The sequence below is a fragment of the Sparus aurata genome, chromosome 7 (genome assembly GCF_900880675.1).
Source record: "Sparus aurata chromosome 7, fSpaAur1.1, whole genome shotgun sequence".
Taxonomy (NCBI): Eukaryota; Metazoa; Chordata; class Actinopteri; order Spariformes; family Sparidae; genus Sparus; species Sparus aurata.
The window spans coordinates 16,845,065-16,910,789 of record NC_044193.1 but is presented as its reverse complement, the minus strand read 5'-3'; the positions used below and the strand labels follow the sequence as shown (position 1 = coordinate 16,910,789).

Genomic DNA, 65,725 nt, shown 5'->3' with positions numbered 1-65,725 from the left:
CTGCAGGAGCCCAAACATGGCAGGGCTTTTAATTTTTTTTTTCTAGGCCAGCAGTCTCCCTTCAATTAGGTTGGATAACAGAGGAGATCAGAGCAGAGGGGACGAGCTGAAGCGTCATTAATATGAAATAATATCACCACGTATCCGAACACTTCGTTTCTGTATTTGTGCAACCAAGAAATCCACCGGAGGAAACTTGAGTAACAATCATTTAGTTTGAATATTGCACTGTTATTTTCTTTTTTGAAAAGAATTCAATTGTGGCTCTTATTTCCATTTGATTCTATTGTTATTCATTTGTTTTAATATTTGTGCCACGGTGGCGATTTTAAATGGAGCAAAAACGAAATCTTCTACACACACAATACTTTCTCAATAAATGTAAAGAATGATCAGTGGGCAAATTATTGATCTAATATGTATTTATATAGCCTATATATATATATATATATATATATATATATATATATATATATATATATATATATATATATATATATATATATATATATATATATATATATATATATGTTTTTTTCTAGACTTTAAGCATCTTTCTCGAGAATCTAAATTATCCACTCTGGCTGCAGAACGCTTTTCTTTTCTTGATCTAATTTTCGTTTTTGTTTTCTTCCCCTTTTTTCTATTTTTCAGGCCAGTCCTCGGGTCAGGATGAGTGTGACCGTGGATTTATCAGTAAGTGTTATCCATCGCCCCCCCACGCCTACCCACCTGGCTTTAGTCAAGAGACGTGACACTTCATGGAGCTTGTTATTTGGCTGTTGGCAAACAGCTGGCTCCACTGACATCAAGGCCACTGACGCCTGCACTCTTAACGAAACGTGTACAGGACTGACGGTGATTAGAGAAGGAATCAGCTTATTTAATTCCAGATAAATACCCTCTTTTTTTCTTTTTGCAATTTCGTGAGCAAAGACTAAAACTTAAAGGTCGAATTGCTGTCTTTCTGCGGTGTCCGGCGAAGAGCCGGTGGAAGTTGCACACAGGTGATCTGGATCTGACTCTGCGGTGAGGGAGTCTAATGAACCGCAGCGATGCTTTAATGAACTGCAAACCAACCAATGGTTTCTTTGGGGGCATCTTTGTATCTAAAACCAGCTCTGCTCCCCTGGCTGCTGCTTTTTACAGGGTATTCATATCCAACTAGTCTCCAGTCTGTCTGCACTTCATTAAAAAGTTTTTTTTTAATTCTAACTGGACGATCCGGCGTAACGTTATTACACCTGGGGAAGAGTAAACGTGTGCAGGCTATTAGGTTAAGGGTTTGATTAAACGCGCATCGTAACCATTTTCATCAGGGAGCGGTGGGGATATTGCTCCACCGCTGTCTGCATCCAGGTCAGCTGATGCTGCGCCGAATAACAGACTGAGCAACAAATCCTCCGCATAGTTTTGCAGCAGATTTATTTTGTTTACATATGGAACATGTGTGAACACGCTCGTACGGCTGTTAGTTTGCGGGGCGAGAAAAGAGAAGGCGAAAAAAAAATGAAAATGAAAAAAGAAAAAGCTTAACAATTTCTCAAATGAACAAATGAAACATCAAATTAGTCCGCCTGAGGGCCTCATTTTTTGTACTTCTACATTATAACTAGTTATTGAACTAGGTGCACGATCTGAAAGCCATTTGTAGGGAGAAGGAATTCATTGCTGTCTCTCCATCAATAATCCTTGGCAGTGAACTATTGGAGCCAGTCAAACGCGAGGGGTGAAACGCGGGTCAGGCTGTCTAACTAATATTAAAATGCGTCCGCCAGAGCGCGCGGGGAGAGAGAAAGAGGGAGAGAAAGAGGGAGAGAGAGAGGGAGAGAGAGAGAGGGAGTGCGTGGTGTGCGTGCAGCTCCTTCACACTGCGTTTGCGCACAACAAACAGCGTGTTCAGAAACAGCCAAATGAACACGAGCTAGATTTTTGGGGGTGAGAGGACTGTTTCCTCGTGAGTTCACAGTTTCTTGGCTCAGGATGTTTTTTTCCTTCAATAAAACAAAAAAAAAAAAAAGAAAAAAAAAAATCTATTGAGAGTGCACGCGGTGAAATATGTAAATTAAGATGTTTTCTGACAGTCTTTGAAGAGTCCCCCCTCCTCCTCCTCGTGCACATAGCCACTGTAATCAATTCCATTGATTCACAATCTGAGCGTGTTTGCTGTTTTTAATAACCCTCCGAAACAGGTCACATGTCTGATATTGCATTTTTCATCCGAGCCTTTTCTCATTAGCTTCCAGAGTGGCAGGAAGAAAGGTTACCGAGCGGTCAGTATGGTAATGGCGAGCAGAAGAAACGGTTGGGAACAATGGAAACTTATTTTTCATCTGTGCTGTCACGCCGTCCCTTTGTATCCGCCGTGTTTGTGACTGAATATTCATATAGGAGCCACCTCAAAGGCAAGAGGGTGAATGTTAAGAGAGAACAGAGCCTCTTGTCCCGTGCACACGACGTGTTTGCGTGTGTGTGTGTGTGTGTGTGTGTGTGAACGGACTCTCAGTGAAGATGTGAAAGGTAGTTTCTGTCATTTATAGAGCGTCTTGTTTGTGTTTTCTTGGCTTCAGTAAACCTGATAAACAACCTCCGCTTCGGCGCACTATTTCCACTCTATTGCAGCTTTAATATTTCCGATGACACTGTGCTGTCCTTTGCCTGAGAGATGCACCTCTGCAGCTTCTAACCCCAAAACACATTAGTTGTCTATATGTACCCTGTAGAACCGAATTTGTGTGAAGTACAAACAGTCGCAAATACGTCTCTACAGGAATACATGGGCAACTGAAAGACCACGACAGCGGCCTCTGGACCCTCCTGCTCCTCTTCCTCACGCATCTCTGGCTTTTTTCCCCCCTCCTCTGCTAATACTGCATATACACAAGCATGAGTGATATACACATGCAGCTCTAGCAACGCAATAACATTGTCTCGAAGTGTATTCATAGTCCAGACAGCCGTAGATTGTGTAGGTAGGCCACAGAGAGCAGAGCCATGTGTGCGCAGTGCGCGGCTACTACTGTGTCAGACCCTGTAAAACACGTTAGGAACCAGGGGTCGTTTAAAAGTGACTGATTTACGGCTTTTATTGCTCTATAAAACGCCTCTAACATCCTCGCAAGGGGTAATAGAAATGTCGTGCGCATTCTGTACAAACATGGACAGCCTGAGATGAAGACATTTCACCTGCTTTTTAAACATGTTATGTAATTGTTGCTGTTAAAACGGCTCACTTTGATTTTGGAGCAATAGATTGGCTGGTGTGCTGTTTCTGAAACCATTTTATCTTTATTATCATCATTATTTGTATTATATATTTTTTTGTGCTTGTAGTTTTACTTACTGGTGACCTCAAATCTATGATATCAACAATAAGAGAAGAAGAAATATAATGTGGATGTGGTTGGGAGGCTGCTCAGCTTATTAAGCCCTGTGTGTGTCTTTGACCACAGCTGACTGTGGGGTAAGAATGGGAGGCAGCACAGCACATGACAAGTTTACACAGCCAGGAAGGATCAGTTTACAGTGTAACAGCAGACCTCCAGTGAAGTGGCTGGTGGTCAGTGCTGCAGCCGTGATTAGCATCTAGCATTTGGGGGCTGGAAAATTACTGCCACCCTCTTATTTCTTTTAATTTTAATACTTTTTTAAAAATGTGGAATAATTGTGACTATAGTTTGAATTTATGTCGGTGCTCATACAGCTGTTTCCTTCTTCCTTGCAGCATTTTGCTGTCATAAAGATTGTCTTGTGTGTGTCCACAGACAGATTCAATTGCTTTAAATGGAAGTCATATGTTTTTATTTAGGCTTTCAAGTACAAAGATAAGAACTTTTTTTTAATGCTGTTTAAGAGAACGCCATGAACAGATGGCGATAACACAGCTGAGAGCTTGATTTTTATCATAAAAGCTTTAATAGCATTAAATAATACAAACAGTATTTGGTCCCCCCCTGTTTTTTTTTTTGCAAGTCTACATGCAGGACTTGTGCCCTGCATGTGGGAGGGATCTTTAATCTGATGTGAGGGAGAACAGCTGCTCCTCAACTCTCTGGCTGTGTCTGGTGTGTCTGTGGCAACCCAATATTTGACTGAACTTCTCTGTGATCCGCTGCAGTGGTCCTGAGACTCTTCGGTCCCCTTTTCTGTTAGCTGTGTGACATCATGATGGTTGTGTCCCACTGCAGACTGGGTTGTGACATCAGGAAGATGCTGCTGTGAATGGTTGTTGGTTCTGTGACACCGCAGTGATGCTGTTTTGTGTTAGTTTGGCTCTGCTGTTGACATCGTAGTCGTAGTGTAGCAGTAATGTTACCTCTCTGCCTGTTCCCCACTGTTGTGTTGTGATATCACAAAGCCTATAAGGACATTTTGACATAAGTTCAGGTGACTTTTGTTGAATAACTGTTGTGTCTTTTAGAAGTGGAAGATGTTAAAAGGGCTCTACGTAGCTTTGGAGAGGAAATCCAAACTTGGAATATTGAGTTCACAATGTTTACTCTTCACTTGTGTTGTCACTACATTATCTCAGCTTAAAGGGGCACTTTGCAGGTTTATGTTAGAAATTCAAACTCAGAATTGTAATATTTACAATATCACTGAAGTAATAATACAAACTCAGTAATGTTTATCTCTCCATAACTGAATAAACAAGCTGTTCTCAAAGGAATATAAGTCCAGAAGACTGTTTGTAGCTAGAAAGGTGGCAGGGTCCGCCAAATATAAACAAAGTAAAACATTATGAAGCTGTGTTGTCTCTCTTTAAGGCCAGTTTGCAAACAGAGAATGTTTATTTATTGGTTTAGTGGTTTAGGCATAAAAAAAAATCAGTCAATGAAGATCTTTGTTTCTACACAGTGCACCTTTAATAAAACCTAAAGGCTTGTATCACATTTTTGCTTTTCTCTTGATACACTCTTACCGTTTTGGTCGGTTTACCAGCACCGCCGAGGCTTTTCTTTCTCCTTCTCATCTTCTTCTCTTACTGATTTTTTCACTGCGGTGACATTCAGAGCAGCTTCAAACACCATACTCCCGTCAGCCTAAGAACCCTTGCTTTCAATCAGCACATATTTTTTTAATCTTATCCTCACCTATTTTTAATTAAAAAGTAGAAGGCAGACCCTTTTTAATGAATGGCCTTGAAGGAAGAAAGGAATAACACTTCAAAATACCAGACAAATATCCCATCATTGAGTGAAGGCTTTTGTTTAGGCAGCCAGACTACCATCCTGTCCACCTTTTTCTCCAACGATATAAATGATCAGGCCTGATTTTCCAAACATCAACCACACCTCCAGAGCATCTCACCACCCCACGCCACTTCAGTCCAGTCCTCTCTGACATTTACATTCACCCACTAAATATCCGAGATGAGCTTTGAAGAAGTCTCACCAACACTGATGCAGCATGTGATTCTTAAAACGTGCTGTAATCTCACAGCTGAGGCTGCTGCTGCTAAAGCCTTCATTAATTAGCAGATAACCTTTATATAAGGCGCAACAACATGATTGGTTTGCTATTGTTGTGCCTTATCCTTGGCGAATCACCTATTGTCCCCTTTGAATAATTGAGACCAGTGGATTTTGCCTGTTTTATTTTTCCCTTGGTCAGCAACTAGCTACTAGTTTTGTCCCCAAGATCAATTGCCTCGCTAACACAACCAGAGGGAGAGAGAGGGGGAGAGAGAGTGGGAGAGAGAGGTAGAGAGAGAGGGAGATTTGTGCCCACAATGGCGACTGTAGGTATGCTAAATACCTCTGGTTCCTTATCCGGGAACTACCTCTTACTCTGCGATTGGGCCACTGGGTCACGTGGTAAAAGTAACTTTACAGGGCTGCTCGCAAGTAGGAGGGCTTTATGGAGCAGAAAAACGACAAAGCTAGAAAAATTATTTTCCACTCCAGAAATTAATGATCATGAGCTCGTATTTGATGGAGTCTAACTACATTGATCCGAAATTTCCTCCATGCGAGGAATATTCGCAAAATAACTACATCCCCGAGCATAGTCCAGAATATTACAGCCGCGCAAGGGACTCTGGCTACCAGCATCACCACCAGGAGTTATATCCTCCGCGGGCGAGCTACCAAGAGCGCCAGTATAACTGTGCAAGCATCCCTGAACCTGACACGCCACGGGGACATGGAGTACCCCAATCTGCGCACCTGCTGACAGGGAAAGGGCAACCTGCTTCATGTGAAACCCCACAGTTGTCCATGTCCCCCGCCACCCCACCGGCCGCAACCTCCGCCTGCAACCAAGCTACCCCGGAGCATCCAAACAGCACAGCCTCCTCCAAGCAGCCCGTGGTGTACCCGTGGATGAAGAAAATTCACGTCAGCACTGGTAGGCAACTTGTGTGTTTATGTTCCCCTGCACTCCTCATGCTCCTCTCTCCCCTTTTTCCCTCCCTTTTATCAGTCCCTCTGACTCCCATCTCGTTGCCAGCCCCTGCTCCGATAGCAGGGAAGCCTTTGAAATGGCACAATTGAGGCGGATTTACGACTCGGCATTGGTAATTACACCCACCATAAATTTTATAGCCGAGGTATACTCAGGGCAGCCGTATCACCATGTGGCTTCTGCTGTTATGTATTGCGCGATGGAGAGAGGGGGAGAAATGAATAAGAAGAAGAAGAAGAAGAAGGAGAAGAAAAAAAAATCGAGCTTTGTAATCTTGCATTAATAATTTAGCTCATAGTTGGATGTGAGTGTCCTCTCATTACGCTGAGAAGTTCTTAACTTCCCATTTGAATTTCTCAAACAGCTAAACATTCATATCCAATAAATCTTTCCAGCCATATCTCAGTTGAGGCCATTCTTGTTTACCCCTCCTTTCCTCCCTTTCTCTGTCTCCCTTTCTCTCCCCACTTCTGCTCTTTCCAGTGAACTCGGCTTACAATGGGACGGAGCCCAAGCGGTCTAGGACAGCATACACCCGGCAGCAAGTCTTAGAATTGGAGAAGGAATTCCACTATAACCGATATTTAACTCGGCGGAGGCGCATCGAAATCGCCCACACCCTGGTTCTCTCCGAGCGACAGATTAAAATCTGGTTTCAAAACCGCAGGATGAAATGGAAAAAGGATCACAGGCTGCCGAACACCAAAGTGAGATCCTCCTCCTCCTCCTCCGGGTCCAACACAAGCTCAGCAGCCGGCGCTGTTGCGGCTGCCTCGGCCACTAACACTGGGGCCCCAGACGAACTCACCGGAGCACAGCATGGCGAGGATATTACCAGGTTATAAAAACCACGAAGCAACACTGGGGGTAGAAAAAGAACTGGTTATTTATAGAACAATTATATATTTTGTTTTCGTAGCTATCTTGTGCGGTTTCCTTTAAGTCCAAAGTTATATAAAATGCATGTTATATAGCATGGATTACTGCGAATACCGATGAATTATTTTTACGTGACACAGGGTTTAATTTATTTGAAGCTCAATTAAAAAAAAAAAAAAAATGTTTTTTATGAAAAAAAAAAATGTTTTGAATGAAGGAAAAAAAAAGTAGAAAAAATATTACATTTTATCGAAATGTTATTGTGGGGCCATTCTTTTTGCCCTGCTGCCCAATAAGGTGAAATGCACAATCTATTTATTTCAAACAAACACTGGAAGGAAATCAATATAATAATAGTTATTTTTGGTATTAAAAAAAAGGCTGGAACACACCATTGATCTTGAACTTGTATGTTTTGGATAATAACAATGTGTGGAAATTACCTCGTGTATTTCAGAAACAGGATTTTTTTTTTTTTTTGGATTTTACTATTTAGTTCTTTGTGGTGTTGATGTTGTGTTTAGACCGTTAAAAAGCAGATTATTGTGAAATGCAATAAACGGAGTGTAGTGTACTTGTGCTAATCATATTGGTCAATAAAACAGTGAGTGTCTACTAGTTTTACATACGTTTGGTCGAACTTCATTTTAGGCAAGATGAGGTCTGCTATTTGTTTATTATTGTTTTTTTTATTGTTTTTTTTTTCTTGGTTGTTTTTCTGGCTGTGTACAGATGTGTGAATACTTGAACATTTCATAAGGAGGGGGAACAAGAATCACTGTGTTTTTAAACTGTGTAGGTCCTGCAGCTCATTTTTGGCGTCTTTTAGTATTAGCAGTGTGTACAGACTGTGTGTGTGGGTGGGTGTGCGTATGCGTGTGTGTGTGTTTGTGTGCGTGTTAAAGCCTGACTCATAATGGACTGAAGTTATTTCTAAAAAAAATAATAAAAATCTGGGTACAAAAAAAAGAAGAAATAGTTTGCGCCATGCATTATGTGCAACCTCATCAGTCTGAAGGGCATTCAATTAACGCCAGTGAGGCCCTCCACTCCACACTACACTGCCTCTGCCACGACTGAAGCTCTCTCTGCTTCCCTCGTCCTGCCTTGAACACAACAACAACAAACACACCAACCAAAAAAAAGAAAGAAAAAAAAGCTGCATGCGATTCATTTAGAGGACGTTTGCAATGTGTTAGAGATTACAGATTGTTGTGAACATTTTGTAACCTCAAGTAGTTGCCCTGCTTTTTCTATATATATATAGGCTATATATATATTAGTCCACTGCGCCATGAGAGTTTTCACATGTAAAGAAGAGAAATAAAAATACAAAATAAATAAAATAAAGTCGTGAATTGAAGATAGAAGTCAACATACTGCGTCATGTGGTGTTCGTCAGTGGGGAGGATGGTGACCTTTTGTTATCAGGTTAAAGGAGCAATGCTGATATTTATTCTTGTGCGTTCTTCACTCTTCGTTTTTATTTTTTATTTTATGCTTCTTTCTCACGTTTACCTGCTGTCTCCTCTGTGGGCACATTTTGTGTGTGTGTGTGTGTTTGTGTGTGTGCCTCCAGTGTGCAGCAGCTGGCGAGAATACAAAAAAACCAAAACTACTTTTTTCAAAATCCGGCGCTCGCTGCAACGTCATCAGCACCCTGCAGGACTGTTTACGACTGTAGATCTGCTGGACTGGTGCGACACTCTGACCAAAAATATCGCTCAACGATTCGTTTTTCCTCACAAAGATTGCATTCATTTGCCTTCTTTTTTCTTTTTCTTTTTTTTTTTACTCTCTTGTTTTTGTCAGTATCTGTGCAGAAGGTTTCGGATCAACCCATGACTTAAAACCCAGAGACGCGCAAGAATTTGATAGATTATTGAAATTGTGACATGAATAGGCCTTATAAAAATCCCTGGCGTAGTGGGGGGCAGGAGAGCACAAAAGGAAGAGGTATTCTCCTCCATCAATCTTGCACTGCGCAGCTTTGTATTGCGTTCTGGAGGAAAAAAAACAAAAACAAAAAAACACACAGCTCCGCCAACAGCCAGTTTTGATCTTACCAAATATCATGTACCACCAGGCCGCCTTACCTCACCAGTAACCCCCTTATAAATGCGAGAGTTTAACGTTTTAAAGTAAGTCGCTTTATCTGAGCCGGAGCGGTTGACATCTGCCTCCTTGACGTGGCTTTGGAAAGGCACTAGAATAGTGTTGAGACGGCGCTGAAAAATGAATCCACGAGCCTTTATGTTGCTGGACAGATTAGAGAAATTAATGTCCTCGCCACAGTCGCAGCATCCCTCCAATCCCTTTCGAGGCCCTGTCGCCTCCATGTCGCGAGGCTGAAAAGGTACTTTATTGAAGTTTTTTGGGGGGGCGAAGTGGGAGAAGGCCGAGTTCACCTCGAGGACACATTTTCTGTCCCATTAGGCTCATTTCAGTCTGGATGGCCGACCTCTCCAACCCTGTGACCCGACTCGCTCTCTATACGTGTACCTTCTGTGTGCGCCCTCGCAGGTCCCCCTTGGCCTCAGCTTTCTTTGTGGATTTTTCCGCGTTCTGCCTATAGAGAGGCCTGCAGCGGGGCATCACTGAATGTCTCGCTCCCTTTTGTTACTCAGAGGGACCCAGGACAGTGTTGAACTCTCGGACTGTCTTCAGGACCTCCGAACATGAGGTCTTCTGTGGAGCGTCTAAAATAGTTCCCAAAGCGAGCTGCTGGCAACAATTTGTGACTTTAAAGGTGCTCTAAGTAGTTAATTCAGAAGTGAAAGATCTTCATTGGCTGATTTATTTTTAAACAGACTGAAAGGACAACACATTCATACTGTTTTACTTTGTTTATATGTGGCGGACCCTGCCACCTTTCCAGCCTCAAACAGTGTTCTGGACTTTATTCTCCTCCGAGAACAGCTTGTTTATTCAGTTATATTCAAAAATATTTAGAATTTGTAATACTGCCAAAGTTATATTGCAAATATTACAATTCCGAGTTTAAATTTCTCCTCTAAACCTACACAGTGCCCCCTTGAGCGAACCAAACTTGATTCTCTGAGTTTTAAGCTTCGCCAGGGAGAAATAAGAAACAGTTTGCAGGCACTTTTTTTTTTTAACTAACTGATAACATAAAAAAATCTGACTTAAATTAGCACCAACCTTTATAAACGTCACGGTTTTTTTCTTCTTCGAGGGATTCATTACATTCCCCCAAAAGTCTCACCCCCAAAGAACAGGGGGCAGTAAAAATAGTTGTCGCGGTCACATGACTTCTGTCTGTGAGACTTGAGAGAATAGCTGTGGCCTCGGGTCAGCACTTCCGCTCAGAAGCAAGCTGCCAATTATAGCCAGGTGTTTGTGACAGTACTGGGACAGTTGGTCAGTGTGATTAGTTGATGGACATGGACCTTCAGAGCGTGCGGACACGAGAACCTTGCAAACTTTCCCCACCCCCCTCGAAACTTTTATTTTGAAATCCAAGTGCAAAAATTCTAGATTTGCCCCCCAAAAAACCATGATGATTGTGACAACAGGCAGCACACAAAGTTGCGAACGTGACCCTTGATCCACGTCCGAACACAAGTGGTACACATGTTTATTTTTGTATTGAATCCATCTTCCTCTCGTTGCGAGCAGCATTGAATTGGTTAGAATAATCTCATTTGCTCGCTCCTTTATTCTTGTGTGGCCGGCACCAAATATCCAGCGCTGATGGAAACATATTCGACAGCATGCCTCCGAAGATAAACAGCTGCCACTGAAAGCCAAACATCCAATCTCAGTGCGTGTCATGTGTGTGATAATTCAGCCTCCTTCCTCCCCCTCCTCCCCTCCTCCTCCTGTGTCCCGGGCTACAGGTGTAGCTCAGGTTACACTCTGAACAATAACGGTGGATGTCTCGCGTTTGTTTGAGCTTTTTGTCACTGAAGATTTGTGCAATTTGGAAAACAGAGATTTGTCTCAGCTTCGAGTCGGGGGATTTAATTAACGCGTCCATACAAGGCCTTGTTGGATCTCTGACGTGGACAAACAAGAGAGTGTGATTTAAAATACGTGTTTAAACAGAAAAAAAAAAAAAGCTCGTGTCTCCTGTCAGTCATGAATCAGCCTCGTCCCGCCCGATGGAAGCTTCTCCTAATATTTACACCACGTTTAAGCAAATCGTGAAATGTGCACGTTTATAAGCAAACTGAAACGTCCACTAACTTTGGAGTTGTGTAGCCTTACCTGTCAGAAGATCAATATAAATAAAAAAAAAACCACACACACAGGCACATCCGAGGCTTTTATAAAGTTTTAAAAATAGACTCTTGTGATATTTAATATTCGTACTAACCAGCCCTCTCTCTCTCTCTCTCTCTCTCTCTCTCTCTCTCTCTCTCTCTCTCCTCCAGCTGTAGAATAACTCAGAGAGGCTTGTAGTTATTCTTCCCCTCAGCACCTTCGCAGGGAAAAACGCTGTATTTTACGTGTTTGAAGTCCAGTGTTTAAATTCCACAACACTTACTCAGCCTCCTAACTGGTTTCTTTTTTTTCCACTTTTTTTTTTTTGACTCCAGACTGTTGAATCACACGCATGATTTTCAGCTCACATTGCACCGCTGCAGGCTCCCCCGTGATTTATGAGCACCTCAGGGCGAGAGAGCTCTCCCTCCCCTCTTCCTCTTCCTCTTCCTCTCTCTCTCTCTCTTCCCCCCCTCTCTCTCTCTCTTGGAAGATATAAGAACTTTACACAAACAGAGGTCGAAATCTTTTTTATTTATAAGAGCAAACACGAGACAGGAGCCGGTCAGCTGGCGTTTTTTTCCTTTTTAATGACCTGCCTTTTTATTGCTTTTTCACGAGTACAAACATTTATTTTTTGTCCTTCCTCTGCGCTCTGGCTTTCAGGTGAGTGTCTTCCTCGGCAACTTTGTGTTGAAAAGGTCCGGGCTCGGTGTGTGTTTTTGTTATGGCGTGGTTGTGTTTTAAAAAGACGGCTGGCAGCCATGGGTAGTTGCATAAAGGCAAGAGAGTTGAAACAGGGGTCACGCTGCTATTTTCCAGGGACACAGAGGCTCCCTCGCGTTGACCAGCGGTGGGTGTGTCACAGATCCGTAAATCTCTCTCTCTCTCTCTCTCTCTCTCTCTCTCTCCCATCCGTTCACTCTAGGGAGCAGATGCACCGCGTCTCTCCTCTTGCCTTTTCTCTCCCTCTGGAGGGAGAGTTTTAAATGAATTTGCATAAAAGTAGATGTTAAAACTCCATCAGGCAACGTCGAAGTGATTTACTGTCAGGCGCTGGCAAACATTTTCAACAAAAGCAGCTTGGATCCCTCACTCCTCCTGACGTCCCACTGTAGACCTCCCCCATCACGTCACAGTGGAGATGATGGCCTGGGTAAACTCGCCATGTAATATTTTATGTCATCAGAACGCCTCGCTGGGAAATTTGTCATTAGCCTATTTGCTGCATCGTTGAGGACCTCAGAAATTACAGTCGTTTTCCCCCCACAGCTTTCAAGGTGTCACTGGAGGCCCAGACAGCCACTAGATTGAGTTATGATTATGTTATTCACTTTTCATTAGCACAAGTGATCTGAATATGGGATCCCGAGACTATAGATCCACAATTATGTATAGGTTAAGTGAAAACGCGCTTTTTTATTGCATTTGTTCCCTGAGAATGATCCTCTGGTGTCTTTGTGTGGACACCAGTTGCATGTCTGCTGCAGTCACCTCATAGTTTGAGTCCTCTGAGGTCAGCTGCTGCTGCTGCTGCAGGATGAGGACTTCAAAATAAAGGTACAAGTTACAGGCTTAACTAACTCATGGCTCCTGATAAATTAACGGTGAATCATGGATTCCTGTTGCCATTAACACATGATCAAGTTACTCTGACTTTTAAAGCCTGACTCATACTCAATTTCTGAGGCTGACACAGTAAAAGAATGATATTTGCACTGATCTCTAAAATGTTGTGACAAAGATATGTAATGGAGACAGGATATCTCACTGTTTGTCCAAAAGGATATCAGTGCATTGAAGCAGGAATCTTGTTCTATATCATAATCTCTTAATGAAAAAATATTTTCATTTAGTTGCACATTGGTCACCATAATCGAGATACCGATTATCAGCCGATAATATCAGCAGACTGATACATCGGTGAGGATCTGATGACTTGGAGTGGGTAACTCACACTTTGAAGAACATCAGTTAGTGAGTGTTAATTCACAGATATTGTTTTGTTGTGATCCTGCTGTTGTTGAGGATGAGTTTAATGTCTCTCTGTCACTGCTCTGTGAACAGTGACCTGAGAGCAACTTCAGGTGAAGAACATTCATTTATTTTGTTTTATCTGAATGTGAGATGCTGAGTTGGCTCTTTCAGGAGGAGAGCTATGTCCTCGCCGGATTTATAGGAAATTCATGGCTATTAAGACAGAGACCACTGTATCCAACAAAACAATACATTTTCTTTCATTGATCTGTTCGCCCTGAATTGTTCTCTTTTTGAACTGTTTTAATGAGATGTTTTGTGGCCATCTTTCTGTTGTTGTGTTGATCCCTGTGGGCTGGACACTAAATATTTAAAATCAATCAATCAGAAAAAAAAAAAAACTTCATACATTGAGTGATGCATCAAATTAGCTGCATTTCAGTTACATGAGAGTTTATTTATGCAGGTCTTTACTGTATTTATATATTCCAGAGGCTCTAAACAAAGAAAGTTCTATGTAACTTGATTCCTGCTAATTTGATCGCATGTCGTTTAATGTATGGACCGTGAATTAACATTCTTAATTGATTTATGTGATCTAAATACATAAAGCCATTAACTTGATTGTTTGTTAATGTTGAGCAACAGGAATCCTGCCTTAATATATTCATCAAATCATCACGAGTCCTGCTGTAGCAATGATTTGTACGCTTTCTATAACATGTTGTAAGTTCCATGTCTATGCAACCTATAATTGAATCTTAGGTCAGAGTACATAATCTAAACATAATTATATTTAAAAAAACACAGAATTTAAACCCTGCCATCACCCCCAGATTGTCTGACTGGGTTTTTTGATTAACTGATTGCTTTAAAATGTTATAGATTTACATTTTTTGATTGTCTTTATGGTTTGTTTGTAAGTGTAGTGTTTGTTACAAAAGAGGCCCATGTTTTCAATTCTCATCGCTTGAGAAACCAACAAAATTAGGCTTTTTATTGCAAATACGTGTGCAAGCTGTCAACCCTTACTGCGTTGGAGCTGCAACTACTGATCATGTTCACTGCCAAACATTATTTTGGTCATTTTCTAGATTACTCAATTAGTTGTTCAGGCTAAAGAATGCCGGAAAATTGGGGAAAATGTAAATCAGTGTTTCCCAAAACCACAGTTGACGTCCTCAAACATCTTGTCTTGTCCACAACTCAAAGATATTCTTACTTTACTCTAAAGAAGCCAGAAAATATTCACATTTAACAAGCTGGATTCAGAGGATTCTGACTAGTTTGGTTTTTTTTAAATTTAGAAATGACTAAAATTGATTAATTTACTAGTTATTTGGTTAAAAGAGTGCCAGAAAATGGTGAATTATGTTGATAAGTTGTTACCAAAGCACAATCCTGACTCTTTATTTAGATTTATTTATTAGTTATACCAAAAAAATTTCATAAAATGTTAATCAGTGTATACCAAAGCACATGATTTTTCCACGACCCAAAGATATTCTGACTTTACAGTCAAAGACAAGCAAAGAAGCCAGAAAATATTCACATTTAGATGCTTGATTCTATAATTGACATCTTATGGATTAATCAGTGCAGCTGAATTGAACATCAGATTTCACAGGAGAACAATATAAACCCATAATAGTTTTTATAATGCATCATCGTTTTATTCTAACACTGTATATATTCTGAAACACATCCTTCTCCGGAGTAAACAAACAGAAAGTTCTCTCTCAGATGGCCTCCACCGGCTCAGACCAGCAGGATTTATGACCAGCTCTCTGCACAGACGGGCCGTGCAGGGGTCTGCGGTGGGCTGTGCTGCTCCCAAATTAATTCTCTGTGTTAATGCACAGGCTGATATAAAAAGCCAGGACTTGTTTGGGAAATTGACAATGTGTGTCTTTTCCTCACTTATGAAGTGCAGTCTGCAAACTCTAGTCCTTTCATTTCACTCTGCATTGTTTACAGCAATATAGGGCACCGGGCCCATAAATCTTCCCCTTGCTCTGCCAAGACAGCGCCATTTGTATGCACCGTTTTAACCGACAGCATCCTCTGCCCATTAACGTCTTCTCCCCGGCTCTCTCTCTCAGTCTCCTCTTATCTGCCCGGCTCTGTCCCCCCTCTCCAAATACATTAACTGATCCGTGTATTCGTTGAGCTCTGAAAACCAATTATGTTTTTCCTAAAGTGTACAGAATATATAATTTATGGGAAAAGGGGGAAAATAGAAATACAAATATAAGGATTTTCGATGCGTTCTGCAGATTCTCGCGCGCAACGTACACATTTCCCTGCGCTCTCTCTCTCTCTCTCTCTCTGTCTATGCGCACCCGACGGGTTTTCTCTGTAAGTTATTGGTATGAAAAATAAAAGTTTATCGACGATTTCCGTGGTTGTTTGTGTCAGCGAGCGAGAGAGCGCAGAAGGTAAGGAGGAATTGTAAAAGGGTTGACACCCAGAGCGACCGGCGCGCTTTTGTGTGAGAGAGAAAAATGATTTATTGCCACTGAGGCGGTTCAAACAGAGTTCACGGAGAATTGTGGTGGAGGCGCGGAGGAGCTAAATTATGGTCTTGCTGAGCTAGTATATCATAGATCCTATCTCCAATTCAGAGAGTGTGTTCAAGGGTGTGAGGCAAGGAAAACAAAACGAATTTAATTACTTTCCACCATTCCACTCGGCGCTGATGGATATTGCCTAATTCTCCTGAGAATAATAATAATAATAATAATAATAATAATAATAATAATAATAATAATAATAATAATCATAATAATAATGTGATTTTAATTTTAAATTTTTTTTGGCTATAATTCATGTTTCTCTGTTGGACAATATTTGGCACATTTTAATGAACAGGATGATGATTGACTTTATGTCATCACTCCCAAATTAAAATCAGGTCTCCAAGCTAAACGTTTAGCATTTCTAGATAGTTTTAAACTGGATTGAGATCAGTTAAATCATTGGTTAAGAGTCATTTAAGTGTTGATTATCACACAAGTGTATGGGAGAAATGGTATTTGCATTACGTCCTTGACCGGAAACCCCACATTTGAATATTTAATTCATTTAAGAAAATAAGGACGTGACTCCACTCCGGAGGTTCAGGTGATGGTGGCAGCAGCAGCAGCAGCAGGGGTGGAACAGGAAAAAAAAAAAAAAAAAGGGGAGAAGGCTCCTCTCTCCTCTCTTCTTCCGAGCTATGCAATCCTGAGTGCATAATCCATCACCGCTGAGAGACATCTAAAGAGGGTTTTCTCGACAGCTTTGTTGTAGTGAAACACCAGAAGGAACTTAGCCTATATCTAAAGCCTGCTCCAGCTACAAGATGGATACTGGCACACTTGAGTAGATGCTAATATCACAGCCCGCAGGAGAAGGCACTCTCTCGTTCTTGGGGACGATGCTAATAAAAAAAAAAAGAAAAAAGAAAGAAAGAAAGAAAGAAAGAAAGAAAAATGGTGATAGCTTCATTATTCTAGTTATTTATCCACTTTGCATGCATTTGTGTATTGGTGGAATTAAGCAATTTTATGAGTTTCATGAGATATTCCCCCCCCCCCAAGTGTAACTCAGTTAGGGCCACACTTGATGGAGCTTTTTACCCCAAAAATATTTATTATGGGGCTTTTAAATGAAGTTGCGAAATTCATATTTTTATTTAAGTGTTTGCACCCTCATAGCTATATTTCTAACTTTCTCCTTGTCTCGTTTTCTCCTCATTGCATTTGCACATAACAGCTCTGCTGAACATCCCTTCCCCGCCCCCTCCATATATAGGCTACTCTTTGTCACCCATGTTCGCCATCTAAAGCGTCCACTGACACTTGATACTGTACAGTGATGCCCGATTCATGCAAATTCGCCGCTTCTTCCCATAGAAAAAAACAATCCTCTAATGATTGCCTCCTTTGTCTTTGTGTGGCAATGACTGTGAAGCCTTTGTTTGACCACTCCCAGTGAATCCTATTAAGCCAAAGCTACACTTCCACTCCGACAGTTAGGAGCATATGCTGTTATTTAAAGGAAAGCCCGCCGATTTATGATGGCCAGTTAAATAGGATGCAAACCAAGTTATCCGATATAATCTCTTAAAGAAAGAAGAAAAAAACAGCCTTATTGCACAATGTCGTTAAATAGAGCAGCTAATAGCATGGAAAACACGCGATATAAATATTATGTATCATTGTGTTTAATTGGGGGAAAGACGAAGAAGAGAAGAAGAAAAAAAAAACACCAGAGCGCAATTTATTTTTAAGCTGGTTTAACATTAAAAATAAATAAATAAAAGAAGCTGCTTCAGAAATAATGAGTTGTGGTCGCTGCCCCGTTATTTTTCCAGTGTTATTCCGGCTCATAGACAGAGCCCAGCAGCTCATCGCGTTGTTGTCTGATTAAAAAAAAAACAACAAAAAAAAAAACCTACCACCAAAAAGTTCAGGATGTGCAGCTGCGACTGGAGGCTCCGTCTAATAAATAAAAACAAGAATTCAACACTGAGTTTGTGATGAGACGCCCCTCGCATTCAAGTCTGTCTGTCTGTCTCCCCCATCTCTCATCTCCTCTGCGTACAAACACCTCTCCCTCTCACCCTCACGCTAATCACACAGTTGTTGGCGTCTACTCATAATCCGTTTTTTTTCATCCCTAGGTAAAGAAACGCAGGCTGATCATTGAAATGTTGTCTGAAGAAATATCGCAGAAGCTTCTTCGGGCGCCCCAAGTTGCCAGCAGATTACTTTGCAACTCCAGAGCTCTGTCATTGGAGGAGGACCGCACGTGACCACGGCACCCTTCTGGTAAATATTATTCAAATGCTCCACATGGTTACTCCAAGTGCTCTTCCCTGTATGCCTTTACACATTCAGGTTAATTGTGATCGGATATTAGACAGACAGAAGTCCTAGTCTTTACTGCTGCTGAGGGATTCCTGGTTTTATATTTGAGACAGTTTGATGAGCTGGGTCCATGGACCCCCAACAGTCTGCCCTCCCACTGCAGCTGCATGGCAACAGTTTTGCTATGAGCTCTGGACAAGTGCCAAAACTGAACGCGGGATGCAATGAAGAAGGAGGAGGAGGAGGAGGAGGAGGAGGAGGTGGTGGAGGCCAAGAAGCAGAACTTAATCAGCAAAACATGACCTCCTCTGCTCATGTCAGTTCCAGGTTGAACCCAGGTGAACAGTTTCAGCGCCCACTGGAGCCTCTGGTTCACTGCCATGCCAAGGGCAAGCTGGACATCAAGAGCAGAAGCTGCAGTCTACTCACCATCTGCCGCTCAGGAGTAATGTTTCCCTGGATGAATCCACGGACCACTGACTCTGAAAAATCTGGTAACTCTGGTTTTGTTTATTATCTTTTATTTGAGAGCTATAACTGAGCACAAAGTGCTGTTGACACAGTCTTCATTAAGTGCTCTGTTGGGTTGAATCCATCTATCCAAATGTGTGCATTGAATGTTTATCTCAAACACTGACAAACTGATAATCTGACCTTAGCAGTTAAACTTTTTGTTGCATGAAGACGCTGAACACATCGCTGCACCTAAAGAAACATTCAGCCCAGAAATGTACAAACAGAGCGAGTCAAAGTCATGTCTGACGTGTCACCTCCATCATTTATGATGCACATGAAGTTCATCAGATCTGTGGGCTCTCTTCTCTATTAGTTTACTTTATCTATGAATGAGTGTTAAAGTTGCAGAACTATCACACAATTGTCCCAAAGTGTCTTATTTTTCCAAGCCTGTAGGCAAAGTTCAAAACAGAAAGCTGCAGTGAGCAGGCTGCACAAAAGCTGCTTTTAAGACACTCATTTGCAAATGAGGATCTAAATAACATCAGTTTATGATCTGTTCAGTCGATTATTACCTCTGTCCTTATAATTGAGTATTCACAGGGCTGCAACAAGCAATGATTTTCATTATTATAATTTTTATTTAACTGCTAATTATTTTCATTTTTTATTGATAAATTGCTCAGTCCATAAGTGTCAAAATTTTTTGTAAAAGAGTCCCAAGTGACGTCTTCAAATTGCATCTTTTGAACGAACAGTGGAAAACCCATAGACCCTTCATTTCCTATCAAAAATGTCAAAGAAAAGCATGAAATCTTCACTTTTAAGAGGCTGGAACTGACATCTTTGCTTAAGAAATGTATCTTAATGTTTAATCAGTTATCAAAAATGATCAAAAAACACATTTTCTGTTGATCAACTAATCGATTGATCCTCTAGTCATTGCAGATCTGGTCTGGTACATTTTATGAAAAGAACAGAAAAAAACACAGAAAGAGAAAATAATAACAACACGGAATATATAAAACACATGAAATGTTTATTTTAGTCACTCCTAATGCTGATGCATCACTATCTCGCACTTAACAAGGAAGCTCTCGGGGTGGTTAAGTGCAGTTTTCCCCCTAAGGTCACTCTAGGCCTTATTAAGTACCCATTAACCCCTGCATGTCATATTGTTATCAACAGGCCCCTTGTATCGCTCATATACATGTCAAATGGAATCTCTAATGGCGGTTATTTTCAGTGGTGGTCCCAAGGTACCTTTTAGGTGACTGAGATGGGGATTTGACAGGTCTGCTTCCGTGTGTAGTCGTGATTAATGTGGCCTGTCAGGCAGCCGTAGTGGCGTCAGATGTTTCCCCCAGACTGCTTCGTCGGGAGCTAACTTTCCCCTGAACACATGACACCGTAGACAGCCAGTCTTGTATACTGTCTCAAGCATGACTGAATACACAGGAAGAGCTGAGGGCCCTACTTTGTCCCAGGTTGATTGGCTGAGGTTTAACGTGGGCCTAGCTGGCACTTGTGGTCCTTCTGCGGAATAGACTTTATGGCTTTTAACAGCTCTATCTTCTTTATGTGCCTCCTTCTACATCAGGAAGGCTCGGCGTCAGGAGAGAAAGGACGACCTTTACCAACAGCCAGCTGCTGGAGCTGGAGAAGGAGTTCCACTACAACCCTTACCTGTGTCGACCCCGGAGGCTGGAGATGGCCGCCGGGCTGCGGCTCACCGACCGCCAGGTAAAGATCTGGTTCCAGAACCGCCGGATGAGGTACAAGAAGGAGCACAGGAACGGAAAGGCGGCGGGTTCGTCCCAGTCGTCTCCCTGTGAGGACCTCCTGGGGTTTCCATGTGCTGTTAGAACTTCCTCCTCCTCCTCCTCAGAGCTGCACTTCATGGATTATGCTCCCATGTCCTCCTCTCTGTTTGATGGTCAGTGTGTTCACCCCGCAGACCTGCCCCATCTGAGCTGCGTACTTCCATCTGTTGCAAATGGCCCGCCGCCCTCCTGTACAGGCGCAGATAGTCATCACCATGCTGGCATTTCAAAGTGGCCCTAGGGCCCCGTAATGGCCATCCCTCCTGTGCTCATCAAAATCTCAATGATACATCCACTTTCACTGACTTATGAAAGACTGGAGGATGTCTGATTAGCATCCCTGCGCTGAAACCCCCTGAACACACCCGTTCACCATTCATGAAACATTTTAATTAAACTATGTGAACATGTCTTAATTAAAGGAGAGCTACAGTGATATCATTTATGTTTCTCAGGCTCGGTAACTGAAGGCTGCAGGTCTTCATATTGTACAGCATGCACAAGACATTCGGGCAATTAATAATTACACGATGTTTTGCAGTAATTTTCGTGGCTGTTTCGCATTCGTCTTGTCGTTGCATGTTTAATGCATGTGGGAGTTGTTCTTTGAGTGAGTTTTTCTATTTCCCTCTGTTGGCAGATAATAGCTAAGTGGTTGTATTTTCTAAGTGTCACACTAGGCCTCTTTTTTCATCATGCAGGTCATTTGTGTAAAATGGTTTGAACTGTGAAATGAGCAGAGTAATGTTCATATTGAATGATGTTATATTTTTGTTAAAGCCATTAAAGGACACGGCAAAAATCTTTGATATCGTTCCCTGATTAATTGAGATGTCACATACTGTACACGCTTAATGAATGCATTTGGGAAAACTGTAGCTCTTGTACAATGTTTACCCTATTCATCGCTGATTAGAATTACATTTTTTTTTCCAGCGGTGTTTCATGATTAAGGATTCTTGGATTAGATCCCAAACGGGAAAGGTGGGGGTGGGGTTGAGAGGGATTCTGTAATCAAATTAAGGCATGCTTTAGATTCATTGAAAACTCTACAGTATTGTGCATTCAAGTTGCACAATCTTGCCACATAAGCCTCTCTCCCTCGCTCCTGCCTCCGAGTTCCCCGCCATTAATCACCGAGACAAGGCAGTCTTTCCAGCACTCCAACCACAAGCTCTGAACCCACTGGGCACCATGACAAGAGCTCTTGCCTCCTCCTTCCCAACCCCTTGCCTTTTCAATAGCCAAATTGTAATGCTGCAAGTCGGGGCTGGCCTCCCTCTCAGGGGGCATGTTAGTTGTGTAGCTCAGAAACCCTTCCAGCAGCCCATAGGCCACAGCAGACCAATGAGGTTCAATCACTAATGACAACATATTATCTTAAAGAACAATGAGGGGACTTTGTTTTATAACAGCGTCCCTTGCGCCTTTGTGACACACGGATTCTCAAATGTAAATGATGTCATGGAAACATTATTTTCCTCTCGCTATTTTTGATTTCCAAAATATTTCGACTCTCGCTGAGCTAAATTATGCACACGGGGGGCATTATGTGTTTATTTGACAGAAGTGGGTCACAGGTTCTCCTGGGTCTCGGCAGTATTGCACTTCAAAGATAGACAGCAAGAAGTTGATAATGTGAGCCGGAGTATCAATATTCCAAATAGAACTGCAGCACAAATTCTTGGACATGCTGACAGTTTTATATCAGAAGCCTAACTGTAAATGAGCTGTCACAGAGGACCACTGACAGCTATGAAATGGGGGGAAGGTATAACGAGGAAGCTGATCCCCTAGTGGTCCTGGATAGAATGACTTCCTGCTCCTAATTTATCAGCTAATCAGTCCATGGATCAGCTGTCATTTGGTAAATATTTGACACCATTTTCAGCAGGTCTCAGTAGGTGTCCTGGGAGCTATACAGCAGCTATAACTCTGATTTTTGAATAAAATAAAATAAGGTCTCTGCACCACATCTGTATCAAAGAGGTGGTGACAGCTGGGTAATTTAAGAGAAAAAAGTAATAAAGGCGAGAGCGAGGAAAGAAAAAGGCTCTCCACTTCGAATACGTTCGCCTGCAAAGAGACAGAAAGTGGGGGGACTGTGAGGAAAAGGAAGAAGCAGACTGTGTTGGATTCCTGAGATTCTTGCATATGCCAAGTGATTTATGGTGTTAATGGTGCTGAGGCTCAATAGGACCTTTACCTCTGGTTTTCTCCCTCCAGACGCTAAAGCCAGGAGGATCTACACACTGGAGTGCAGTAATTCTGTGGCTGGGGTCAAGGGGGATCCCCAAGGGTCAACAAAAGCCCCCCTCCATGGGCCCCACTGCAAGGGGGAACATTACAACATTAAGTTAGCCGGTTGTTCTCACTCCTAGTTAGCAACTAAAGTCATTATTTCCTTTTTGCTCACTTGACCCCCCCTCGTTCGATGACATCTGTTTGTGGGGGGGGTGGGGGAAGATCTGCAAAAGCCTAAAATCCCTCCATGTTTTGTTTTAAAAATCTGGGCTTTGATCAGACTGGAGCGGCGCATTAAGTGGATCTTTGAAGTGATAAATGACGCCAGCCGTGGTGCCATGAAACCAGCTTTGGTTACGGTCCATCATTAATTTGAGAATTTTGTGCGTTATGTCCTTTACAGTGACTGATGTAGCTCTGTTCCATTTGCAGCTGTTGTGAAACTGATTTTGGGGTTAGGCTTGAAAAATGCTCTCTGCATCAAGACGTTTCTTAAGCTGCCATGAAAACAGAACTGCTGTGTCTTTAACAAAGACGTGCTGCTTTAAGTGTCTCACAAAGCGTTTGCCCCTGCAGTCAACAAATGTAAAGCCCGGAGCTCATCGTGTTACCATCACTGGAAGCTGCTGGTGTCTCCTGGAGTCTTATATTACGATGTAGTGATTCTGTTCATTATATGGGGATCATATCGGTGGAAATAAATGATCATCATCATAATAAATGAGAGAATGTGACAGCCCCTTCTCTTACCAGTGTTTAAACTCGGCCTGTTTAGTATCTAATCTGATGCTGAGACCCCAAAATCCTCTCAGCCCCTTCTTCTTCTTACTGATTACACACTGGTTGGCTTTGGGTCTTCATCAGCTATCTTTGATTTTACATTTAATGCACATATTTAATGTTATAATTACTCTTTCTAGAAGCTACTGTACTCAATTGTGGTGCAGTTTTAGTAAAGCAGACAATCAAGGGTGACAGTCTTGCTCAAGCCCCAGAGATGATATCTGTGACCAAAAATGTTTACACCTTTAATGCTGTGTTGAAGAATTTAATGTGCAAATGTTTGTGTCAACATAATGGCCATCACTGAGTTTACACAGAATGACACAGATTCTTACTGTGTCTGTTTTTATCCCTGCAGATATAATTGATTTACAGCTTTGTTATGTTGTCCTTGTATTTATTATTTCCATATGGACCTATGTCTCTGAAATATCTTATAATTGAATCTTGTCAATAATTAATCTCAATGTCTGACAAACTTCACAACACTTTGTAACTTGGGATGAACTTTAAATGTTTTGGCCTTAGTTTCCCATCTATCTATTTACCATTTTTGTTTATTTTTATGTTCATTAAAGAGGAGACTTTGGCACACAAGGCTTCATCGGAGCACAAGAAGAGTGAGATCCACCTCATTATATAGTGATTAAGGAATCATCCCAAATGTGTTGCGGTGAAGTACTATATACAACAGACTTTACATCAAACCTGAAACCATAAAACACCATCTCATGGGTCAATCCACAAACTTAATCTCCTATGAACCTCTGAAGATGAGGTAAAGTTCAGGAAGCCAAGAAAAGACAAAACCAAATGAAAAACCCAACTTTGCATTAATTTACTGGAGCTGACATTCTTCAAAACATCATCGTTCAGGTTGAATTTGAGTTCATTCTGCCATGTAGAATTATCGAAATAACAAACATGTCAAAATGATTTAACAGGCATCATTTGACAGAATAAAAATATTTGTGTACAATGCAGGTCGAGTGAAATCTTATTTATATAGCCGAGAATCACAAATCACAATATTGCCTCAGGGAGCTTTACAATCTGTACAGCAGACACTCTCTGTCCTTCAGTTCTCAATCTGGTAAAGAGCAACTCACCCCGAAAAATATTTTAACAGGGAAACACACAGAAACTTAGGAGGAGGCACGGTAAAATGTGTGAATTGTAAAAACACACGTAAAACAAAAATACAAAATGTTACAACCACACAAAAAAATATGACCATGAAAACACACTTGAGTCAAACAAGTCTTCACCAGTGCGCCACTGTTTCTACAAGTTTTGTTACCTAGTTACATTCCATCTCTGATTATAAGATTGTATTTTGTCGTTTTTCTTAATCAGCATTCATATTCTCTTGTAAATATGTTATATTAAGTTGTTGTATACAGTGACTTAATGGTTATTCATATGTCACACGACGGATCAGTGGACAGCAGGAAAAGTCTCTAATGAAGAAGAGTTTGGGGAATAAAGCATAATTCACTGGAGTGGAGATCTGCTATGTGCCTTTAGTTTTGATGGGCTTGGATTGATGCTCACTCTGTTCTGCACCTCACTGTGCTCCGAGAGTTCAAGATCATTGTGGGGTAAATTAAAACATGACAGACTGTAGGATAAAAACACTAAAAAGGTGCCATAATTCATTTTCCGCTGACCTGCCCGAGTTCATGACATCAACAGAGACTAATGTGAATGATGTGAATTTCTGGTACTGGCATTTTTTTCCTCACAGTGTGTACAGAAACTTGTGCATCAGACATCTGCTCCTAAGAAACAACTGGGATGAACACAGTGTGAGAGTTTAAGATCAATCATTTACAGTTTTTTTTTTCTTTTCAGGGATTTGTTTTATGAGAATTGAATGTTTTGTATGAATAAAATAAGAGAAGTAGAACATGCCCAGAGTGTGGCTGTCAAACATTATACTTTGGTCCATTGTTGAGAAAAACCCTGAACTTTTATGCCCGGCCTTTAGGAGCTTTTGTTCTTTTTATGACCTATTAACCTTCTCAGCCTTTTCCCTCCACAGTACTAACTGCTGCCCACCCGTCTCTCCAGGTGCTTGTTGCTCAAGATGATTGTTAAGTATCAATTTCCTGTGTCACCTTTATGGGTTTTATTTATTTGTCTGCTCCCTCATGTGGAACAGAGCCCGGGCATTACTCAGGTAGATGGATTATAACTCAACTGCTACGACTCATCTATCTTGGAAATTTGACTTCCTGAATCTCATACAACTGTTACTGTCATATTACGGCACGGCATTATCAAGATCAATGACATTTTAAATGCTTCCCAGTTAAGGATGATCGGTGACAATAAAAAGGTAAGTTGGTGATGAAACTGTCTCAGCTGTGGTGAGCGGAGCTGTGCACAGTGAGAGAGTCACCTGCTCTGCTCACTGTTGCCTCCAGTTAAATGAATGAACTTGTAATCACAACAGTCGCCCTGCTAAATGTCACATGTTGACCATTATCGATTGCTCGAGAAGTATTTAACACCCAATGGCTTCATCACAAAGAGTCCAATCAATGCACACTTTCTTTAGGTGGTTTCTTATATAAAGTGATGTGGAAGAATCTCACAGACACCTGAGGACATCAAGATAATAACTTCACCAGCATGAACATAGTTTGTGAATACAGAATACGGATATTTGTGTGATTTTTGTTTAGCCCTCTTCCACAGCTCAAACATCGTGATATGTCCTTGATACCTCATGTATCTTCAAATCTTAGAGTTGCTAATGAACATGATTTTGAAGTGACAGCATGTTTCACAAGTCTACATACATCAGTTCTGTTTGTCGTCTCAGAGATCCAGATGTAAATTATGAATTAACGTATGGAGTTTTATCTTTAACTGTGTATATGTAAACTGTAAATGTAGCTTTATATCTGTAATTCCAAATACATTTGCCTCATTTTCAGTGATGTGAAGACAAAAACTACAGACACAGAGTTTGAAATCATGATTTTAACCCTTTCATGCATGCTGTCCAATACACAAAACCATTTTTAACAGTTTAAGTCGGAGTTCCATGTGCCAATAACCAGACGGTCGACCTTCAAAGCTCTGTCCCCAAACTGATAATCATCCTTGAATCTCTTTGTCATTTTGAGGTATAGCAAATCAAAAATTGCAGAGGAAGGACAAGATACACCACATACCTCTTGAACAACTGTTAATTAAGAGAACAGTCACAGAAAAAGATGCAAGAAAAGTAATATTGTTATCCGGTCAAAAATATTTTTATCATGGCTCATTTTGAAAACTGGTCTGGTTTCATGAGAATTGAGGGACACCATAATTTCACTGTGTCCACTGCAGTAGATATTTACATACCTCCTTAAATATAACTTCTGTTGTTATGAGCATGACTTTACTTATTTAAGAGTAACAACAACAAATATAACTGTTACATTTAATAATTTGTACATGACATTGTTAAATTGACCTTTAGGTAGAATTATGTACTGTAAGATAAACTGTAATGGGTGTTGTAAAAGGTTTCAAGAGTGTGCAGCACAAAAACTAGCAAGCAAAATGGGTTTATATTTGTTCATGCATATGGACTATAGCATACAACACACAAAGTGAACCTTTTATTAAAATCCTGAAGAATCATTGAGAGCATGGTTTTAAATTGACCTATGGGTACAATGGTGTTACATTTTAATAAGTGTTGTAAAATGCTCCGAGTGTTTGCAGCAAAATTTAGAAAATTTGTATCACTGTGTAGGATAGAAAACCACATGTTTGTGTGAGGATGACTTTTTGACAACCAAAATGAATTTATATGTTATAATGGATAGCTAATATAACATTTATGAGACACATAAGCTATTTCTTTGTCCTTGTCTTGTTGCAACCCCAGTTTGTGGCCACTGGAACCACTTCAATACTCTCCTACATATTTTGCTGTAATAATTCAATAATAAATCCAAGGTATTTAAAGTCCCTTTCAATCAAAAACATGTCTTTCTTCTTGTTCTTACATTTGAATGTTTGAGCCTCACTGTGTAGAAGGTGGTATGTGCTGAGTTTGACACTAGATGGCTGTTCACAAATTTTCTCTTTGCTCACTGAAAATGAGATCTGAAGAGGTGGGGCTAAAGGCAGCATTTGTGACATCACAAAAGGTTTGGAAGTCAATCCTGGTCGAATATTCAGCATACACAAGTGCGATGTGAAAAACTGAAACCTCCAGTATACACACACACACACACACACACACACACACGCACGCTGAGAATGGACTTTACAGTGACATAGGAAACGTTTTGTGTCCAGCTGTCAAACTTGTTAACTGAAAAAATTAAATATATGCACATTCATATTCAGGAATTTTTAATGAGGGCAAAGGAGAATGTACAATTTTCAGGATTTTAATGTAGCAATTATACTTTTTTCTGCAAAAACAAGTCTGTCGCACATTGTATATTTTTAATTATGCCTTACAAATATGTTACGAGTAAAAACCATTGTTATATTTATACATGCAGCTGTTGGTGAACAATGAAAAAAGAAAAGCCAACAACAACAGAACACAAGGGTTACACAGGGACACACAAGACTGGCATTTTTATTTTACTGACTGCAAGAATCCTTGTTGAACCTCATTTGTTAAAACTAAACATTTCTGAAACAGCAATAACTCATGCCGTGCAGCCAAATGTTGTTCTGAGCCGATAACTTTATTTTGAATTCTACTGGAGAGACCAAAGTTTCCAAAGATACAAAATATGTCAGCCTGAATTTGGGGGGAATGCGTATAAAGTGATGCACAAGACATCGAGGATATATCCATTTGATGGAATATGCCGCCACAAAATTCATGCAGTCTTGGGTTTGAATATTTCACTCAGTGTAAACATCATACAGCTTCAAATGCAGAGCAGGAACAAGCCGACACGGACCGTCAGGCAGTGAGATATAAGATGATGTTAGCAACCTTAAAGCTTCTTTAATGGAATTAAAACATACTAGTGTTCATATCAAATATCTCCTTCATGAGGATTTTACACAGGTTTTTCTTTCCTGTTTGGACTGCAGCAATCATCCCTCCTGCACAGAACAGGAGATTAGTGCTTTATTAATACAGTGTCATTTTTCTATCAGCCTTCTGCTATTAACCATGATTAGCATGCACAGTCGACTCCTGATCTGCAGTGTGAACAAGCAGGGGATGTTTAAGCAACAAGAAAAAGATCTAAAAACCCACTCCTCCTCTTTCCCTGCAGTGAAAACAATGCTGTACGAGGGAGAATATTACAGAGTGTGCTGCAATGATGAACATTTCCTCCTGTTTCATGTTTAACCCTGCTCATTTCCCACAGTAAGAACTACGGAAACACACAAGTGTGCACAGCAGCTTGGGGGGAAGATGACTGATGGCTTGTTGTCATGATGTTTGGGATTCTGCCGACTCGAAGCCTCTTGGCTCACTGAAGCTGTGAAGTGCTGCAGTACATACTACAGGCTATTGTTGAAAAGTCCTGGTATTAGCAAGGTATTGCTTCATTGTCACACTGTTGAGCCCGTGCAGAATGCAGTTATCTGTAATGTCCCTGGCCATTTGCACAGTAGTTGCATTGGATTTATGATTACGGTTCATGTGCTGTGACAGATTTCATACAATTCAGCAACGAAGCAAAGGACAATCATTAGAATTTCACAGTTTGATTGGATGGATGGTTTTTTTTTCTGTTTTCAGGTGGTATTCCCTGGGTTGTGTGTGGGCTGAGCTTAACCTTACATCTGACATCACTATTTTTCAAAAATGTCAATATTTGAGAAACGCAGACATGCTCTATCAATCAAACAGATAGCCATCTCTCAACCGGTCAATGTGGCACACTTGAATATCTGTGTGTCTCTCTCTCCCTCTCTTGCTCTGTGTCTTTTTGTCCCTACAGCTCTATCACTGACGAGCCACGAGCTCTATAAACATGGCATGGATAGCTGTCATCTTCCCGTCCTGGAACTGCATTAACGCCAGTGACCTCTCTGGCTGGTGGTGACAGTCGCCTGTCAGCGCTGGCTAATTCCCAGTCTTGTGAGGGTCAAGAGCTGATGTATAATGAGGCCCGACAGTGTTGGAGGGGTCTGGTGTCAACATTGTCGGGACGAGGGGTTCAGTTCAAACCGCTGAGGTAATCCGAGCACGGACCGAGCTGATCCCAGAGCCCTCGAGTGCCTATTGACACACATCAGAGCATGGATGCAAAACAAATTAGCATCAGTCAATATACTCTCCTCTCCTGACACAGCCACCCAAGGGCTGCCAATGTTTACCTCACCCCCAGTCAAAACAACACAGACAATAGTGGTCATGATGGAAAATGCCTGCACTGGGTGTTAAGTGGATGCCTTTGCGTTAAATGCCGTGCAGAGTTTGGTTTGAGGGGAATCAAATTCAGGTTGGCAGGATCCATGATTATTTCTGAAACCATCTCAGGCAGAATTTGTGGTTTAGGGGAAACAAGCTGTCCAGAGGAAGGAGCTCCAGATCACTTGTGGGTTGCTGGGTTTTTGTGTGTGTGTGTGTGTTTGTTTTGCTTTGCTTTATGTGATCATATAACTTCTGTTGCATAAAGGTGCTGGGCAGTGATGTGGAACAACACTCCAAAATATGCTAATCAAACATATGGCACAAACACGGATCGCTCTCCTCGTCCTACAAGATAAAAAGGTTACTTGGTTTTGAGATGTAATTTGAATACATCCGAGGGCTGTAATAGGCTGAGGCTGCTGCATTTTTAAAAAATTCGTTTGCATACGAGGGGAGAGCAGAGATTGCTCACACCTGTTTTTTCCCCCTCTTCTTCTTCTTCTTCTTCTTGTACTTCTTCTTCCTCCTTTTTTTTCTCTCCCCTCCTCTCTGCAATCCCTCCCTTCCCCTCCTCTGCTGAAAGCCATTACAGAAATACAATTTCTAATACCTCCGCACAGGTCTTCGATCGACTGCAAACAAATTTATATTCAGGCGGTAAACAGAAAGCTGCAGAGATTTATTTATTGAGTGTGGAGGAGAGAAACAAGCTAGCGCGTGAACCCTGAGTAACCTCCGAGCTGACATGAAGATGGATCAGCGCGCGCTGCAAATGCATGGAGAGAAGGGATATATCGCACTCAGTCATTCAGCACATCGCTGCCTGTAGAATCCCATTAACTCCCACAGCTGGGACCATATTTCTGTGTTGTAAGAATGCGGTTAGAAGTTGTTCATTACGCTGAATTATTTTGTAATTACTGCAGACTTAAGAAGACACAGGAAGTATTGTTCAAACAAAAAAACGATAAGAACAGGAACTGATAGTTTTTGAAGTCTGCAAGTTTTCATTAGACATTTATGGATCTGTACAGTCAACTGTAATAATAATAATAATAATAATGATAATAATCACGATAATGATAATGATTATTACTGTTAATAATAATTACATAATTTATTAAATGAATTAATCATTATGTTATTGATTGATTATACAGGATGCTGTAAAAAAAATAATCAAAAAAAAAATGAATTCTTAATAATAACTAATTAAGTGGAGCTACATAATTTCAACATATTTGCTCGTCTTTGGTGATATTTTGCAATGACATGAAGATTGATTAAAGATTTTATAAAAATTAAACGTGATTTATCAAAGTGTCTTTGCAACTGGTGGATGTGTTGAACAATTAACACAACATCTCCTAAGTTAGTTGGTCAGCTAATAAAGAAAAGAAAAGAAAAGAAATAAAGAAAAATGTCCTGATGTGTGTGTTTACTCTTAGTTGCTGTGTGTCTTCTTCTGAACTGTTGTTTTATTTTTTATATATCTGATTTTATGACCCTCTTGAAAATGAGATGGTTTTTCCCAAAGGGGATTAATCCTGATGAACAAACTTGTGCAATGGAAAGGTAAAGACATCAAACTGTTTGGAGATCAGACAGTAAAATAGCTACTCTGGGGACAATGTCCCCTTCACTTTGCATAGGCATGATCAATTAAAATGTGCTAAAGAAAATATAGCTAACAGACTAAATTAAATAGATTGTAATGCTCCCTACTCTGACCTCATACAATTCCCTCATTACATTCCCTAACATCACGTGCGTTGAAGACTAGTTTCACCCTCATGTCACCACCAATTTTCAACACAAAGTTGGAGACTAACATTAGCATATCAGAATATTATCAGCTTTATCAATTCTGGTTATTTCACATGTGTGGGAGCAGGCTGAGCGATGTGTGTTTTTGAAAGTAGGTCACCAAACTTGGAGAAAAGAAAAAAAATAGAAAAAGAAGAAAACTTGCTGCACTGTGGAGCTCCCTGACATTTTCACTTCTGCACTGAGGAGGTGAAACACTGGGCTGAGCTCCTGTATTTCCACTGTTGCACAAGAACACAGACAAGCTTCTTTATTTGCATGGGTTTTTTTTAAGGAGCAGTGGAGACTCAACAGCCCTGGAGTAATAACTCTGAATCTTAGTTTAAAAAGCAGCATGGAAAGTATCAAATGTGTTGAGGAGGGAAAGAATTCACAGAGCTGAAAACAGATTTTTGTGCACTGATGTACAAACAAACAAAAACAGGCTCTATTTTCTGGCGGAGGGATCAGCTAATCCAGCCAACCTGGGATCAACACGTCCTCTCTGTCGGCTACAACTTCTTGATCTCCACTCGGAGCCATTTCTCTCGTTTTCTTTCTTTTTCTTTTTGTATTTGTTCGAGGCTAATTACAAATCTGCTGCCACTGAACTTCTAAATACCAGCTGTCACGACCTCTGAACCCATTAAGTGTGCCTTTCACATGACCTAAGCCCTCTGCTAAAGAGGGCCTCGGGTTTTCGAGAAGCCTTTTGCATAATCCATTAGCCACATCAATGTAGCTCTATATTATGCTAATTTAGCTTTGAGGAGGGAGAGAGAAAGTTTTCATTGTTGTGGTGAAAAATAATTCAAAATAGCAGAATTTGACCTAAAAGACATTTCTCTTTGGAGCCTGAAAAAAACCGTGTAGGGTCCCTGCTAACGCGTCACACGTTACCTGTGTGCAGGTGAGAGGCCCGTGAAGGCCTCAGGCGTCCGGTGCTGGCTGCTCTTAAGGACCTTTGTGTTTTGTTTTTTTTTGTAGTTTTTTTCTGTGACCTGCCATTAAAAGTGAGTTTCTCAACTTGCTCGCTCGGCTTCATCAGTGTTGTCCTCTCGGATGACAGAGATGTCCAGCTATTGGCCGAGACCAGGAGGGCACGTCATCTCCATCAATCAGGGACCGCTGTTTCCCCTCTGAGGAATGTCCCCACGGTCGTCCAGCCGCCTGACCATGCGTTACTGGATGCACGAGAGGCCGGGCATGAAGTGAAAGCCCGTCCAATGATTATGCAGGGGAGAGGTGATAATGACTTCCTATCAAGAGTTAACGGCCGAAGGGGAGAGTAGCCCTCTGTTCACGGGCTGCTGCCGAGCAAAAGAGGTCATAAACCGGGACCTGGGCGGCAGGACTCATCCTGAACTCTGCAGACGTGTCGAGGAGGGGGAACTGGAGGCTGAAGTAGCCTCCGGATTTAACACACCGCATCCACGGTACTTAACTCTCCCCAACAGTTTGACTCTGTGCACTTCTTTGGACAACCCTCCTCCTCCTCCTCCACCACCGTGTGAGACTCTCGAGGGCTTCTCGACACCGGCCTGCCCCCACTCGTCCCGTGTCCCCTGGCGGCGCAGGGCGCAGGGGCAGCAGCAGGGCTCTCCAGGACGCGGACGCCGCGCGTCAAATATCAACGACAACACGCCACAGTCCGCCTTTGGGTCACTTCCAGAACATTTCCAGATCTACTGTCGTAATGGCCCCGAGATCCACGTCGCCGTGGGGAGTTCGGCTGGCTCGGACCGCGCCGGAGCCGATGTGGATGTAAACAGTAAAACTTTTGAGTGGATGAGAGTGAAGAGGAGTCAGCACCGGGCGGGTGAGTTTTTTTTGTCACGGGAGGCTGAGCACGAGAGGAGGGAGAGGGCAACCGGGAGACGTAAAAAAATTTAATCAGGATGAATGAGTTCGTGTTTAATGTCAAGCTTCGAGGAACTTTCGTTCGTAGTTTCGAAAGTTTGGTCGAAGTTTTCGCTTCAAGCTGGGAAAAAAGGGAGAAAAATAGCTGACGTGTTTTGTGCGTCATCGGGCACAATTTCTCCTTCGTCACCAACGAAACTGAAGTTGAATTTGAAATCATGTAATTTCTCACTTTTTAGATATTTTTTTAAAAGCGTGTCGAGAGGTTTGAGAGGCTGCAGTAACTGTTTACTCGACGTCCACATTTGAATATGCACATGAGGACTCGGTTACTATTTCCTTAACGGTGCCCATGCTCATGTCTGTTAGGCTGTTTAACATTTTCGCCCCACCTACTGCAGCAGACAGGATTCAGACTGTACACTGGAGGAGGGTGGGGTACAGTAAAAGGCCTGCTTAGCCAAAGAAAATGATCAATTATTTACCCTTGCCCTTCCTAACCAGTAGCCTTTGAATAATGCAACAGAGCAGTGGCTGTCCAGATTCACAGGAAGTTGAGTAAAACTTACTCTTGTGAGCCGGAGTGCTCCCTGAGTATTGATTAGTTGTCTGTTTGTAATGAAAGCCCTTGTGTATTGATTTCAGTTTGCAGCACCTTTACATGTGTCCACCTTTTTAACATAATTGCTGTCACAGATCATCATTTCCCTGACTGATGAGTCCTGGGCAGAGAGCCCACAGAAGAATACATCCCAGGCTTTAAAAAAAAAGAAAATACGATAGCCTACTAATGTGAAAAATGCCTATCAATCCTCAATTTTATGTGATTTATAGTATCTCATATAGATCCTTCATCTGATCAATAATGTCAGTTGATTGACTGACCACTGTAGTTGGGTTGGGTTTCATAAATTTTACATGGATGAAGATTTACTACAATGGTGGTCCAGTCTCTCTCTTTCTTTTTTTTTTTTTCTCCACAGCATAATCTGCTGTGAGCTGCTGCTGACCCAAATGCTCACTGACCAGAGCTGCAGCTGTTTGTGGCAAAAAAAAAAAGAAAAAAAAAGAAGGCCTCAGCTCCTCTGAATGGATGCAACAAACACAAAACCGCTGCACAAATTCACATTAGCACGTAAAGTGATGCACAGCATATCTGATGCTGCTGCGTAATCGAGTCAGTGTGCACAAAATGTGACGTCAACCGCTTTTGATTCGATGGCAGTGTTACATGATGCAACCAAACCACAATAGCCAAGTTTTGATTTCCTCTCTTTCCACCCTTAAAATTCATGTGAGTGTGTAGGATGATGTAGCTCATGAAACATTATTCATGATTAAAGACAGTGGTACAGAGGCAGGAGGTGACCACTGCTTTGATTTACAAGCAGAAATTAAGTAAAATAAAACATTACGTGGTAGTGATATGCATTCACACTGAGGATCGACAGATTATCAACCTGGCCGATTTTATTATTTTTGTATCCGATTGCCGATAGAATAAAATGTGATGCTTTGGCTCCTGATGCAGCATCCTTTCTCTGTCTGTAGTCAGCTCTCTGCTTTCAACTCAGTGTCCTGAACACAACACTATCTGACTGGTTACATGTCACTAGTTGTATCCTATCAACACTGAACAATCTGAGTCTGCAAAGTAATTAGTAGCTAAAGTTATCAAATAAATGTGGTGGAGAGGAAGCATGAAGTAGCAGAAAATGGAAACACTCAAGTACAGTTACCTCAAAGCTGCACTGAAGTACAGTAGTTGAGTACATTTTAGTTAGCTACTTTTCATCACTGATTATTCTTAATATTGAAACTCTGAAAATATGGGCTATCAGTTTCCATGGTTACTAATAATTGATATCGGCCCTGAAAAAAACAAATCAGTCAATCTCTAATTCACAGGGCTTGATAAACTTTTTCCCATAAAGCTGCTGTAAGAGAGGCTAAAGGTTACAGTTGATTTGTCATAAATACTGCAGTGTTGGAAGATTAACAAACTCAAAACTACCAATTCTAGCTCTTGATTTCAGTCTTACTCAAAATTCTAATTAGTATTATATTATAAAATGACACGGAGCTGACACATTATATCTGACGCTGCTGCACATCCACACCTCTGACGTGACCACATGATGCAAAACACCTAGAATCTCTTGCTTTTAATTTCCCTCTCAAAGTCATGCTCAACATTCAGATCAGTGGCTGCATCCATACAGCTTAGGAAACATAATTTACAATAAAGACGGGGTTAAAGAGGCAAAAGGTGACGACTAGTGATGCAACAATTTGAGATTTTATTAGCATCAAAACCATCTCAGAAAATATCAGTTTTACTGTATCATGGTCTAAAATGTTAGACACTTATTATCATCACTTACCAAAAGACCCTTAAAGGAATAAGGAGAGATGTTTTTTTTTTTTTTGTTTTTTTTTACTTTTTTTTATTTCATCAAACATTATGACCTGACAGACATGAGACTTGATATAAACTTGAAATATATATATTAAGATTAACACTAATGTATTAGAATTCATTACAATAGCAGTGAAACCGGTGTATTGCTGCAACCCGAGTGACAACACGTTGGATCTGCAAGCACAAAAAAAGCTTCAAAATTCAGATTAATGAGAGGCCATGTGCATTTACACAGCTTGATGAACATTTATCTCAGAACTGTGCCATGAGAGAAGCAATAGGTGACGTCTGGTTTGTCATAAACATTGCAACGATGACTCAAACACAAAACTACAGAGTTTTAGCTTTTGATTTCTGATTGCGCAAAAAGTGACATCAACACGTCAGTGATGCTAATCAACTAGAATTTCTAGCGTTTGATTTCCCTCTCAAGTGTATAAAATGATGTGGGCCTGATACATTTTTCTGCTGCTGCATAATTTCACTCTATAAAAATGTAGCAGAAAGGGACTTAAATCCAGTTTCCTTTTGCTGCCCTGCTGTGATGAAGTGACAAATACATGAACCTTCAACCTTTCTAACCTTTAATGGAGTCCGATTGCACGAAATGTGACATCACACCCATGATTCGATCACAGTTACGGCAACCCAACTAGAATTTCCAGCTTTTGATTTCCTTCTTGCATACTTGCCATACAAAATTCTGATTAGTAGGTGAAATGACGTGCACCCATACTGCTTGTGAAACATAAATTCTCGTGAAGACGGGGGTAAAGAGGCGAAAGGTGACAGCACGTTTGATTTGCAAGCACAAACTGTCAAAAAACACGCTCCAGAATGCAGATTAATGACTACTGATATGCATTCACACAGCTTGATAAACATTTTCTCGCGAAGCTGCTGCAACAGAAGCAATAGGTGACATTTGATTTGTCAAAAATACCAAAAACAAGATCACAATTACACCTATGCTTCCAGAACCTCGGATTAGCGGGTAAACATTTCTCTGATGATGCCACTCCGAGGGAGACAGAAAGGTCATAACAGCACCTTTGGCTGCTCTAGGAGTCGTTTTATTCATAAAACACATTAGCCACTCATCTGATCCAAATCCGTGCACTTGAGAAAGCCATTTGCTCGCACCCGCCCACGCACACAAAGACGACTCCTCTCAGTACTGTTAGTATCTTTGTAACCTCTTTCTGTATCTCTCTGAAGGGGATCATCTGTAGGAGTAACTCATTAGCGCTACTGTGTAACTTGTAAAAGAGTCATTAGTGAAACTATGCTTTCCTCTGGAGGTTGTATTGGTTTTGGCACAAAACAAAGTCTCGCGTATTCTTCCATGTTGAAAGGCCTCCACAGACCTGCAGTAACCTGATCTCCTGGCTCAGTGTATATACTCCCAGTGCGTCATTCTTCAATTATGCTTTGACAGCACCTGAATTACTGTGGGCTGGATGCCCAGATGACTGAGGCAATGTGTATCGATCTATCCCTTTTCTTCTTCCCTCTCCTTGGCTTGGAAGGCCCCCTTCCATTCCCTCTGCTGGCTGGCTATTTTTAAGCGTGCAAGTCATTCCTCAAATATTTAGTTTGATTCTTTTATGCCTTCTGGCCGGCATCAATTCTATTATCTTTGGAGCCATTAATCAGAATGTGCATGTGATTTGCACTCCTCAAAGCTGAGGTTCATAATCATGTACAGTTCCTCTATATTGGTTCTTCATATTCGCTGCCCTCTAATTCTCAGCCTCGCCTAACTTGACATTCATTTTCTTAAAACACAGATGTCGACATTTATCCTATAACTGACCTTTCCATCTGCTATGCTTTTCCAAGTGGCTAGAGGCCTGTTAACCTTCCTCCCAATGAATTGTGGTGGGAGACATTGCACTACACCTGGCACACTGACTCCATTATGCAGCAGCAGCACATTTTCTCACAGGCAAAAGCTCACAGACGACTTAGCCACAATGTCAGCAATGAAAAATCAAGATATAGCTGCGGTTCCTGTCATTCATTGCACATAAGTAGCACAGATGATACTTTAATGTGTGACCCAGAAACCTCAGAGGAAAAAATGGAGACATTTGTCATTAATGCAGGGTTTGAACGGATCTGTAAACTGTTAAACTGTCATTGACACAGAAGGGCCTAAAGGCAAATTATAAATGATTCTGAAGAATACAGTTAATGGACTGTAAACTCCACCAAGTTGTTTTGAATCGCCAAACATTTTGTTTCTACATATCCGCGATACGCAGTGGCACATTTAGTTCTAACTTGGTCTCGGACACACTTTACAGTGCAGATGTAAACTCTCAAATCTTTCAGAGTGTCGATTCCAGTTTGTTTCTCTGCACTTTGGGATGTTGCTGCACAGGTGTTTCTCTTATTCTGTCCACACACAAACAATTCCCCCATCACCCCTCGTTTTAAAGCACCTGAAGAATTTGCAATGTGCCCCTCGACTGTTGCTAAAGCTGATAGCCCGGTGAAATACATCCTTGATATGCAGACAGAAAAATGGCTCCCGGGTGAAGACTTTAAATCAACACGCTGGCTCTGGGCCAGCTCCCACAAATCAGTTTCTTAGAAATCATTTTATTGAATGCTTGAATATTTGTTTGACTCACTTCTCCAGAATCAAACAAACCTGTGATTATATATTCATTTATACCATCATCACCATACATATCATCACAAAAAAAATACCAGGCTGGGATCAGACAAATCTATATTTAATACATTGATTTAATTTCTGAGGATTTATACGCAGGTTTTAACTGAAAAATGTACATTAGCTAAAGTTAAATAAATACGATTTTTTTTTTCTTCCTGTGAGTATTTCCTGGATGTGGGCGTGGATAATTTTATTCAGAAGGGTTTTGTGCTGCTTTTGTGTTCGACCTCATTGATCTTCCTGACGACTGTTTTCTGCTCCTCTCTTCCCAGCCAGGATGCCCATGACCTGTGGGTTCAGTATTGTTGGCTCAGGCCTCGGTGCTGCTGTGGAGGCTGCAGGCAGCAGCAGCAGCAGCAGCAGCATCTGCACGGATGGCCATCCCACGTTGAACGGGGCCCCGAGGACCAGCTTCAGCACCAAGCAGCTGACCGAGCTGGAGAAGGAGTTCCACTTCAACAAGTACCTGACGCGGGCCAGGCGGGTGGAGGTGGCCAGCGCCCTGCAGCTGAGCGAGACGCAGGTGAAAGTTTGGTTTCAGAACAGACGCATGAAGCAGAAGAAATTGCAGAGAGACGGGCTGCTCTGCGACCCGCCGGCGGCGCACTCACACGCCGGGACTCTGGACACCTGCCCCTCTCCGCCCGGACCCGCCTCGCCGGCAAAACACCTGGCCCTGACCTCCTGAGCGCACGCTGCCTGCAGATGTTTTGATGCCCGTTTGCATTCGTTTCAATCAGGCTTCACCTTTATTTGCTTACCGCGATGGATGTTTATTGCAAGAAGCGCAATGCCAAGTTTCTTCATGCAAGAACGGGTCAAAACAATTTGTCATCCTCCCCCGGCTTCAGACTGGCGCTCTGATTTGAATATTAAAATTCGAGTCATTGCATTGCGCTCCCATCTTCACCATGTAAACGAAGAAACAAAATGATATTAATTGTCCATAGAAAACAATGGCAGTTTGTTTTTTGAGGTTGGGCAATTTAATCAGGAAGCGACTTGGACGTGAATATATTTATTGTGCCTCCTAGTTTTGTTTAGAGTATTTATTTATTTATTTGACGATGTTTATTTTTATTGACACGGTACAGAAAATGCATTTTTAAGGGAAGTTGAACTCATTATTCCAACAGATCATAACATTGCTTTTTTTTTTTTTTTTTTTACTTTTAAACAATTAAACTCCTGACATTATGGAGAACTTTTATTATTACATTAAAAGTGAGCTGCAACTGCTGCAGACAAACATCTTTAACATGATGTGTTGCAGCAGATAATTATGAGGCTAATTTAGCAGAGAGTTTTAATGTTCCGCACTTTGTCCGGTTTTTCAAGGTTTTAATTCTCCCCTCGCTCCTCCACGGAGAGATTAAAAAGCCATAATTGACTGATAGATTTATTGACCGGCCGTATTAAGGCTATTGATCCGCGGTGATCCATCCATTTGAGGCACAAATCTGGGAGCGTTTGCACGCATCTGTAACTGCGCGTTAATGGAATGTAGAAACACGACGATCGGGAGCTGTTGCGCCTTTTATTACCCCTATACATGCATCAGAAAATGATAATTTAGCTTGAACACTCATGCGGGAGGGAAGACAATAAAACGCTGTCTGTGCTGTTTTGCACATCAACCAATAAAAGCTGCGTGGGCCCAGCAGCTCGAGCAGCTAAATATTCCTTCCAGATTCACATCTCATCTCGTATAAAGTAAATGATTGTAAACTCGGCCCTTAAACACTGTTGTGCTCCCCGGTATCGCAATGCGTTTCTGTCACGTTAACGCCTGTTGTAATATCAGGGCGTGAGCCATCAGCCGCATTAATCCTCTGCCAGGGAATATTTTTGTTTAGCTTTCAATTAGCGGTGTTTGCACTGGATGTGGAGGGCACCGCACATTAATGACAACAGAAGAATTAAAGTAGCTGCTTAGAAATTAAAAAATTAATAATAATAATGATGATAATAATAATAACGATAAAGAAGAAGTAGAAGAAGCTTGAATCAAAATTAATTAGGTCTGCATTAAAGCTTTAACAGGTGTACTCTTTGGAATTTTAGATAAACACTGCTAATAATCTAATAAGCAGACAGTGGAGTGGAGGTGGAGGCTGCAAGGCCAAGCTAATGTATGCAGTCACACCAGAGTTCACCCCTCACCTCTTGACCTTTGTCTTGCCTGGGGACAACGATGACCCGGTCAGCAGCTCACACACAGAAAGATGCACCATTAATTCGAGTGACCTCGGGAGTCTGAGCTTTTTCTTTCTTTCTGACTTTTCTTTTCTTCCCCCCCCCACACACACTAACTCGGAACGCTTTTGTTCTGGTGGTGGGTCTTCCATGCGTGTCCTCACAATAATATTTCATCGAGCTGAATAGAGGGGCGACCAGGGCCATATGATAATTGTTCATATTATAATTCCATACCAGGCCACATAATGCATTTCCCCCCCTTACACCTAGAGCTAACCTAATTTTTTTGCCCTATCTCTTATTTTAATAAGCCAGAAAATATGCCAGTGGCTCACTTTATAAACTGGATGAAAGAGTCTTTTCACCCAATAGGTTTTTGGGATATAAACTGCGGTCCTATTTTTAATAGCAAAGTTGAAAAATTAAAGTTACTGGAGCATGCTTAACACTTAATATGATTCCATGTCAGAGGCAGTATAAACAAAATTTAGAACAACTATTCATTACATGCCCGCTGCTTATATATTTCATGCACATCTGCTTGAATAATTTTAAAGGAATTTGGACATTAATCCCCTCCAAACAATATCTTTTATGATGCTCCTCTCATGAATATTAACTGAAAGTAATACGAGTTCAAACTCAAAGGTCAGCGGAGGAGCTTCGGACGGTGCCATCATTTAAAAGTTTCATTTGTAATTGATACGCAAGATTTTACATGCGAGCCAGACGAAAAATGTGTTGAGCCCAATTTATTTTGCATTTGCATTTACGCAAAATACGCACCATTAAGGATCGCCTCTGTCTAAACAAAATAGCACAAAGTGGAATGTTTAACAAAACCTCCAAATGTGTCCGTCTTGTTTTAATGCAAATAAGCGTGCACTCTCTGAAGGTTGTGAGAAGGAGGATGAAGACAATGATGATGATGAAATTAATTCAAATAAAAAAAAAGGTCTCCCACTGTTCCTGCCGAGGAGTGTGTTATGTTGACCTTGTTAGAAACTCTTTCATCATCCTGTGCAAATATGTTCCCTTGCCACAGGGCTTCATGTTACAGGTTGCACTGTGCACAGAAGGTGCTGCAGCAGGTGTGCACTCACTTTTTAAAAAAAGAAAAGAAAAGAAATTCAAACTTACTTCATCACCGTTCCTTCTTTATAACCGATTCATTTAGAAATACACAACAATTTGAAAAAAGAAGAAAAAAACTTAATGTGAATTATAGGGATATGGTGAAGGTGAAAAGAAGACTTGATTTATTTTGGGTGAACTATCACTTTAATTTCATCCCGTGGCAGCTCCAGCATTTGCCTCTCAATTGATGAAAGGCAAACCGCATTGTTTGTTCAGACCTGACATTTAGTTCGAAAGCGTTTGAGTGTGACTCTGCCCTGATGAATTTGTGCTCTTCTGTAATTCCTTCCTGAAGATGTACGGCTGGCTCACAAGACTGACAGCTGTGCTACGCTCACACACGAGCGAACGCCCAGCCGAATGGAAGGGAAATAAAACCAAAATAACTCAGCTCGATGTGTGTTGCTGCCACAGGTAGTAGCAGTCCTGACATTGAGGAAGTTAAAGTTTCCCTCACCTTTATTTTTCTCTTTCCCGTCTCCCCCCCACCTGCCTGGAATTCATTCTAAAATCTACTTTATTTAACTCATTCATTTAAATCAATAAGAAACATATTAATAATGAAGTACAATAGCTCAGACTTAATTTGTAAAAGTGAAGTTACCTGCTACAGTTTTTTGATAAAACGGCCCAATTGAGATCTCAAACTTAAACCTGCGATGTATTCGTCCTGATGAATGAGGCTATTGACAGTCTCTATTTTCTCCTGTATTGTCTCTTTAGCTGATGTGGGCAGCTGCTGCAGTTCTCTGGAAGGAGCGCTGCGTGGCATGAGCAATGAGAGGAACATATGCGGCTTACAGAGTATCTTACATTACATTTTAAATTAACACATATAAGTGGGTTCCTTCTGAGCTCATTGTAATTAATGCCAAGTTGACCTAAAATTAACTTAATGCATAATATGCATGTAATATCCTCACCGGTGCTCAGGGGAATGAAATCAATTGATCAACTAAAGCTCTTCCTAACTCCATGTGAAGCGCTCATAGATAGCTCGGTTTGTTGTTGTAATTACACATCATTTGAATGCTCTCCTCCCTTTTGAGTTTTTCTGCCCTGCTCGTCTGATTTTACTGTTTTTTCTGCATTTGCAAAGACTTTCATGCACTATTAGTTTTTATGATCGGGTTCGTTCACGTATTTGACTACCAAACAATTTGTACATCAAGAAAGTGGAAGTGAAGTGCACCTGCATACGTGGAAGCCCTGTGTACAATTACACAAATATGTGTTTTGTTTCCTAGGTGCTACTAATAAAGGGCTCAAGGAGATACAAAGCACCTTATTTGAATAATTGTTCACTCACACGCGCGCACACGCAAACATATACAAATCCATACATAACACATTCTGACAGATCTACACGGAGCAACATGCACACCAATCCCAGTCCTTGCCTCTCCTCTCCTGCTCCACTCCAGGGAGCAGATGTTTGGGGACAGCTTACAGCCTCAGCGAATTTCTGTGTACAAAGCAAACAGCAGCACTCAGCACTTCTGGCTGCAAAGGGAAATTTGCTCTTGAAAGTGGGGGAGGGGAGGGGAGGCCTTTTGAGTCAATGTAAGGTATCATGAGGATGAGAAGGGGGTGGGGGGGGTAAAGAGTGAGAAGGGATGCACGCAGAGGTGAAAGTGTGTCAAGGTTGCGAGTCTGTTGCATACGTAAATTCCCTGTTTCCTGAGACATCTGCTGCAGCTGTGTGTGTGTGTGTGTGTGTGTGTGTCATGTACAGTACATGCGGAGGAATACATCTCCCTGTGGCATCATGCAGCATCAGTACAATCAGCCGAGATGGTCCTGCAGCAGATCTGATCGTGACCTCTTCCGTGCAGCTCTCTACTCACTAGTTTGCCCTTTCAAAAGTTGCACACAGGCATAAAGTGAAGGGAAAAAAAACAATGAAATGAGCCTTTACCCGATTTGCTGATACTGCACTAGGCATCAGCTATAACCTCGGACCAGCTACCCTAATGATGCCATTGATATAATCCACTGATTTTACAGCACTGTTCTGCGTGTGCTCTCCGGGAAACTGCAATATTTTTGAATTTTTTTAAAGTGAAAACATCCTTTTCTTGCCTTTTTTTTCAAATGTAATTTGCATTTCATGAAAGTGTGTGATGTGATGAAATTTAAATAAATACATGTGTTGTTATTCTTTTCTCCCTCCAAAATGTTTGCAGTGCAGCTTCACCACATATGCTCAGCAAGATGCCGCGCAGCCTTCATGAAGAGCCTCAAACATACATTCTTACGTCCGAGCATGTGTGCGAGTACACACGTTTTGACCTCTCATCAGTGTATTATCATCCCTAAACAAACCACCATAAACGAGCCCTGCGATGCTTATTTGTCTGAACGAAGGCAACCCCCTCCTCCTCTACCCCTGGGGTGAGGTTGCCATAGTGACAGATTCATAGACATATGGAGAGAGAGGAGAAGGGGAGTGGGGTCTAAGGGGTGGGGCTGACGGAGGAGAAGGGGATGGGTCCTGGTTTGAGGACGCTGGCGCTCTGTCTTTCAGATGTCTCTTTGTGTTTCATCTGTCAATCAGCCATCCGTGTCAGTCTGAGCTCAGTGAAGGAACAGTTCATGAACTTTTCTCAATCAGGCCGCTGTCAGGCGCCATCTTGGCTGAGCGAGAGGATTGATTCCCGTGATGGCTCAGAAAACACAGCCTGTGCAGGGGCGCTATAGGCAAATAATCCGGAGGAAATGTGTGTTATTAAATTGATCTGGAAGGCTGTGCTCACATTTCTCAGTCTCTGGCCGTTCTGTTGTTTACACTAATGACCAATCAGCATTAGGAAAGCAAACATACAGATGTTTTTGCTCCAAGCTAATTAGATTGAGATGATGTAATCAACCTTTCAGCCAACCTGAGGACAGCTTGACAATGGACAGGGAGAATGGGAGAGAGGAAAGGAAGAGGGAGTGAGAGGACGAGAGGGAGGGGGGTAGGGGTGAAGCGGCCATCAGGACTGGCCTTGCTGCTGTAAAAACACATTTTTTCATCAGCCATTTTATGCAAAAGGGGAAGACCAGGTGCTCAATCAAACCTCACGCCTACTGTTTTATTTTCCATCTTCACCTCTCCCAGTGCTTCTCCACACAAACCTTCTGTGTGCCTTCCCCGCTGTCCTCACGCCATTCTTCTCCTCTTCCTCGTCCCTCTCTCTCTCTTTCTCTCTCTCTCTCTCTCTCTCTGTCCCAGTCATTCGTCTTCCCTCCTGCCTCTGCACCGCCTGCTCTCCAACTGATATGAGAGGGCGACCCTTGGGCCCTCAGGGGTCAAGTGATACAAGGTCATTGGCGGGTCATCTCCGCTGACTGGCTGACCTCTAAAAGGACTTCTGGAAGGAGCCAATCAGGTCTTGCTCCTTCCCCCCTAAGGCTGATCCCCCCTCCCCAGCTCATCAGCAGCCTGTGTCACATGACTAGGGCGAGGCGTCAGAGGGAGGATGATTAATGATGCTTTTAGTACCTGTTTAGAATGAAGCTGTCCACACCGCACTGTAATTACCCACTCCCAGGCGGCAGCTGCCCAACATAATTGCTTTTTGTTTGTTGACCTGGTTTATTGAGGAGAGAGATGGTTGTGGCTGGGTGCGACGGTGCTACATACAGTATACAGAGGTGAGGATGTATGTAATTTCAAAATTTGGATGACACTGTGTGTTTGAGATCCATGTAGGCTACACACGTGTGATCGAGAAGATGTGTACCTGAGAGAGAGAGGGTGACTCAAGACACAAAGGTGCTTCAGGCTGTAAATTTTAAACTATATCCAGTTATGACATGTAGCCACATACTGTCAGTCAGGAAACACACAGATATGCAGTCCTCCCACTTCAGGTCAAAGACAGCCACAGACCTCTTGTACAAGGTTACCACATACCAGTGGAATACACAAGTATTCAACATGCACAGTTAAGGAGGGGTGTGCTCTGTCATGCATAATTTATGTCAACATCTCCAAAGCAGCAGCACCGTGTTGCTCTGAAAATTCAAAACAAAGTTCAGAAGGTCAATGGAACACCGCACCTACACATCCCCCCCTCCCCCCTCCCTCTCTGGCTGCATGCCTAAGGCAAATATGAAAATTTCAGTACCTGCGGCGCATGCCACGAGGACAGTGACAATGAAACCCAGATAAACAGCCCCTCGTTTGACCTATGGAGAGCATAAATTTACCGCCCATAAATCCTTGAGTGTTTCAGCTCCGTTTGGCGCATTTGCCCTGCCTCTCTACCCAGACTGAGAGAGGCAAGTGTCGGGTATCAGTGCTGCTGTATGAGCAGCTTTCATCCTCCTCCTGGTTCTCACATAACTCAGTCCTGCAGCCTTTATCACCACCTCATAAATAACTAGGCTATCGCCTGATAATGTCCGCTTAATGCTTAGTCAATAAAGCCCACAGTAAGAGGGGCCTTTTTTAGCCTCTCTCCTGTACATAAATATAAACAGTGCAGTAGATTGATGTGATGGGCAGGCTCTTTCCACACTGGGACAAAAAGAGGCAGCGTGTGGGCCCGGGAGCTGAAGGTGGGCTGTGGGGCTGCAGGTGTTTAGAGGAGATAGTGGGCTGTAATGAGGGGGCTGCAAGAGAAGGGCTGAGTGGATAGCCTTGACTGATCACCTGTGAAAGGCACATACACACTTATACACACAAATGATAGCGCACAGACACCAACGAACAAAGGTACACACACACACATAGGCACACTCATTCACACACACACCCCCCCCCCCCCCCCCCCCCCACACACACACACTAATGCCATCATTAGTTAACCCATTGGTGTCGATGCCTGGTGCACAAAAGCTCATCCTTCCCATTTGAAGGGCATTAGAGCATTATGATAAAGACGCTCCCAAATGAACTGCTTCTGTATCTTGTTAGCATCTTTTCTTAATCTATTGACACATTTGCAAAACCAACCATTGGCTGCCACCGCAGAATTATATCCAGGGATGTAAGTTTCATTGTCCGGTGCACATTGCAGGGACAGTTATCGACCATTTGCACTAGTCATCAGACCATCCAATTCCAGTGCGGCGCCAGGGGCAGCTGTAGTCAGTGTGATGGCTGGAATGGGATGAGACCGAGCCCTGGGGAGACAGAAGAGACTGACAGGGATGTTGCTGGGTTGAACGAGGGGGCTGATTGTGATCCATGAGTCAGTCAGTGCAGCAGCACCTGGGCTGGGAGCAGCAGCTGGAAGAGATGGGCATGGTGACACAGAATGGCTTCAAAATGAGAGAGATGATCCAATCAGCTCATATTGACATATGCGGTGGGGTGCAGTTGGTGGCTTGGTTGTTATGTGAGCGTTTACTCTACACACGTTTTGTCGGGTCAGATTCTAGTGATTCATAAAATACGGCAGAAATTCCGTCTAATTCATATCTGCTCCCCAAATCCTGTTGTGACATTCTGAAGACAGGGAGGTAATTTTCTCTATGACTTGACCTTTTGTTATCACCAGATTTACATAATGTAGTGATTGAAAGAAATCTTTGTTCCACTTGATTGTGACCAGACTTGCCAAAACCACATTGGCTGATTTCAAGATGTCATGCAAGACATGTGTCAACAACAAAGAAGTCTAGACTAAAAATAAACAGAGGGAAAATTGAAAGGGGCTTTCCTGAGGCACTTGACTGTCACTTGTTCTGCAGCTTTACAATTCTAATCTAATGATCAAAATACCCTACAGGAACACAGTTGTACTCACCAAATCATGACACTGGCAATAAATCATTTCTCCAAAAAGTTTACCTCAAAACAAGACACGTGACATAAACACCTCTGAGATCAAAAGCGCAACAAAGAAGAATCAGATAGTTTGTTATCATTTTGTAGCAAGGAGTAGGTAGATGACACAAGAAAATATATTTAATAATAATATAATATAATATGATATATATAATTTCTAAGTTTAGATAAAAAAAAACACCCAATCCACAACAGTAAACATGACTGTGTCCATGTGGACTGTCGTACATCAGCAAGCTGAGAAGCATTTTTCATAACTAAAACTTAAACTATGGTCAAAGGGGATCTCCTGATTCTCATTATTATAAATTAGTGCAATTTTCTTCCAAAAAGCTATAATAACAAGTCATGTATTTTGAATAATCTCAACTACAGGTTGGCCACACTTTACAGAGAAAAAAGAGTTAAAGCTAAAGGTAAATGAGAGATCATGGACACAAACCTTGGAAACACTACCAAGTTTGAAACAAATGTCTGACTCCACTTTTCCTTCCTCTTTTGAAATTTTGAACCAGATAATTGTGAACATTTACAACATAATTCCCTCACTAAAAGAACACAAGGACCAAATCTGATCCGTCTCTTTAATCCTGACATAATTCTTGAATGTTGGCTACTTTATTCTAAATAGTCTATTGACTGACACTTTAACAATGTAGTCTTCAGTACATATGTATTAGTCTTGAATGCATGTACACATACATTAATATACTTGTACAGCGAATGCTTTTATAATTGTATGAGTGTAAATATATTAGGGCTGTCCGATATCAGAATTTCACCTGAAGATTTTTGTGGCCAAAATAATTCAAAATAACAATGTAGTTGTAATATCAATAGAAATTTTGAAGAAAAAAAAAAACAGACAAAAAACTGCTATCAGTCAAAGTCAAATGTGTCTCTTATCTTTGTTCATACAGTGCTTTGTCCATTTTTTGGTCACATAGTTAACACTCCTACTCTGTGTGCAGGGAGGTTTCTTTACTCAGTACCATACACATGCCACACTCTCACTAGTCGGGGTGGGCAATACTGCAAATTTGGGTATCGATCCGATACCAAGTAATTACAGGGCCAGTATTGCCGATACCGATACTGATACTTGAAAACTCCTGATCATTGAATGACTTTGTACTTTTGCCTTTAATTCGCTGACCATGATTATGATAATAATAAAACACAGGACAGAGATTTTATCCAAATATGAAAATAATATTTAACATAATTAAATACTAATGTTCCTTCAACAGATACAAAAAAGGGTTATTATATTCTGCCATATTCATACTTCAGAGTGAACCTGAGTGAGCAGAGTGAGAGAGGTGGAGAGGAGCACTGCGCATAAGGACTGAGAGAGACACTGCGATCACACAAACTTTGTGAACAAGTAATTTGCTGAACACAAAGAAGAGAAACTACAACAAAAATATCGATCTCATCGTGCTAGTATCAATCCAATACGAATACTCACTTTAGTATCGATACTATCGATATTTGGATCGATCCGCCCACCCCTACTCACTAGCTCACAGTTACTGCAGCTTCTTCTTCTTCTTCTTCTTCTTCTTTCCCCCATTTTATAGCAGGTGGCAACTAACGTTACTACACATTACTGCCACTCACCATTACAAAGACGGAATGGAGGGAACCAGAATTGATTTAATAGGCACTGGATTATTTACACGATATTATAATATGTCTATACACGACAGCAATATATACTTTTTTAAATATTATTATTATTGTCAATACCGGTTATTTACGAGACCCATAATATATATGTAACATACATGTGTTTGGTACATATGAATAGAAATGATATATAATATGTGGTGTTTGTATAACCTGAGCCTTTGTCTCTGTTTGTAACCTAAATAGTTAGGTACCCTAACTGTCAACCCTAAATAGTAGGGTTATTTTTCTTCCTTCTTCTTCATTGTAATTTTAAAAAATATATTTTTTATTTATAGTATTTTGTTTGTTTTGTGTTCCAGGACATGGATGGATGTAATAATCTAAATTAACCATCTCATCTCTATTTTCTATTGTCTGCTGTCAAAATGTTACCCCAGTTTATGATTTTATACTATTTGTATGAAAAAGTATAACTTCAGCATGGAGCCAATAATTAAAAAGATTAAAAAACTTAAATCCTTAGTGATCAAGTCTAAAATGATTTAATCCCACTAAAACTGTCTTTAATAATGAAATAATGAAAAAACAAAACCACTGAAAAAAGCAAAAGACCACAGTGCGCTCTCTGGATCACTCTCTAGGAAAACATAATTAATTCCTAATAAATGCACAACATGTAAGGCCTTGTAATAAAAATTAATGACCGACCACCCAACCTTGAAGTTGCTGGAAGGACTATTTCCTCACTGCCGAGATGCTAGTTGCGCTTAGCGTAGCTCCCCTCTTAATATGCTCGAGAGTTAGCAGCAGTGCAACAGCTATTTTTCAACCGAATGCAAAGAGATGTGATTATTACAGATGAGTTTGTCTGACGCTGGGTAAGTAATACAATAAACTTATTTGATAAAATGTTGGGTATACTTAAACGCATTACACCCAGCGTGTCTGCAAAGGCATCAGTGTCATCTACGGCTCGCACTGGACGTCGTTTATCAATGTTTGCCACAGTGAACAGTAGCAGAACATTTCAAGCCTCAATGTTTTTATTCTTGCTTGTGGATTTTGTAACAATTCCGGTAGTTTATTGCTTTACTAAAAATTGTAGTAATTGATTTTAAGCTTTCCAAGGACATGTTTGGGCCTGCAAACTCTGATAAGGTCAGAAATGTTTCAGTTGCTAGAGTGCAGAACAAAATAGAAAGTACACTTAAAAATATCTATACTCCTAATTTTTATCAAGTTTTCCAAATTTGGTATAAAAAAAAAATTGACTTAAGCTTTTTACATCTAAAATTCCTTCACAAGCTGGGGTCACTGATTTTATCCCTCACAGGTGCTGCGCCAACGTAAAAGGAGGACCCAAGCGTGAGGTTGAGCAGGGAGCCAGATGTAGCAGGAAGGTGAGCTCGGAGGTGCCCACAAACTAGTGGAGGCACTGCTCCAAACACTGCGGCAAATGAATCTCATGGGTAATGGAGACAGAACTATCACAAAATTAGGAGAGACATTAACTGGGGTATCAATAAATAAACCTCTAATTAGGAAAAAAGAAGCAGAGCGGAGCAGGAGCCGCAGCACAGGGGGAGAATATCAATGGCACGCTCACATCTGTATGCAGGCACAGCTCTCTGGTGAGGGGCCGGGCCTCACGGGGGCTTCACCAATGGTAATGGCTCACCCATCCATTCCCGACCCTCCCTGGCGGAGAGCGTGCCCACTCTTTGACTGTGCAGTGAACCCAGCGCACCCTCCCCCTCCCGCCAAATCTCCCTCCAAGTGCAGCCTCCACCTTCTCCACCTCTTTCCCTTTTCTGCTCTCTTCTCTTCTCTTCCCTTAACCAGCTTATCTGCACAGTGCCCTGAGTGTGCTGCTGTGCTCTGTGACTTCACAGTGATTGATTGTGGTGGGGGTCCTCCACTCCCTCGGTGAGAGAGAAAATGGAGGAGGGAAAACAGGAGAGTGGGGAATGGGCAAAACAGAGAGGAGCCTGGAGAGAGAGAGAGAGTGAGAAAGAGATCTTGTGATGGGTAAAATGAAACAGAGGCGGTATTTGTGCATGTACGTTCTGCACACATGTATGTGTCTCCATCTATTGGTATGGAGTATGCTTATGTAAAATGTGTTCATGTTGGTTGGAATGAAGACAGACTACAGTCTGAGTCGAGATGCAGGTATGTATCCAGTTCTAATGTGTCAGGATTAGTTGGATGTCTAGCCAGCAGAGGGAATGTGGAGGTGCAACCTAGGTGTTGGTGGAGGCTGAGGGTGGAGGGGTGCGTGGCGCTGACCGCTCCCTGTCTCTCCCCCTCTGTTCCCTGGAGGGTAATAAAGACTGATGACAGTGATGCTGTGCCATCCGGCTCCACAGTCTCCACTGCACAACCATTTGCGCCATCATTTATCCCGCTCCCCCCTCCCCGCTCTAATTCTGCTTTAATAACCGCCAGCTCCATTCATCAGTGTATTGACGGGCATGACAGGCGGTGCGGCACACACTAACTCCCTGCCCTTTACTCGCTCACAGCTGGGGTCAGCGCGAGGTCACACAGTCAATAATCACAACACACCTCACTGTCACCTTGGAGCGACTGCATGCCCTGCATAACTATCCTCACCGATGCCCGAGCTCCTCATCGACTTTACTGCTTAGTACCCAGCGCCACGCACATTTGTTACCGTCTCAGAAGCTACGGGCAGAGTTAGAGTATCACCACAGGAGACATGCAGAGCAGAGGAAGTGTTGATGTTGCTCCACTAGTGAACCAAATGTGTGAACATTCACTCTGGTCCATTAAACTGAGTTGGATTATTCCAGTCTTGCAATGTCAAAGAGATTTAAAGTGTCTGAGAGTAGGTCTGTCATACACAACATCATATTTACACTCTGCTCCCACACTTGTGTTTTGAAGGGGAATGTTTTGTGGTGGGGGGGGGCTGTAGTCATTTGTTACAGGTGCAGCCTCTCCCTCTCTCTCCTTGGGCATTCACCTCTTCATATGCAAAACATGTCCTGCTGTCCTCCAACTCCAGCACAGTTTGCTGCCGTGACACATTTTTTCTTCATTTCAGCTTGACAGTGACATTTATGTTCATTTGCTCTGTGCAATTGTGAGGCATCTGGAAAGGCTGTTTCCCCTTTTTTCCCTCCTCCCTCACCTCTTTCCTTTTTTGTCTCCTGACAAAAATATTAATGCAGATTTGCATGCCACAGTGACTAAGCCCTTGATGAACAGTTGGATTTTCGGGAACACACAGAGGAAAAACACCTCGGCAATTATGCATGGCAAGAAGACTGAGGAGTTCGATGGAGTCCACTGTTTTCAGATAGATTACGCTGTGCGTGCTATCTCAGAACATAGCCAGGATCAGTGGCACTGGGAACCTGCATCAGTCCATGAATCTTGCAATGCTGCTGAGTACGGTGGTGCTGGGAGTTGTGGTGCACTGGGGAGCTGAACATGCTGCACACTGTGCTGGGCCAGGTGGCACCCACCTTTCTTCCTCCTCCATGGTCACATGATTTATCCGTGGGCTTTAGAGCAGCCCCTTTCCTGACCCCTTCTTCCCGACACACACACATTACAGAGGGACAAACAAGAGGCCCCGCGGGGCACAAACAAGCAGATAAAAACAAGCAAACAATGGCATGTTATATCAACTGTAATACTGTACCTTCACATCTATACACACACACACCCCCAACCCCCACCCAGCCCAGCTTCACCGACCCTGGCCAGGCAGCAGCAGCAGCCAGGGGTGCGGGTGCTGAGGGCTCTAATCCGCGGTGCAGGTCCCATCGGCAAGGATCATTGAGCTAATTAATAACGTGGCACAGAGAGGGATGGCAGTCATTAAGGAGCCACGGCTGTGTGTGTTGAGACGCTGTGGGCTTCTGCATGGGAGTTTGCGCGCGTGTGTGCGTGTTGGGGGCGTATGGAAGGGCGGGTGGATGTGGGGAGGGGGCACTGCAGACACAGGGACTCACTCCGGCATGCAACCCCTTTGATTCATAATTCACAGAGGCCAAGCAAACATGAAAGCACGCCATTATACAGCCAAACACACATGCACATATCCAAACACACATACGGCATGCGCACAACACGGCCATGTAATTTCAACGTAATTATCTGTCGTGAAACTTCAAATAGACTCACTTGGAATTGAGTGAGGGTCAGCCAGAGTGCAGCTGAGCAGGATTTCCCTTTTCTCGTTGTATCAATGAAGGCAACTCAGTGTGTTACTCCAGTTAGACCACACTGTAACTCAGACACCGCCGCAGCAGCACAGAGCTCCACGGGGCTCTGTATAAAACACTCGACTGCACCAGCAGAGCCTATCGCTTCCAGTCTGCAGCCATATTTTAGGAGGCGCTGTATACATCGCCAATATTTACTATAGGCTAGGGGACCAGAAGGCTAGGAGCACTTAGTTGTGTGAGGCAGCCCAATAGCTCAGCCTGGGCTAATGAAAGGAAACAACAGGAGCAATTAGCAGTGTAAACAAACAGCTCGCTGAGGCCCCAGTCTCCAGCCTCCCCCCTGACAGCAGAGGGACTGGCAGCCTGGAGTAGGAGGTAATTGGGGGGAGCTAGGAGCCGAGACAAAATCAATGGCAACGCATGCACAGACACAGCACGATTACTCACCACCCTGCGTCGCAGCCCCGGGGACTCAAACACTACGAGGTATTGTAGCAGGTTTGACCCTGTGGAGCTTACACTCACCTGGGGAAACGCTCCGTTACTGTACCTCAGTGGTGATCAAAATGTGCTTATACTCTTGCTCTTACTGTAACATTAATTTCATAGCATGGATAAAAAAGACTAAGAGACAGACACACTGTCAGACAGGCACTCAAACTGACAGCTGACACGACACTGCTTACAAGCATCGCACTTTCACCACTGGCCATACAGCGGCCTAACGACCTTCCTCTCAGTCTAATTGATCTCATCGTGGTGCCATTTATGTGTCTGCCTGTACGCTAATGTCTCCTACTCACTCACTCATTGGGAAGCATCAGCGTCTACACTGCGACCATGTGGCTGGGGCCTGCAGACAGCCGCGCCGAAGCCACGGCCATGTACGTCTCCTCCCTCTCCCTGAGTGGAGCTGCTGGGCTGAGGGGCATCACTAATGCAGGAGGCTGGCCGGGACTTCGGCTCTGCAGGGCACATTCTGCTGCAGGCGTGGGGCTTCTACTGTCTGAGTGCTGGCCAAGACAATTATCAGTAAGAGAGACTTTCCTACAGAGTTTTACAAAAGTCTCCTATACATCCATTATGAGGTGTTTATCCAAGTTCAGGTTTCATCTGAATCAGGACTCGTTGGCGCTTGTCTTCGGCAGCAGGATGACATCATGGCAAGAGCACTGTGGCGGTTTATGCATTTAGGTCATTTGCATCTGTACAAGTACAAACAACTCAATATAACAGATGCTCTGTCGCAAGTACAATTATAAAGTAAGAGGTTCACAAGTATAGTTTAAAATGTGCTTAAAGGGGTGCCGTTTAGCTCAGTTGGTAGACCGGGTGTCCCACGTACAGAGGCTTTGTCCTCGCTGCGGTGGCCCTGAGTTCGAGTCCCGGCCTGGGCACCCTTTGCCACATGTCTCTCCCCCTCTCTCTCGTCCCGTTTCCTGTCATATCTTCAGCTGTACTATCAATAAAGCCGACAAAAGGCCAAAAAAAATTTAAAAATAAAATAAAATGTGCTTAAAGAGATTAGTATCAAGAGCTAATCTAGTGGTAACGTTAGCCAGCTTTGTTGTAACAACATAAATTCCTGTATTGCTGTAAACTACGTTCCGCAATACATTTCATAAATGAAATAAAATTTACATACCTGTCTAGGAGGAATCGGGCAAATTCTGGATCCGACTTGAATCCCTTCAAGTCCCGCAACTCTCTCCATCTCTCGAAGGAATCGCCAATGTTTATCCGTGTTTAGCCTTAGCTCGATCGGATTCCCTCTCGGCCTTTCATTGGTCTTCGGTTCGAATTATTTTTCTTTTCTTTGTCTCATTATCAGCCATGACAAAGGTTTTAGCTCGGTTAGCACTGGCTAGCGTAGCAACAAAACAGATATGCTGAGTGTCGTCAGTTCCGGTCTGACTGCCGTAAATCGTTTCGTCAGTGGTCCGACCCGACCAAGGCCTTTCAGAGGTATAGAATTAGACTACTTAGAAATAGCGTATCTTCACACTGATGGGCTCATTTGCTGTTGTAGGTAACAGAGACACATCAGCAGAAACCAGAGACTTTTGCATATCCAGTTAAAAACTCCGTACAGGGGCTTTAATGTTGTTTTACTGTTTATTTCTAAGATTGGCCTTTCGAAATTGAAGTTAGCATGATGCACAGCTAATGTAGCCGCCCCAACAGGCAGGGGTCATGTTGTACTAATGTTGTAATTTTGAGGGACAGACGAGATAAGCTGTGTGAATGCTTCATTCAAAGCCAACTGAATAATGAGAGGAGCAGCTGCATGCTGTTTTTTATGTTGCTTTATGTCATGGAATTTCGTACTGCAGTGCCAGTCCAGCCAACGTTACCGTTGTTGTTTATGTATATTGTTATGGAGATCTGTTGGTGTGTTTGTGTGTGTTGCTGGAAATTACATGGAAATTTACCTGAGAGACATGCGCTGAAGGTAACAGCAGAGCAACATGTCAAGAAAAAATGGTCAAACTGCAAGAATACATTTGCCTTGAAATGTAGCACCAAGCCGAAATCTGACTCAGACCGTAAAACTGTAACGTTAGTGCCTTGCTGGCACCAAGGCTAATGTGGATCATATTCCTGCTCTAACATGTGCGGTGAGAGAGTTTTTAGTTTGAAGTGGTTATTGTGGCGATATTCACGGTATGTACAGTTAGACTCCATCATAGTCTTCCCTGGCTGCAAAAAATAGCAGCAGAGCTGTCGGAAATATGACTGGTGCCTCCTCAGGACTCCGAGCAGACTGGTAGGGCGGCCTCAAAGGGTAAAGGGTGTTTCAGACAAAGGGGGAAATGCATGTGTTGCAGCAATGCATGAGAAAAGTAATTTGGCTCTTAAATAGTAAAGCATGTAAACTTATTCTTGTAGTCCCCTTAATAGAAAACCAACATTGTTTCCCTGGTTGGTATCCCGAGGTAACAGTGAAACAACCATTAAACATGCAATAGTAAAAGAACCCCGCTGATGGAGAAGACAAAGAAGGAGAAGAGGGAACGAAGCGTTGGTGTTGTGGTACAGTCTTTTACCCCGCAGATATGTGTTTCCTCTTATTACTACGACTGAGATGGTTCAGAACCAACATAGTTCCTACCGGATCAGTAAGTAACAAAACATGTCTACTTATTAATACAACCTGTTGTTTAACTCTGCCTTTTCATAGCATTGAGCTGGGATTTTCTAGGTCAAATTGGGATTCTTACGTCTTTGTCTTTGGACAGTAGCCAGGCCGTTAGCGTAGCCATGTTGCTAACACAGTCATTTTGACAGGGAATCGCTAGGAGGGGGAATTTAAAAAAATTGCCAAAGCTCAGCAGCTTAGAGCTGGCTAGATATTGTTGATAAGAGCCAGACCCTCGAAAGAATAAACAACTTGAGAACAGGGACCTGGCTATGGACGGAGCGGACAGTGCTGTCCTTGGGCCAGGGCAAACAATACTTCCTGTCAATGAATCTCAACATGACCTTCTTTATTTGTAATATATTTTGGTATATATATCCTCACATTTGCACTTCCACCTTTGTTATGGTGTCAATAATGTTATTGAAAAAGTCAGTAGCAAGTAATGTATAAAAGAAGTATAGGTTTATTTTGAAAATCGGCTCCTATAAAAAAAAAAAGCTATGAATAAACTATTTTAAAAAGTTAAATTGTCACATACAGATGCAAAGATGATTGCTAGGTAATGTGTGTATGCTGTTGCCCAATATTAAGTCTTTCTTTGATCATGTGACAAGTAGACTAGACTCCACGCTAAATCTGTCAAGACCGACCAGTGAAAAGAGCAGTCATGCCCTTCAAACAGAAATGTGGTTGAAAGAAAAAACATGAGCGAAAAGAGCAGGAGGAGACGGTGGCCAAGCTCTCATAATTAGATAAGTTTGGGTTTTTTATGAACATTCGTCCATCGACAGGCTTCCTCATGCATGCCTCAGCAGCGACACCACTGCCCCTGCAGCATGCAGCAGGTAACCCCTTAGGAGTAAGCTAGCTAACATTGGTCTAAATTATCATAACAATAGGCTATTGTGTTAGATGAAACTTGTGTTAGATGAGAATGTATGTATTTTATGTATTGATGCCATTCAAATAGGTGAGTACAAGGGGATTTAGTGTATCTCAGCTGCCATGCACCTGTTTCAGTGTGCCTTTGTGGGTAAACTGTGTACATGCCAATTTTGCTGGCCTTGTTTGTTGATAAGTATTGCAGCTGTCTTCTTTCTTAATTACTATAATCTTTTGCCTCTTTGGTTGAAGAACAGTGCAGCTCCCCTGTAAAATCCAACACATGGTTGGTACTTTAACGCCTAAATTTGTGTGCATATCTGAGTTTGTGCATGTGAGCTTCGTTACCGATGAGCCCAAGGGCCGTCAGAATAGCCAGCACTGGGGCCCACCGTTACTACGTTACACCCCTGCATGAGTCCCTTCAGATTCTGCTCTGATCCGGAACCATTTACCAGGGGGATGAGAGCTCAGAGATTACTTTACTTTTGGAATTAAATAGTGGATTTATCTTCACCTCTGACCTTTGTTTTCAGGTGCCTGACTAGATCTTGAGGGGAAATATACTTGACTTCATAAACGTAATGTAACGTAATGTAAGAAGAGATGAAGTTAGATGAGTACCAGAGCGTCTGGTGAGCACCGAATTCATTGTGAGTGGTCCTGAGTTCAACCACACAGACACACACACACACTAACTTTTGGCTAGTAGCCTACAGTAAAGTAAGCTGGCTGCTTGAGGCAGATAAACACTGCGAAAGTAACGCAAATAAACACAAATATTCCTGCGTCAAATTGGCTTCTTTGTTGATGAAGCCACCCTTAACAACTGCTGATGAACATCTATGTGATGTGACTCTGGCACAAATGTTCACAGAAGAGGTAATGTGTTAAAGTTTTATTCACCTTATCCTGGAAGTAGCATCAGTCAAACACATGGAATGCACCATCACCTTGAGTAAATGTGGATTTCTCTGAATTTAAACATTGTTGGAAAATGTAGGATAATGTAAGTACACAACTCAACAAATTATGTAAGAAAGGTCAAGAACATTTTAATGCAGAATTTCTACATATTACACTTTTAAGTAAAAATGTCTTCTGTGTGAAAATGTTGTTTTTTACAACAGATGTTTTTGATAACAAGCTGCCATGCTCATGAAGTTATTTCAGTTCCAATTCAGAAATACTTAATGGACTTAATTAATGCACAGCTGAGATGATAATGCTTCAGTTGGGCACACCGATATTTTGAAATAATTCTTATAGTTTGTGGTCCATGTGGTTGCACCTGCAGTTTTGCATATCATCAAAGAGTTGGCTATTGGCCCGGGCAGAGGCCTGTCCTCTTCGAGTGCCCTCCTAGTTTATTCATGATGCCTCCCGTTAGCAGAATTTAGATGCTGGTAGAGCCTGAAGTTTCATTTTTTTTGTAAGTAGTACAATGATAAATAGATTACATGTTTTAAAGTAAAGTCCTCATCTGCAAAGGAGCTGTCAAATAAATGTAGTGCTGTAAAAATATAAAATGTTAGTAAAGTAAAAGATTTTGAAAAATTGTACAAAGCAGAGGAGCTGCAAGAGGGAATGAGAAGATCGACAAAATAATTAATAATTTTGGTCGTCGATTAGTTGTTTTCTTTAACTAGCGTCTGCGAGTTCCACCTGCTCAATTATTTTCTGCTTTTCACTGTTTTATATTATTGCTAATTTAAGGTCTTTGTGTCTCGTTCTGTTGGCCCGACCAAACAAGCAATATATCAATATAAAACATATCTCTTTGGGCTTTAAAAAACTGTGATGGACATTCTTTTATTATTATTATTATTATTATTATTTTACGACATTTTATTGCCTGAAGGTTTAGCTGATACATCAATAATGAAAATAATCATTTATTGCAGCCCCTGAAGACGGTATTATAAATGATTCCCACCACTAGGGTATAGAGCAGAGTGCATGGATTCAATGCTTTGTGTCAATAAGTACTGGCCTTGAGCGGGGCACAGAATCCCTACCATCTCCAGGGATGCTACAATGTGACCGTGTGCCCTCCCCTGTCAGTGAAAAGAGTAATCTCTGATATGACTTTAAAAGTATCCCATTTTTATTATCATTATTCCTTCTTTACTGCCAGTGATGGTAGGATTCGGGATATTGGCTTATTCTGCTCTTAGCACTTACAAAGCGCACTACTTAACAGCATCAGCAAAATGCCAAAACTGTGAGGCAAACGGAACGACTCGAGACTGTATTTCAAAAGAGATTCCACATGGAGCTCACGGTGGAGCTTAATCTGGATCTAAGAGACTTATTCCATCATTTATGATTCAGAAAATTGGGGGGGAACACTACATTCATCACCTACTTCAGCAACATTTCTGATTTAGTGGTCAAATGGATGGATATTGCCTCTATTAGTCCTCATTATTACTGTAAATTCTGCAATACCGCCAGGTCGGCTCGGTAGGGATTATGGACCATTATGAGCAGAGTGGAGACAGAGACTGAGATTCCTTCTCCACCAGATGCAGAGCAGGCGAAATGGAGGGGCAGGAAAGAGGACCAGGCTCCACATAATGTTAATACAGGAGACAGAGCTCTGATTGGGGTGCAACACAGTCCCATTCAGCTACACTTAACGGCATCTTCCATAACAGCATCCCTCGGTTTCAAGAGCCAAATGTCTGGATGCCGGACGATGCACGCACACACACTCACACACACAACCTGCCCTCCAAATACCAGTGCATTACCGCCCTGGCGCTCATTGACAGAGCTGCCACTCACCACGAAGATGGATTCTCCTCCTGGGACATTTCCAAACCTCCTTCATTGACTCATTTGTTTTGCTGATCTAACTACCTTTAACACAACGCTGGGGTGAGTGCGTGCGCTCTTGAGGGAGCGGGGGGCGTCAGTGTGTTATGAGTGCATTTTTGCACCAAACAGTGACCACTTAGCATTGGTAAAACACCCTCGCGGGGACTGCAACTAATCTTTCCTTCCTCTAACTTTAAACCACATGTGATGCTCTCCCTCATGAGACGCTGCACAAATAAGTCATGTTGCTCATTTATGCACATTTCCCTCCAAGTTCCTTGATTAAAAACATGTAAATGACTGGTCTAAGATCCCAGCTTCCCCGAGCATTACTTCAATGAAAACAAGCCTTTAAGAATTTGCATTTTCATTCAATCCAAGGAGGCTCAAGGATCCTCCAGCCACCTCTGAGAACATCTTCATCTCCTATTGTTTCCCACTGGAGTGTGTCACGATCATGGACTACACACACGTTGTGTTAGACAGCCGGGCATTCATCACACACTCCCAGCCGTGTCGATAGTCGGCAGGCTGAAGCAAGCTCATAATGAATTTGAAGAGTTGCACACCTATAGCAAAGCCATTTACTTTATCAGTCCGATAAAAGGAAGTGATAAGATAGTGGCTCTGCACTGTAAGAGTATCAGCCTCACTCCACTATTCATCTCACCAAGATCTACAAATAGCAAAGCTCATCCCTCAAGGCAGCCGCACTCAGCCTTTATCTATGGAATTTAAAGAAGGGCTAATATCTCATAAGAATGTGTGCTTATGAAAACCATCATTTCCATATAATCATCAGCCTGAATATCTCACTGCCTTACGAAGATGCTTCGCCCGGCCTCTCTGTGTTGTGCTTCTGGTTCAGGAGCTGCTGGGAGAATACAGGTGCAAATATGATTTGGGCCTATTCCTCTTATGAAGTTGACCCCCTGTAATTGACACAGACACACTGGCAATTTGATTAGCTCTTCCTGCTGCTTGAGGGCATTTGACCATAGCAACCTCGTCGTCTGTTTCATGTACATAGCTCCACCTATTGGTGAAGTCAGGGTACAGCACACAAGTAGCAAGAGGAAGCCTGGGCTGCCTCCTGTCTCACATAGTGTTTGGATTTAAGCCACTGGGCCAAATCCAAGAATATTTAACAAGCCAGACCAGGGCTGAACCACACACCTAAACCAATTAATGATACAAGATCATCTCTGCAGGAGCGAGGCTGCTTATTGCGGCTGGAAATTATTTAAATATTTTGTTCATTTTGATAATATAAAAAATGATTTTTGTGCATCTTCTTTTGGATAATTCTTTCTCACACGTCATTCATTTGTGTGTGTATGTGTGTGAGAGAGAAAGACAGAGGGGGAGAGAGCATGCACATGATTTGCATGCAGATTTGTAGGTAAGCAAATGTGTGCGTGTGTGTCCACAGCCTGCGAGTGTGCATGCGCCACTAAAAGCAGTTCATCCCGTTATTACAAAGAGAACTGATAAGAGGCTCTTGAAACACTTGAGATAAGCGCGCTGGCTTAAGTGCACTGACATTGTCACCAAACATGCAAGGCGCAGGAATGGAAGACAAGAAAAATGAGCGAGCACACACACACACACACACATACACAGACACATGCACGAACACACACGCACACTTAAATAGCGGTGCCATTCACAGTGCAGAAAAAGAATGTGCTCAATGGCAAAACAGTGTGTCACATGAAGTGAAAATTACTGTACATCGATTCATCAAGATATATCATTAAAGCTGTCAAACATCAAAGGCTGTCTGATCACAGCTCATTCTTGAGACACCAATAGCGTCATTTATCATATTTGTTTGAACAAGGAAAGACAGATTGAGGCAAGACAAGAAAAAGAGACAAAGAAGAAGCTGGAGAGAGTGCTAAGAGCAAAAGTCAGGAAAGGTTTAAAGGAATTATGTAGAGAAATTATAAAACAAAGAGATCAACAGACAAGACAAAAACAACTGAGGAAAAAGAGGAAAAGAGAGAGATACAAAAAGTGTGTGATTGAAATATGGTGTCATATGAGAGATAATTAATTATAGCAGGCAGCCGCAGAGTTCGTTCACTCCTCTGTTTGTGGTGGGACAACACCTGGACTGAGCCCTAACCCCTGAGGCGCTCCGAGCTAAGCATGCTGGTTCAGAGCTTCACACACCTGCATGCACCAAAAATGTGCACAAAACACTATCTCTCCCTCCATCGCATTATTTTTATGATCTGCAACCGCTTGCCCTCACCTTTATTTGACCTCGCGAGACTCTCCAGCACATCACTCACTTTAGTGCAGATTTATTATCATTTATCATTTTATTAACATGGGAAACATTTTGGGGGGGAGGTTGTATTGCTAATTTCTGTCCAAATAATGCTTGTAAGAGGACATCTTTAAAGTTTATGCGGCTCGTGATCAAATGGTTTTTATATATCCCCAGGCTCTTGTATTCTCCAAATTGCTTCAATAAATAACTTGTAAGTCTAATTATGCAGCAATTAATTGCAGCCAACATGGAATGCCCATCAATCTTGTAACTTGAAAAAGTCTTTTCCAGCACAGCCTGGCAGTCCAAATAAGAAATTTGATTAGATTTTGCGAGCACGTATGGGACTGTGGGTGTGTGTGTGAGTGAGTGCCAGTTTGTCATTATGTGTGCATGTGAGTGTGACTGCGTGAGTGTGTGTGTGTGTGTGTGTGTGTGAGAACATGTGTGAGTGCCCATGGAGGTTACAGCCAGATCACAGAAGCGAGAGAGAGAGAGAGAGAGAGCTCCATCCCAGCAGCTCCCAGCTCTCCCTGCCGTCTCGTCCAGTTGCTATGGCAGCAGCAGTGAAGGCTGTATCCATGGCCAAAGGAGGAAGCTGGCATCCCCCAATAACAGACCTTCCACCCCTCCTCTCCTCCTCGTCTCCCCCCGCCAGGCTCCTGACCCGCTGGTGAACCTGCCTGGGGGTCGGAGGTCAATGGCTCAGAGCTGCCGAGTGACAGTGAGGGATGATGAGGGAGAGAATGAGAAAGAGAGGAGTTGCGCCACACAGATGGGGAGGAGAGATGAGAAAATGAAAAGATGAGACCAAATTTGATTACTATCAAGAGGTGGGGGGTGTGAGTGGCCATCCCGCATTTTAGAAAATGGCTGCTGTTTTGCCCGGTGTCTTTAAAATGGAGGTGGAATGCAGATTGTGTTGACATGGTTTCCATCATTTTAGTAATTGTTTAGTGTGTGCGTTCTGATTGGCGTGTATGCAGAGCTGTAATAGGTCGGGGACAAAGGAAGAACACAGGCAGTTTACCACTTTTTGGTCAGTTTTTCTCGTGTCCGTCTCGGGGGGCCACAAGAGAAAGTGTTTCTCTGCTTGAATGTGCCCATTTTGTCTTGTGAAAGTAAAGGTATGTGCGAAGGGAGTCATCTGTGTGTTTAGCATGTAGTCAGAGGGGTTGATGTGGTCGAGGAGGGGGGGTCAAGTGAGCTGACCCCCGACCTCTCTGCCTTTGAGAGGTCAGACAGTCTAAGGTTAGCTCCGAGTACAACTTCCTCACCTTTGAGATGTGTGTGCCTTCATACCTAGGGGCCTGTAAAAGTATGCGGTTGTTCATCGGTTAGTGTCAATTGGCAATTTGACAACATTCTAAACGAGGAAATGTGGCTTCAAGTTAGTCGAGGTTACATGAATGTGGAGCCGGGAAAGAATGGCAGAGAAGATGACCTCCCTGCAGACACACACCACCACCACCACCACCACCTGCAACATAACAACCTGTGATAATACATTATCATCAACCCTGCTGCCAATATGAACCAGGAAATCACCCACTGCTGCTGCTCAGTTGGCACAGAGGCTCCTTTGACTACTGTGAGGCTAACATTACCCCCTAGTGGCAAATGTTTGCCACTGCAGCCTGAAGCTCATGGGTATGAGTGAATGTCAACAGTCAACCATACAATCCATCTCCATCCGTATCACTCTGTGGTCCATACAGAAGCAATGGAAGAGCGCCTCGCACGCTCTGCCTTTTTCATCAGAAACACGCAATATATCAGAGATATCAGACGCAGCTGTACATAATTTCAGTCCATCTTTGTCATCATCATTGGCTGGTGTGGACTGCACGAGTCAGACAGTTATAGGACGGGCAACCAGAGATTCACACAGTAGCCGAGAGGGCAGGACAGAGGGTGTATGTTTGCTTTCTGCACACAGACACATACTCATGCTCAGGGCACTCCTGCAGTCACTTCACACTGTCCCCCTCCTCTCTCTCTCTCTCTCTCTCTCTCTCTCTCCCTCTCTCTCTCTAACTCTCTCTCCCTCTCTGTCTCTTTCTCTACTGCATTCTTTATGTTTTTTTTCTGCGTGTTCTCCAGATGTCGTGTCCTCTTCGTCACCCCGTTCTTTCGCTCCGCTCCGCTCGGTTCCCCCGCCCGGAGACTTGTCACAGCCCCTAACCGCATCAGGAGCACTGCTAGATTGGATATACATGATCTGTCCATCCATCAATGGAGAGAGGGAGAGGAGAGAGGCAGAGAGAGATGGAGAGAGAGAGAAAGAAGAAATGGTTGTCTATCTGCGAAGAGTGAGATAGAGACGCGAGGAGAAGGAGAAAGATTGGAATGGAAAGTCATTTGCAAGCATAAACAACGCAGAGGGAAGAATATATTTAAAGTCAGACATGTTGTGAAACAAACATTAAAAATTATATTAAATGCATGTTTGCTCCCTGAGCTTATGAGGAGTTGTATATAGGAGTAAACAGCACTTTCTATGCAGTGCCATTGTTTCTCGGCACCTTTGCTGGTCAGCATTGTGATTAGTGATGATTCTGTGGACAAGTGGCCCGGCTGGCAGATGATGCTGATGCTGAAAGTGAAAGACGGCGTCAGACTTGATCTGTCTGAAGCTGCCGATGCTGAATCACCTCTCCATTTTCACCTGCTTTTTCATTCTTTGAGCTGGATGAGCTGGAACACTTGCGTTATTGGCCCTGTAAAATGTGTAACAGTGTGGGCACACATAGTCAATGTGCAGTTTACCTGCAGGAGTTCCAGTCTGGCAGGATTATCCCCTGTTGCAGACCAAGCAAGGTCAGATTCCGCAGTGTGACGAGCTGATTCATGTCATGTTTGTCTCCTGTAA

At 42.3% G+C, this 65,725-nt stretch overlaps 3 protein-coding genes and 1 long non-coding RNA gene across 4 annotated transcripts; 3 read left to right on the top strand and 1 right to left on the bottom strand.

Annotated features, from left to right (window-relative positions):
- The first annotated feature begins 2,761 nt into the window (after positions 1-2,761).
- hoxc4a (homeobox C4a) lies at positions 2,762-7,954 on the top strand. Its single transcript, XM_030423187.1, has 2 exons — positions 2,762-6,348; positions 6,889-7,954. Exons 1-2 carry the CDS (start codon positions 5,913-5,915, stop codon positions 7,248-7,250), a joined length of 798 nt encoding a protein of 265 aa, XP_030279047.1. The 5' UTR covers positions 2,762-5,912; the 3' UTR covers positions 7,251-7,954.
- A 10,404-nt stretch (positions 7,955-18,358) lies between these two features.
- Positions 18,359-21,426, top strand: LOC115585092 (homeobox protein Hox-B3a-like). Its single transcript, XM_030423185.1, has 2 exons — positions 18,359-18,835; positions 20,398-21,426. Exons 1-2 carry the CDS (start codon positions 18,472-18,474, stop codon positions 20,859-20,861), a joined length of 828 nt encoding a protein of 275 aa, XP_030279045.1. The 5' UTR covers positions 18,359-18,471; the 3' UTR covers positions 20,862-21,426.
- A 6,569-nt stretch (positions 21,427-27,995) lies between these two features.
- Positions 27,996-32,998, bottom strand: LOC115584494 (uncharacterized). The gene is made up of 2 exons (XR_003984545.1): positions 32,703-32,998; positions 27,996-29,861 (listed from the first exon to the last, which is right to left on the bottom strand). It is a non-coding gene; the product is annotated as an uncharacterized LOC115584494 (long non-coding RNA).
- A 45-nt stretch (positions 32,999-33,043) lies between these two features.
- On the top strand, positions 33,044-44,264 carry hoxc1a (homeobox C1a). Its single transcript, XM_030421948.1, has 2 exons — positions 33,044-33,621; positions 39,043-44,264. Exons 1-2 carry the CDS (start codon positions 33,054-33,056, stop codon positions 39,456-39,458), a joined length of 984 nt encoding a protein of 327 aa, XP_030277808.1. The 5' UTR covers positions 33,044-33,053; the 3' UTR covers positions 39,459-44,264.
- The last annotated feature ends 21,461 nt before the right edge of the window (positions 44,265-65,725 follow it).

What these genes read in the sequence shown, in the direction of transcription:
- hoxc4a (XM_030423187.1), top strand. Translation starts at nt 5,913, where the DNA reads ATGATCATGAGCTCGTATTTGATGGAGTCTAACTACATTGATCCGAAA. An exon ending in GAAAATTCACGTCAGCACTG is followed by an intron (nt 6,349 to 6,888) that starts GTAGGCAACTTG and finishes TGCTCTTTCCAG; the next exon opens with TGAACTCGGCTTACAATGGG.
- LOC115585092 (XM_030423185.1), top strand. Translation starts at nt 18,472, where the DNA reads ATGGACCCCCAACAGTCTGCCCTCCCACTGCAGCTGCATGGCAACAGT. An exon ending in CACTGACTCTGAAAAATCTG is followed by an intron (nt 18,836 to 20,397) that starts GTAACTCTGGTT and finishes CTTCTACATCAG; the next exon opens with GAAGGCTCGGCGTCAGGAGA.
- hoxc1a (XM_030421948.1), top strand. Translation starts at nt 33,054, where the DNA reads ATGACTTCCTATCAAGAGTTAACGGCCGAAGGGGAGAGTAGCCCTCTG. An exon ending in GAGGAGTCAGCACCGGGCGG is followed by an intron (nt 33,622 to 39,042) that starts GTGAGTTTTTTT and finishes CTCTCTTCCCAG; the next exon opens with CCAGGATGCCCATGACCTGT.